The sequence below is a fragment of the Myotis yumanensis genome, unplaced genomic scaffold (genome assembly GCF_028538775.1).
Source record: "Myotis yumanensis isolate MYYU_CA2020_CCGP unplaced genomic scaffold, mMyoYum1.0.hap1 SCAF_7, whole genome shotgun sequence".
NCBI classification, from domain to species: Eukaryota; Metazoa; Chordata; class Mammalia; order Chiroptera; family Vespertilionidae; genus Myotis; species Myotis yumanensis.
The window spans coordinates 54,165,299-54,235,576 of NW_027223758.1; the positions used below are offsets into that span (position 1 = coordinate 54,165,299).

At 53.3% G+C, this 70,278-nt stretch overlaps 1 protein-coding gene across 5 annotated transcripts; it reads left to right on the top strand.

Annotated features, from left to right (window-relative positions):
* The first annotated feature begins 11,655 nt into the window (after positions 1-11,655).
* On the top strand, positions 11,656-47,576 carry CTDP1 (CTD phosphatase subunit 1). Of its 5 annotated transcripts, none has more exons than XM_070420490.1 (13): positions 11,660-12,238; positions 16,723-16,806; positions 17,236-17,329; positions 18,731-18,859; positions 20,865-21,015; positions 22,419-22,509; positions 26,247-26,413; positions 26,846-27,808; positions 28,122-28,263; positions 28,965-29,168; positions 35,397-35,559; positions 41,877-42,064; positions 46,808-47,576. In XM_070420490.1, the coding sequence occupies exons 1-13, from the start codon at positions 11,931-11,933 to the stop codon at positions 46,944-46,946; spliced, it is 2,823 nt and encodes a 940-aa protein (XP_070276591.1). In that variant the 5' UTR covers positions 11,660-11,930; the 3' UTR covers positions 46,947-47,576. The 5 variants fall into 5 exon arrangements, with proteins under 5 accessions (XP_070276594.1, XP_070276592.1, XP_070276595.1 ...); XM_070420492.1 differs by having other exon boundaries at positions 11,920-11,993; XM_070420491.1 differs by lacking the exon at positions 41,877-42,064 and having other exon boundaries at positions 11,657-12,238; positions 46,808-46,933.
* The last annotated feature ends 22,702 nt before the right edge of the window (positions 47,577-70,278 follow it).

The following is a 70,278-nucleotide window of genomic DNA, read 5'->3' on the forward strand; positions in this document are numbered from 1 at the left end:
GAGCCTGACACAATGGGGCTATCCTCTTGGAAGATTTAAGTTTGGTCTGGAAAAGCCAGGAGAAGGGGCTGGGCTGGCAGATCCTGGCAGCTGGGAGGAGTGACCAAGCTGAGGACGAGATGCAGGCCCACTGGCCTTCTATTCTGCCATGAGCCCACAGGGATGAGGAATGGCTGCCCTGGGCCTGTGGTGGTGGGCCTTGGCCAAGAGGCCCAGGGCTGCCATGTCCTCTGGCAGGACTGAGGTCCACCCTAGTCGCCAGATGCCAGGGAGGGGCTCTGGAGAGGGTCCCCAAGGGACCCCGGAAGACCCCAGGCTCCAGTCCCCAATCAGAATGAACCACACTGACATCACACCCAAGTCTGGAGAGGCGCTCGGATGAAAAGCCTAACTTCTGAGTGAGGTTTCCAAAGGCTCTGAAATTTGGGGCAGGGGAGTGTCAGGTTTTTCTCAAGAGGTTTCGGGGTGACCTCTCCGAAGGCCTCCTTCTTCTCTCTGGGCCAGAAGGGAGAAAAGGGCTGTGGGCTAGAAGCCCATCTCCACCTGGAATTGTTACCAACCAAGTTGAAAATGTGTCTCTGTTTTAAAGTGAGAAAGTTCAGCTCACTTCTGATCCCACTCGGTGGCCTCTGTGCCGAGACAAACTTTGCCAATGTTCGGACTCCGTAAGTAAGGAACTCTGACCTAAAAATGTTATAAGTTGGATAGTGTCCGTGAAAACACTTGGGTGGTAGCATCTTGAGATCTCTGGCATAAGGAGAGAGCATTTATTTTGCTTAAACAGCAGCTGGACCTCCTGGGCTGTGTGCTTTCTGAATCTCAAACCCAGCGACAGGCCAGTGAGGACCCTGCCTCCCTCCCCAAGAGGAGGGCGTTGTCTGAAAGGGCCAGATGCCCTGGGAGGAGCGGAGTCTGCAGGGACGGGTCCACATGCAGACACTTCTGCCTGTCGGGGCCTCTCCACTGGGAGTCCATGTGGGAGGAAACAACCTTGGACCACGAGAGCAGGGTTCACTGGATCTGACAAAAAAGAATGCCCCACTTCAATCATGCCCTAGGTTCCTTTCATGGGATGAATGGAAGGCGGTCTGCCAACTACCATGGAGTAAAATGAACAGAAAAGGACCAGGGTCAGCAGTGGCCGAGCACGTCCCGTGGTGGTCTCCAGCACCCCACATAAGGGGAATCTCACAGCATTTGGCTTATTTCACTCAGCACACGTTGTAGCAGGTGTCAGAATCTCCTGCCTTTTAATACTAAACTAGAGGCCCAGTGCACGAAATTCATGCAAGGGGCTTGGCCCCCTCCAGCTCTGTGGCTGGCTCGGCCCCTGCCTCGGCCCCGGCCCACCACCGCGGCCACCTCTGCTGTGGCTTCATCCAGAAGGACATCCAGAAGGACGTCTGGTCTAATTAGCACATTATGCTTTTATTATTACAGATAACATCCCATTGGTATGGATGGACCACATTTTGCTAATCCGTTCACTCGTGGGTGGACACCTGCGTTGCATCCACCTTTGGCTGTTTCTGGATAATGTGCTGTGAACATGGTATACGAATACCTCTTTGAGGTCCTGCTGTCAATTCTTTTGGGTATATACCCAGCCTTCACTGCATTTTAATATATGACTTTATCTCCCTCTAAACCACTTTTTACGCAAGTTTGTAAAATTTAACTCATTCGAGATATACCTGTAAGTACCCTTTTTTGACGTTGATAACCAATGTCACCTCCAAATAATTTTTGTGCTAATAAACATCTGTGATTGGAGAGAGACCAGAGAGGGAGAGAGAGAGAGAAGGGCAGGGCAGGGCAGCTTAGACTGTCTTCTCCAGCTTCCCAGAGCCATGCTTTTGGTCTGATTTCGCTTTTCCTTAGCTGAGTCCTCCGTGACCCGCAGACACTGTCCTTAAGTCTCACTGATGCCACCTGAATTCTGGTTCTTCATCAGTAACAACTGATTATAACCAAGATCCTATCGAGATTTGAAAACAGTGGACTTCATAGGAGCCTTTTATTCGCTTGGGCACCTTTAATCTTTAGGAGACCTTCCAAAACCTTCACCTTGTGCCTCCCAGGTGCTGTCACTCAACCCTGCCACCAGCAGTCAGGTGAGGGAGGATCTTGGGGACCTCATTGAGGTCAACGTGACAGACCTCAGTGAGGTCCCCAAGATCCTCACCTGAAAACCTGACGCCCTGCACGGCCTCTGTGCACGGGACACGGCTCCTCGGTCACTTCTGGCACCAGTCACCACTGCACTTCCCATTCAGATAAAGGACACAAACTCTTCACACTTCACCTCTCCGTGCAGTCCAGCTCCTGCCTGACCTCTTTCCACTTCATTTCTGGATAAAGTGGTGCTACCTCACTCACGTGAAAGCCTGGTCCATTCTTCCGCTGCTTCCTTAACTGGGCTTTGCTTTTTTTTTTTTTTTTTTTTGGAGGATGCTATAAAAACGGAAAAGTAAGTTTCATCTTGAATACATAATATTTAAAGATCCAATTGCGTCCCCGTGTGGTGACACACAAGAATGCAGACCAGGGAACCTCAGATCCATGAGTGTACTGGGTAGATGATGGGCTGCCAGTTCAACTGCTCTGCAGAACTCTGGTTCTTGTAATGCCTGGAGGACCTTATCAGCTTCTTAATTCTTTAAGGCCAGGTACTATGTTTATTATCAGATTTATTCATTAATTCATTTCCTCAATGAATATTTAAGACCTCTCTTATCCCCCAAGCATGTTAAGCAGATGCTTAACAAGAAATAGCACCCCTTAATGCAATATGATTGTACCAGACCACACTTTGTCCTCACAAAGTCAATTAGTACATGAATTCCCTCCCGAAATATTGCCACTCCTTATAAAAAGAAGCCACACGATGTCTTGAATTTCTTCACTCCAATTTTCCCCCATGAAAGAGCTGGCACTTACTATGACAGGAGGAGGCAAAGTGTATTTGCGCAAGCAAGGTCATTATCTTGCTGTGGTAAAAATAAGTCTGGGAAAGTGTAATTTAGTCAAAGAAAACCTGGAGTTAGAAACCAAGACCCAAATGCCATCTCTCCAGGGACCAGAGTTACTCAGTTACGTCACCTAACTGCCCTGAATGTCAGTCTCCGCATCAGGAACAGAGGGACAGAAGAGCTCTGACCTCGCAGGCGGACACCACCACACAGGGTAGGGTGGGACCTCCTTGAGGGCAGACAAGCGGAAGGGCAAGGGGCTCACTGGGGAAGGAGGGACGGAGCAAAAAGAGGCTGGAGGACACTTCGTGACTCACCCTGCTGGAGTCCACTTCCAAATCCTATCCCTCGGGATTCAAAATAGTTAGCTCAGCCCCACTAATGGTTATCAGCGTCCGAAGATCCTCCCCATTGCTACTGTGCGCACGAGGACAGACTGACTCCCAAGGCACCTGGACCGCTAGTTCCACGAAGGGCCAGCTCCTGACTGCATTATCTGGCACGAGGAAGCTCCAAATTACTGAGGGCCCCCCTTCACCCCCCCCCCCCCCCCCGCCACAGCTGTAAAATAAAATAAACCTCAGGGCTCTTGCGTCAGAAGCTGGGGAAGAGCAAAGGAGTTGGAATTCTTCCCTGCTGATCAGCCAGCGGAGGATCCCAAACCACATGTGAGACGCAGTGTCTGTGTCTCATTCTCACTGAGGCGGAGGTGGGGTGTTCTGACTCCTCTCTCAATCATTCTTTCAGCCCTGGTCCCAAACCTCGACGCTGTGGCCCCACACGACTTACACTATATCCACGTCACTGGTACAACAGCTACTTAATATTTTTCTTTAAGTTAACTTTAAATGTAATCCTTTTTTTTTTTTTTACTTAGCCTTATCCTAAGTAAAACAAATACCATCATAGCTTAATATATTTGTTCTATTATACATTCAAACAAATATAACTACAGAGGGTCCCAAAAACATGTATACATACTTTGACAGCTGATAGCTCAATTGATATTTCTTTCTTTTCAGCCAGACTAAGCTCTGAACAAAGAAAACTCATCCTAAAATGCTACTGGAAGTTTGAAAACACAGTTGAAGTACAAGCATTGCCCTTATAATTATTCAAAGTGTGTACAATGTCCCCAATAATGTATAGACACTTAAGCAGCTGATAACTGACTTAATTTTAACTCCTTTTCAGGTTTGATTTGAAATAATGGGTGAAGCCAGACTAAGCTTTGAACAAAGAAAATTTATCCACTAGGCTTTTTTATGGGAACACATAAAAGATAAAGTTTACAGTACAAAACCAGCAACAGTTGATAAGTTGAGGGCACACAAATCCTGAATGAAATGATTCTTGATGTTTGCCATTCCATTGCTTCATGTTATCAGCAGTGCCTGGACCAGAACAGTTATCAGTTTGAAAACAGTCATTGACAATAAAAATTATTCATTTCTGTAGATTCTTTTAAATTTTGAAAATGAGCTGTATGTTAATGAACTCTGATCTTATAATTATTCAAAGTGTATATACATTTGGGGGGCACCCCTAATCCTCCTATATAATAAAAGCCTAATATGCAAATTGTCTCCTCCACCAGGAGTTTGACCAGGAGTTCGCCACTCGCTATGACATGTGCTGACCACCAGGGGGCAGCGCGGAACATAGCGGTGCTGGCAGCAGGCAGCTGTGGCGACACTGCTGCCCCGATGGAAGCAAGTGAGTGAGCAGTGCTGGGCCAAGGAGGAGGCAAGTGGTGCCCGGTCGCCTGCAGGCAGCGACCAGCAGCAGTGGCGGGGGGTGGGGCTGCCGCCTGGCTCCCAGGCACTGAGGAAGCCGGGCGGGGCCCAATGACGCAGGTGGAGGGGGGCATGCAGGGGCCTGGGGGCCCAGGTGCTTCCCAGGGCCCAGAGGTCAGCTGGGACCTGCCCTTCCACGCCAGATGTTCGAGCTTCAATTGCCGGCCAGGCCTAAGGACCGCACCCATGCATGGATTTCACACACCAGGCCTCTAGTCTATATATAACAAGTAAGATGAAAATGTCCATATGCCACCAAAAGCCTCTCTGTTCTAAAGGATTCAATGTAGCAATTTTGGGAAACTGGAATCAAGTGTTTGCCTTTGGAGAAGTCCTGGGAGTTACGGACACCTCTGACATCAGCCCAATACAAAGCCTCTCCCCTCCCACCTGCTGCTCAGGGGCCCAGCCTTGCACCCCTTAGGACAAGGCTTGTGAAGAGAAATTCACTGGTGGAATGTCTCCATCTAGTGACTACCACTCTCATTACACCGAGAAGCAAGCTCCTGCTACAGTGCTGGCTATAGGGTTTCCTCTTAGGGGGATAAAAATGTTCTGGAATTAGAGGGGTGATGGTTGCATAACTTTGTGAATATACTAAAAGCCACTGAATTGTGCACTTTATTTTTTTTGAGAGTACATTTATTAAAGCTGGGGACAGTGAAACAAGGAAGGACCTATGACAGAAGAAGCAATAGGAGAGAGCCTAGGTAGGGCTGCTTTTGCTCATGGGAAGTCAGAGGAAAGGGGGCCTGGAGAAAGGTTCAGGGGGGTTTTCCCGGGACAAGCTGCCACTACCTATTGCTCCATTGCTCCCTTGGTTGCAAGTCTCGTGGGGTCCCTAGAGTTTAGGAGATGCATGCCTGTGGGGGGAGACGGGGAATGGAAAGGCCCTTTCTCATTTAAATTGTGCACTTGGAAGGAACAACTTACATTTAGAATTTGTATCTCAATTTCTAAAAAGGAACTACTGTGACAGGGTTCTATATGAACAGAAAGAGAAAACACTGTTCACGCCTCCTTACGGTGAAATTAGACCACAGTGAGGGCACCTTTTTCTCTCCTTTGTGTTGGGGACAGGAAATTTACATCCAGAGACCAGAAGTCCTAAAAATGGAGATTGATTCTCTCATGTGTAAGCCATGGCTACAGTTTCTATTAAACACAATTTCCCCAAGATTCATTTATCTGATATTCTGGAAAGTGGTTTCTTTTTAAGGCCATTTCTCCCTAAAAAGAGCTTCGAGCAGCAACTGCACAGACCTGACTGTGCAGTGCTCGCTCGCTCCTGTCCGTAGTGGAGCCTGTGGGTGAGACTGTGATGTTGTCTTCGAAGGGGAGGCTGAGGAACATCTGTGCTCGGTGGAGCCACGTGCTGTGTCAAGCCACTGCGTCAGGCATGTAACGAGGCACACGCCTCCCAGCTACGCTCCCTACCAGAAACCAGTGCTGAGCCCCCAACGTCCCACCAGGCACCAGCGCAGAATCTCCCGTGACTCTCGGGGGCGGATCACTGCTATTACTCTGTGACGGCCTTTGTCGTTGGAGGCTAAACACCCAGAAACAGTCATTGTTACTGTTTAGGAGTCAAGCATTGATTTTCCAGCTAAGCTGCAGCCTCAGCCACACACAGCCACAGGTGTGGAACGTAGAAAACAATGCCTAACTGTTCCGGATGTCAGTTTTCTCATCGGAACATCTCTATCCTGGTCGATCTGTGGGACTGTTTAAAGGGGCTGTTTCTGATTGATGGCTGGAAATCAGCACGTTCCATTCTTGATTCACGTCAGCCCCACACAGCCAGGGGAACAAGCACAGGTGTCCTCACCCCGAGGACCCTGCCTCCTCCCAGAGAGCACACCACCTGTTTCAGGCTCCCAGTTGTCTTTTCCACCCAAAATTCACACAACGTGTACTACTGCCACCTTAAAGAGAAGTAGCATGTTCCCTTCAGCCAAAACACCTTTGCTTCCATTATTCCTCTCTTCCCTACGGGCCCTTTTGCTGCATAAAGGGCTGCAGCCAAGCCCCCGGGGCGGTAGCGGAGGCAGTGAGCACCTGAGCGAGCCAGAGTGCTCAGGCACTCACGAGGCACCATGCAGAACAGAAGGGCTTGCTCTGTGCAACTGCACACAGTACAGCTGTCGTGGACCTGACCTATCATGTAATAACATCCTGTACCCACACGTGTAATATGCTGCAGACACCTTATCTCATGGAGCTCCCCCCTCCAGGCGACTTTAAATTCTCATGTCCGAAGTGCCTCTTGTTCCCAGACATGTCAGCAAGGCTCTTCCACTCACAGGAACTGCTCTATCTCTAGCTTTTCCTCTGCCCCCTCATCAAAATAAAGAGGACCCTGAGCACACGGCTCCTCTAAGATCAGTGCCATATCTTGAAAAACAGGCCCAAGAAAAAGAAGAAAGGCGGGGGGGGGGGGGGGGGTATCCTCTTTGATCTACTTAATCCAGTTAAAAACAGAAAAATCAAAGACAAGAATTTCCACTTTGGGCAATAGGCATCTAGATGCTCTAGAACAGAGTTTCTCAACCTGTGGGTCTCGACCCCTTTGGCGGTCGAACGACCCTTTCACAGGGGTCGCCTAAGACCATCCTGCATATCAGATATTTACATTATGATTCATAACAGTAGCAACATTACAGTTATGAAGTAGCAATGAAATTAATTTTATGGTTGGGACACAACATGAGGAACTGTATTTAAAGGGCCAGAAGGTTGAGAACCACTGTCTTAAAGGCTCCCAAACCAAGGAAACCCTGATGAGTTGAAACTTGTCAGAAAAACTCAAAGTGGGGCTGCCTCGGAGAACTTGCCAGGATCAGAGCTGAGGGCTGCCGACACCGCAGCACAGGTGACCTCAACTCCTACCCTGCGAGGATTCACAAGTGCCCCACCTTGGCCCGCTGGCTCTTGTCATAGCAAATGTCACCAGGAGTCCCACAGATTAACATCAACCCAATGTGAGCTCCCCAAGGGCCCCAGCCACAAAAGGAAATGCACTTCTACGAACAAGAGTCAGTAGGAAGAGACATAAAACAGATTTATACCCACAAAGATAGCAATTATTCAAATGATCAGATTCAGAATCTTAGAAAATAGGTGTGAACTATGAAAGAAAAAAGAGTAAATTACCAAAAAAATGAGCGAGTAAAAATAGACTATAAATAAACATACATATTTGAAAAATATCCTAGTAGTACTTTCATACATAAAAATTACAGTTTTTGAAGTAAAGCCTCAAAAGACGAGTTATCAGATTACACACAGATGAAGAGAGATTCATAAACCAGAGGCTACATCTGAAGAAATCCTCCAGAACGGCGGTCGCCAACCTTTCGGACCTCACGGACCACCAGCAGTCCACGGACCACCGGTTGGCGACCGCTGTTCCAGAACGCTGAACAGAGAAATAAGAAGAAAATTATAAAACCAGGAGATTTAACAAATAACTGCTCAGCACTCCAGGGACTAAAAGGAAGAAGAAATTTTTAGAGGGAATGCTTGAGAATTTTCAAGAACTAATGAAATTATTGAAAAACAGAACCAACAAAAAGTAACCCACTCTCAGACACGTTTCGAGGCGATCACGCCACCAGAAACAAAGAAAGGACAGACAACCCATGAAGCCACAACACTCAGACACACGCGGTTTCAACAATGGAGACCAGAATCCAATGGACTAACGTCTTCTAAATGAAAAATACCACTGCCATCTGTGAGTATGCCTCCCAAAACTCAAAACTATCTTTCCACAATGAGAGAAAAATAAAGCATTCTCCGATAAACAAGGACTGAGCTTAACTCCAACAGAGATTGACTGAAGGAATTCCACAGAATGTGCTGCCCAAAGGTGAACACTCATTCCATAAGGATAGTCACACAACAAATATGTACTATACAGTACCTACCACACTTACATAAATATTAAATATGCATTATTTTAGTAGAACCACCTTCTTTTTGTTGGACTGTAGCTTTCCTAATATGTAAATTATCTGTTACTGAAAAAAAAAAGGATATGAAAAGATACTAAGCCAAATGGTCATTAGATGAATATGAATTACAATCACAGATTTCATCTAGATTGGCAGAGAGTAAGACATTGCCCAGGGTGTGGTGGGAGTACAGGGACATTTGTGAAAACATCAGCTCATGCACCCTCTATGACTTAGCAAGTCCACCCCTGGGTCCTTGCCCCCAAGAGAGACCAGCACAGGGGGTTTGCTTAGCACCTTCCACACACCAGAACTGGAACACAATTCAGCGTCCACCCACAAGAGAATGGGTAGGTGCATCATCCTGTGACAGTCGCACATATATGATGCATTTTCATAAACAAGCAAACTAAACAACGTAAATAGCAGGTCCTCAAATGGCATCATTCCATTCAATGTTGCTTAAAGCCGCAGAACCCATCAAGGACACTAGGTGAGGACTTCCTATACCTACACAATGTTCACATGCAGCAAACAGAACATGAAAGAATGACAAACATGACATTGAGGTGGTGGACCCCTCCAGTGTGGAACCCAGGGGACAGGATGAGATGGCGAGGAGCCCGTTGGCAGCTGTAACAATATTGGCAATGGGCTAGGCTTTAGACTGGCTGATGGGTTCATTTTAGGATTACACGTGATCTTTGCTACATTCATAATTTATGTAATTTTTAAATGGGGAGAGAAGAACAAAGAGAGATGGAGATCCAGCTAAAAGCTGTTAGATGTCACTGCTGGGGCAAAAACGAATTGGCAACCCTGGTCTGTGCTCCTCTCCTGTCACGTGTTTCACAAAGTTGCCCCAACCCCCTCCCAGACAAGCCCCACTCAGTCCTAGCCTGGACCTCCCGTTACCCTGGCTCCCCACTGGAAAGCCAGCCCTTGGTCTCACTTAACTCTCCACGGCACTGGACACACTGACGGACCGCTCCGGCTCACCGCCCACGTCTCTGCAGCTCCTCTCCCAGCACGCTCCCCTCACGTGCTGTGTGGGGCAAACGTAGGTTTACAGTTGTGAGTACACAAAAGTGTATTCTTGTATTATTTTTATTAATTCTTGTATCATTTTCCATATGTAAAATGAACAACTGCAAACCCACTTTTGCCCCATCCTGTATATTAGGAAGAGGCCACTGCCCCTCACGGCAGCAGCGTGAAAATCGTGTTGCTGTTTCTTAAGGAGCTTTAATAGGAAATACGTGCTTCTGTGTGAATTCTAGAACAACAATACTTCTGTTAGTGAGATGTGCTTCTTGGGTAACCAGGGGGAGAAACATCAGCAACAGCTGCTGCTGCTGGGGTGGCTGCTTTCAACACCTGCCACCCGAGGACCTGGGCTTTGGAGGCGCTGCTAGAGCCCGTCAAACTCAAAGGCTAACACGGGCCGCATAATCGGGGCGGGCGGCCCGAGGGCCACAAGTTCCACGTGCTTGTTCTAGAGAAAAGTCTGGGGGACCAGCGGTGAGGCCAGGACACAGGTGGGGAGTAAAGGATGTGGAGTGAAGATTTTTGTAACCTTCAGACACAGTGAGATCGGTGCTAACTACGTACGTGTTGCAGGCTGCTCCTATTTCTACTTCAATTTCTGCATTTTTGTTCTTCTAGGGATTGATCTATTTCATCTAACTTGGTGTTCATGCTATTCCCTTAGAATCCTTTGTGTTTCTGTGCGGTTGGCAGTGCTATTTTCTCTTTCATTCCCGACTTTAGTAATTCCTTCCCCTCCCACCCCCGCCCCCTCTGTCAACCCAGCGAGTTTTGTCAATTTCTTTAGATTTCTGTTTTTATATTTCATTTATTCCTGCTCTAATACTTATTTCTTGCCTTTTTGCGTGGGGTTTCGTTTGCTCTTCTTTTTCTGATTTCTTACGGTCAAAAGCTAGATTCTTGATATATTTCTTCTTTAAACACAGACATGTTAGCCATACATTCTAAGCACGGCAGCACCCAGTTTTAGTCTATTTGTTCTTCTTTTCACTCACATTTTCTTACTGCTGTGTGACTTCTTCTTTGATACACGGGTTACTCAGTATTGTTTAATTTCCAGCTAACTGTGAGTTTTCCACGTTGATATATAACTTAACTTTATGGTGGACACAAAACAAGCTCGGTGTGGCTCCTCTAAACTCTGAGAATTTTTTGTCCTGCCTGAGGCCAGGGAACCCAACCTCTGAGGCGGCGAGGACAGGTGGTTCCGTCCACAGCTCCCGGGAACAGCAGGCGTGCAGTCACCCCGCTCTGAGGAATGCCCTTCAAGGTCACCACGACGACTTTCATTATCCGTACTAGGAACCCGCCACGGAGCCGAGGCCTCCCCACGTGGGCGGGCGGCTCTGACAACTCTGTACAGACACAACCCCTCTGACCCTGACCCCGCACTAGCACGCGGGACTGCGGGACTGCGGGACTGCGGGACTGCGGGACTGCGGGACTGCGGGACTGCGGCTCAGCGGCCCGCGTTGCATGCCGGCACTCGTAGTTCTCAGGACGCCCGCCTTAGCGCGCGAAGGGACAGTAGGTCGGCAGCGCGCGTGGAATGCCGGGACCCGTAGTTCACAGGACGCCCGTCTTAGCGCGAAAGGGGAACGTTTGGACGGCGGCCCGCGTTGCGTGCCGGAACTCGCAACGCCTGATGGGGATCCGCGGTAAGGCAGCGCGCGGTGCATGCCGGGACTCATGATTTAAAGACCCACCCCTCCACCCCCACCCCCGGGCCTCAGTGCTTAAAGGGACCTGTGGGACAGCGGCGCGCGCTGCATGCTGGGTCCGGTGTTCACAGAGTAAACAGGGCGTAGCAACACTGTTCCCGCCGGGCCCAGCTCCACGGGTTTGGTGCTGGAACGCCTCGGTACCCGTTGCTGGTGCAGCGCGTCTCGGGCCCCGCGTGTGCTAGTGTTTACACGCGGGCCCCCTGGCGCACGCACGTGGCGTAGTGTGACGCCACACGCTGTCCCGGAAGTCGGCGCGGACCTGGGCGGCGGGTGGAAGCCGGTGCAAGAGTGGGAATCGCAGCGCAGCCACCGCCGCCGCTTGGGCCAGGGTCGCCCGCCCGCCCGCCCGCCGGTCCGCCGGTCCGCCGGTCCGCGATGGGCACCGGGCCCTAAGCGCCCTCCCGCCGCATCTCCGCAGCGAACCTGTTGGCCGCGATGGAGGCGCCTCCCGCCGACCGCGTTCCCGCCGAAGGCACCCCGCCGGCGGCCGTGGCGGAGGTGCGCTGCCCGGGTCCCGGTCCGCTACGCCTGCTCGAGTGGAGGGTGGCGGCGGGCGAGACCGTGCGCATCGGCTCCGTGTTGGCTGTGTTCGAGGCTGCCGCCGCCTCCGCGCAGCCCTCGGGGCTCCCCCCTGCCCGCGCCGGCTCCGGGGGCTGCGTGCGCGCCGAGCGCAGGCTGAGGTCGGAGCGCGCCGGCGTGGTGCGGGAGCTGTGCGCACAGCCGGGCCAGGTGGTGGCTCCCGGGTGAGTGAGTCGGGGGTTAGGGCGAGCGTCTCGGGTTGGGAGAGGGGCCAGGGCCGGAGCCAGGCACTAGGGGCTGCGCTTGGGGAGAACTTTGCAGGGTAAGACTCTACTGCACCGCAGCCACGATTTGTGGTTTTTCTTTAGAACTCGGTTGTGTCCCCTCTTCTGCAGTAGGTGCCTGTCCCTAAGACGCCTTGTTTGTAAGTTAGGAAAACTGGGGGCGACAGTGAGTATGGAACGAATCAGCGTGCTCCACGCTTGTCATCGCGCTATAAACTCCTGGGGGTGTGCACTTCAGATTCTCATAAACTTTGCGGAACGCGGTTGTAAAACCTGGTGCGGTCCTGCATCATAGTCAGGAAGGAGGTGCAGCTGGGCGCAGGTGGTAGCACACCCTCCTAGGATTGGCTCGGCTGCGGGTCCTTAGTTTTGACCTTAATGGATGGTTTCCTCTGTTGAGGTGTGTGAACCTGTCAGTGCGCAGTTCGTGTGGTCTTGCGATCAGGTTAAAACGGACACAGGTGTGTGTGCGCACATGACTCTTGATGGTTTTCATTGTCAAGAACAAAGGGGGCAGGTGAAATTTCCTGCCTCCTGCTGGAGTGGTTAGTGCACAGCTTCCCTATGGGGGCCACAGTGTACCCGCCCCCCCCCCCCCCCCCCCCCCCACTGTCAGCTTTCTGTCCACTCCTGCCTTCCTCAGGTGGTGCTCCTCACTCTGGCCTCCTCCCCTCCCCCTGGGGCTGCACTTGTCCCTCAGCTGCTGGGCTGTGCCCCCTCCGGAAGCTAAAGATGAGGACAGGATGGGATAAGGCCATCCTTTATCCCATCCCCGGGAGTCTCCGCCTGCATCCACTCTCCTTGCTCCTTCAGCTCAGGTGCCTATGCCTGCCTCCTGAAAGCAGGGGCGGGAATGGATGTTGCCTCAGGATGGCACCCTCCACTGAAGCTGGCTGCCTGGCTTCCTTTAGAGCAGCGGTTCTCAACCTGTGGGTCGAGACCCTTTGGCGGTCGAACGACCCTTTCATAGGGGTAGCCTAAATACATCCTGCATATCAGATATTTACATTACGATTCATAACAGTAGCAACATTACAATTATGAAGTAGCAACGAAAATAATTTTATGGTTGGGGGTCACCACAACATGAGGAACTGTATTAAAGGGTCGCGGCACTAGGAAGGTTGAGAACCACTGCTTTAGAGGGAGGGGCTCACTGTTGTCTGCTGTCATCACTGCTTTGAAGTCATCTCACCTGACCTCTTGGGGCCCAGTGAGCCGGTAAACCCACCAGCCTGTGCCTGATGGAGGCTAAGCTCAGCACCAGTGAAGAGCCGTTCTCCGTGATGTCCTGCCCTCTGTGCAGCTATGGGTGTGGGGGGCACGTGGCCGGGGCTTTCACACAGAAGGGTGAGGCAGGGGTTGTCCAGGTGGAGTGCGCCCTGTGCCAAGGGGACCTATAGCCGTGCTTGGGGGCACATCATTGGGTCACAGGCTGTGGAGTGGTATGGTGAGGTCCCAGGGATCTGCAGGGTGACAGGAAAGTGGCTTTTGTGTGGGCTTCCCTTGGTCATAAGGGACAAGTTAGAAGCTGGCTAGGGGGCAGGGCTGTCTAGGTGTGGGGGGAAGATGGGAGGGGACCTGAGGCTGCCGGTATGAGTCCTTTGGGAGCGGCCTGGGCCCTTCTCTCTCCTCCTGTGGTGTTCTGCCGGAGGGCTTTCTGAAAGGACACCGACACTATCGATGAATCCAGTGGCCTGGGCCCGTGTGTTTGTGACCAGCACGTACAGCGCATGTGTTTTGGGTGCAGTTTGGTGAGTCTTGACAGATGTGCCTTGGAAACAACCACTCGGTCAAGATAAGGACATCTCCCTCGTCCAGACTTGTATTTTAACCTCATCTGGTTCCTCTTGGGGGCATTTAACATTGACACCCTCTTTCTCTGAGACGGTTCCTCCCTGATGTCTGTCACGGGCCTGGCTGTGCAGTCTGTGACACTGATTTCTTTTTAATTGTCGTTCTTTTTCCCACCCATCCTTAATCACTGGGGCTCCCCAAAGGCCCATCATTGCCTGTTTCCTTGTTGGTGGTGACACCTTGGCCCCGTCCACTTCCTGGCTTGCATTCCCCTGTGCCCTCTGCCAGTGGCCCCTGTCCCTCGCTTGCTGGTTCCCAGGAGAACCTCCTGTTGTTTGTATCTCCCTCGTTTCTTTCCTTCCGTGTTCCCTGGGTCCTGGCGGGCTTCAGGAGGCAGGTTTGCTCTGGGGCGTGGGGCACTCTCGGTGTGTTCTGCTCTCTGGGCCGGCTCCCTTGGCAGGAGCACCTGCTCTGGTGCCATGAGGCTTGTCTACCTGCCTACTCTGTGCCCAGTGCCCTTCAGCTGGACCCTCTGGTCTCAAAGCCACCGCTCTATGCTCTTCTTGCTCTGACCTTGGGAGCCTCAAGCCAGGGCCTCTCCCTGCTTCCTCATCATCTGTTAAGACCTTCCTTCCACCTTAGTTAGAGTTAATCCTCTAGCAGCGATTTTCAACTGGTGTCCCCCAACAATTTTTAAAACATGCAATACCTGACTGTTTAGTCAGAGGCACTGACCTCTTTTCCCTTAGATTGTCAAACAAAAAAATGATAACAACCAACGATAGCCATCGGGTATTTTTTTGGTGTGCCGCAGAATTTTAGTAATTAGCTTCTGTGTGCCACGAGATGAAAAAAGTTGAAAACCACTGGTCTATAGTTAGTGGTCCCACTCTGGGTTCCCATCCAATCTTAGTGATCCTGGGCAAGATAGTCTTCTTAATAAATATACAGATAAATTAGACTTTATCAAAACTAAGAACTCTGTCTTCAAAAAACAGTTAAGAAAACGAAAGGGCAGGCTACAGACTGGAAACCTATACCTTGTTAAGCATTTCGACCTGTTTATTGGTTGAACTAGAGACACACCAAGTATGTCTTCAGGTTAATGTTATTAGGGGCAATTGATGAAATCCTGGTACTCTTTTTGGGAATTCCTGAAAAAAATATCCTCCAAGTCATAAGTTTTAGTTTAAAAGTAAGTAAAGTGAATAAATGCAGACTTCTGTGCCCTTGCTCACTGGTGGGATGTGGCCCACGTGTTCTCACGGGATAGCAGGACCGCAGAACCTGCAGTGAACGTAAGCAGCATCAGCACTTCTAAACCTTGTAGACGGGCGAATGAGCCCGTTTGCTCAGTTTCTCACAAAACCTGCCACCATGTTCCCAGGGGCAAACAGGTTTTTACCAGGTTCCAGGGCCCCACAAGCTTCCTTCAAAAGACCCATTAGCCAGGAATCAAAATGCACCTTTGACTTTTGGGAAAGGCCTCAGGTCCCTTTGCTAACTCTGCCACATGTTCTCCGGTGTGGGAGGGCCCCAGTGGGGGTGGAGCCTGAATCAGCACTGAAGGGGGTCTGGGAAAGTGGATGGGACCCCGACGACAAGAGAGGGTGTGTCCTTATTGCAGCAGCTGGGCAAGTGTCCTCAGGGCTGACCCGGAGGGACTGGGAGAGGTGGGTGGGATTGGAGAAGAGGGTGCTGGTGCTCCTGTGAGGGTCACTGAGCCTGGATTACTGGAAGAAGGGGTGCTGAGGGTGGGGTTTGGGTATGGGTGGGGTGCTGAGGAGCCACACAGGGGAGGTGGCGGAGGGGTGGAGGCGAGGTGGCAGCGCTCCAGCTCTGGAAAGCAGAGGCAGAAGACCATTGGTGAGAGATGAGGAATTCAGGGTGCCCAGAGGGGGTGGACAGGAAGCTGGGGACTGGTGCAAAAGGCTTCTGGGAAGGTCGGGTGAGAAGCTGTGAGGGGTCCAGTGCAGGGGCTGGTCTGTTCCTCTTATTGTTTGTTTTAGACAGGAAAAACGGGAGCAGATTTTTGGCTAGAGGTTTAGATGGCGTTAATGGCAGGGGAGAGCATGCTCCAGGGAGAGGAATAAGGTGATGGGGACAAATCAGCGCTGGGGTTAGAGGCTGCAGACACGGGACAGCGAGGCCCTCGCCTGGGCCCCACCCATGCAAAGAAAATGGTAATTTCTGAGTTTGTAGAAACTGGAACTATTGCAGTAGTCTATCAGAAGTGCAGATGCATCGCAGCCTCTCTCTGCACTGGGAACACGGGGGAGGCAGCCACTTATTGTTGGTATTATTGTTCCTTGTTGTATTAACAAAGTTTCAGTTTTTGTAGATTGTTTATCATACATGTAAGAGGATTTGAGATAGTTTTCATGTTTCCCCCACGTTTCCTCTCCTGACAGGACATTTTCAGTTCCTGCACCTGTTCTGTGTGGTTTGTTGTGTTTTAGGTGAGTGGAGCCCACAGGTGAGACGTCAGTCCTTCATTTTACAGCCAGAGCACAGGAGTCCCGGGAGGCGTGCAGCAGCCAGGTCTTCCTCCCTCTCAGGGAGAGGAGTGAGAAACCAGAGTCCCAGTGTCTCCCTTCTGATTTCTGCTTTTTGCCCCCCATTTCTAGAGCGGTTCTGGTGCGAGTCGAAGGATGCAGCCACCCAGTCGTCATGAAGGGTTTGTGTGCCGAGTGTGGCCAAGACCTGACCCAGTAAGTACTGACCCGGCGTGAGCATAGTGCCTTTCATGTTGGAAGGGGGACGGTGGGTACAGAGGTGAAGGGTGGAGGGCACGGGTGGGGGTTGGGAACCTGGCTGCTCTAAGGTCAGCTCGCCCAGTCACCCGCTGCGGGAGGGAAGCGCTAGTGAGTAGAGATGCATTTCTGACCCTACGGTGTGCATAGGGGGTGCCCTGCCTGGCTGTTTCCTCATGGAGTGCCTGTGTCAGGGTGACATCCGTGTGTTTTCAGCGGAGCTCTGTGAGGGACTGGAACGTCATCGTTTGGCCAGTCTCCTGTGTGTTTTAAGTGGACAACGTTCCACAGTTGCCAGCAGCACATTGACCACAATAGAAATGAAAGTGCTCGCTGCATTGGTTAGCAGCCGAAGGCAGCCACCTGACAGCCCTCTCGCTTCCGCAGGCTGCAGAGCAAGAACGGGAGGCAGCAGATGCCACTTTCCACAGCCACCGTGTCGATGGTGCACAGTGTCCCGGAGCTGATGGTGAGCTCTGAGGTGAGTGCTGCTTGTGGGTTTCAGAGCAGGGAGAGGGCAGCCGGAGAACGTGCCGGGCTTTGGTCACCTTTATCTCCGAAGTGACCTCTGGAAGGACGACAAGTATGGGGGCTGCACTTGTCTCTTTCCCAAGTGGTTCCACCTGGGAGGCACCCGGCTCCCTGCTGTCTAGGGCTTTGGTTCCAGTCCCCTGGGGCCAGGTCTGGGCTGGAGGGATTAGACATGGGAACACATGCTGTGACCAACAGATCTAGTCGAGGTTGAGGGCCAGGGTTAGAGCCCACGAGCAGCTGCCACCAGGACAGGTGGCTGTGCAAGAGGTGACCTGGGTAGAGTCAAGGGCATCAGAGGTGCTTGTGGAGTGGACATGGGTGCAGGGACCCTGACGAGGCCTCAGAACTCCTAGGGGGGCCCCTGTGCATTTGTGCACCAGCAGGCCCAGCTGCCCAGGAATTGAAGGTGTCTGCATCAATAGGACGTTTGGAGTTTTACCAGATCTGTTCCTTTTATGCATTCCAAGAACCCTGACACCTCATGTTTCTGTGGTCTGAGTCTAATGGGCTGAGTGAGCATCGCCAGGACAGAGCACAGGAACGCGTCTGTGGGGTTGTATAAAAACTCAGTTATAAAGCAGTTTCAGAGCTCTACATCTGTGTGAGTAGGTGATGGCACAGGCTGAGGAAGCCTGTTAACAGGGTTTTTTTAGATTTGTGCTTTTAAGTGATATCTACTTTTTTTTTTTTTTTGAGAAAGACAAAATACCAGATACATGATTCAGGCTTTTCTGAATTAGCAGGCCCCAAAGTCTTTGTCATGGGCCCACATCAGTCCTCTCATCGCTGACTGTGGTAGGACCGGGCCCTTCCAAGAGCAGTGTCCCCGCTGGCCCGCGAGGGCAACATCTGGGCCATGCCGTCTCCAGGACCCACCTGGGCCTCTTCCAAGGTGAAGCCGAGTGGCGGGCACCTGAGATGCATCCCACATGCCTGCTGCTGCACCTCGTGTCCTAGTTGTCCTTGTCCCAGCCTACCGTCCCACTTTCCCCATTCCTTCTGCAGTTCACGGTGTTGAGTTGCTCCACAGCATCCAACTAAACTTTTATAGGAACCACCACTTCCTTTTACCTCCTTTTTCATTGGTTTACACCTTTCGTGAAATGACAGAGTTAGGATCACAAGGCAGAATGCCTTGCAGGGTGTGGTACACACTGCAGGCTCCAGGCAGCAGGGGAGTAGCCCTGTGGCCCCACATGGTCTCAACAGCAATGGGTCCACTGGCAGGCAGTGCAGGGGGCAGTGAAGAATATGCTCAGCTTCCACCTGTTGTTCTTAATAAAATTGAATTAATTTTGGATCCAGATAGACTTGCATTGTCATTTTTCCTTTTTCGTTTTAACTTCAGCAAGCCGAGCAGTTGGGGAGGGAAGACCAGCAACGACTGCATCGGAACAGGAAGCTGGTGCTCATGGTCGACTTGGACCAGACCCTGATCCACACCACGGAGCAGCAGTGCCAGCAGATGTCAAACAAAGTGAGTGTGGCAGCCCGTGGGGCTTCCTCAGCCTGTCCCACAGGCAGGTCCCCCACGGTCCTCAGCACCATGAACTGCAAGCCTGGAAGGCCCGGGGGGGTGGGGGGCAGATTGGATGGCAAAGGGGGCGCTCTTGGGGGAGAGGAGCAGATGTGTGTGCTCTTCAGGAATGTCTGCAATGGGGGGCAGTGCAGGTGCACCCGGGCTATAGGTGAGGCTGGACCTCACCCTGCGTGAATTCTCCAGCGAAATACAGAGAATGGGTCGAAGACAGGATGCTACTTCAACTTTGTGCTCAGAAGTTGTGGAGCTGAGAAGTTGAATTTCTGGACCTTTCAGAAGGCTTTGCATGCCTGTTGCAGGTGGCTGTTCCCAGGCAGGTGTCAGCTCCTGCTGTCATTACCTAGAGACCAGCGTCACCGATATCGTCATCTTTCACTTCTTTGTTGCTATGTAGCCCTCTGTTAGTGCTCGGATTTTCGTGTCCACAGAGCTCATCAGTCTGGTTAGGACAGCACTATGGGAAGTTGTCCTTGACAGAGGGGCCAGGCCAGGCCAGGCTGGCTTATGGGTTTATCATGCCTTTGAAGTCAGGCATTTATAAGACAGTTGAACTAGTTGTAACCTGCCAGTTTCTCAGCTAATATGGTCCAGAAGGCAAATGTCAGCATCTGCACGGCCAGTCCTCAGCTATTGCTAGGGCTTCAGTGCTGCCACACCCTGCCCACGGGCCCATCCCTCTGCTGGCTTGGTAACAGCGTGATGACAGGGCTTTGCCAGCCACCCAGAGCCCACCCACATGCTGCTGCTGGCGACTTCAGAAAGACATTTACTTCTTAACGTGTGCCTTTAAGGATGTTGATTGCAATTCATGGACTATTTAACTATTGAGTGGGGTGGAAGTTGTTTATAAGGTTTCATTCCTAGTCTTCTAACATTAGTCTGATCACAAGGGCTTTGACTGAGTTAGAACTGGGAAAAGTTAACTAAGCCTAAGATTGGTTACTTTTCCTTTATAGTTGTTGTTTAGAGCATTTTTACTGAGAAAAATTAATGATAAATAGGATTAAAAAGATCAGAGTTTACTTCCTGAGGAGAGGGAGCCTATTTGCCTATTAATCATGTATATCATGTATAAGCAGGTTGGTATTACTAATTTCACCTGTCTGCTGAGGTGATTTAGAATGCTGTTTCAGCTTCTGTGATGTGTCTATAAGTTAATAAGGCTGTGTCTAGTAGACTAGCTTATGTGGGAACCTGTGGCTTGCTTTCATCGATAACTGGGGAAGACACTGTCAGCAGATTAATGGGAACCTGTTCTAAGCTGACTGTGGTTCTGCTATTTGACCAATGTCAGTATTTGAAGGAACAAAGACATGGGTGACATTACTTCTGGGCACTTTGCTTTATCCATCATCAACAAGAGTGGGCACAGTAGTCAGGATGTGTGCGGGTCTGCTGGTGTCCTTGCAGCCCTTCAGTGACACCGCAGTGACTGGGTAGTTGTCTTAGTTGTCATAGCTGGTTCCTGTGGGTGTTGGTCACAGGTAGTCTCTGTACTTAGACAGATAGTGGCCCTGTTGCCACTATTCATTTTTTTGGTTGATTTTTCTTTGTTAAATGGCATTTAAATATATAAAATAAATACCAAAAATATGTCTTTGTTTTACTATGGTTGCAAATATCAAAAAATTTCTATATGTGACACGGCACCAGAGTTAAGTTAGGGTTTTTCAAAATGCTGACACGCCGAGCTCAAAAGGTTCGCCATCACTGCCATAGGTAGTTACTATAGGTACTTGTGGTGGTTTTGTAGGCAGTTACGTGTTGTCATCGGTAGTTGCTGTGTGAATGGCCACAGCAGAGGGGACTGAGCTCACTCCCGGGGAGCATGCTTAAAGAAATCATGAGTGCTAGGTAAGTTGGCACGATACCTGGACCCGTGTCCTGACGGTGGAGCCCGTGCCCTCAGGTCCTCTGCTGACTGGGCATTCGCTCTCCGCAGGGCATCCTGCACTTCCAGCTGGGCCGGGGCGAGCCGATGCTGCACACCCGCCTGCGTCCGCACTGCAGGGAGTTCCTGGAGAAGGTCGCCAGGCTGTACGAGCTGCATGTCTTCACCTTCGGCAGCCGGCTGTATGCACACACGATTGCAGGTGAGCGTGCGGCTCAGGCTGAGCTGCGTGTGGTGCGCCTGAACACTGAAACTGGGTTATTTCTTACTGTCCATCATGCTTTCTTTTTTTTTTTATATATATACAAATTTTTTTACTGATTTCAGAGAGGGAAAGGGAGAAGGAGAGAGAAAAACATCAATGATGAGAGAGAATCATTAATTGGCTGCCTCCTACATGCCCCACACTGGGGATCGAGCCTACAACCTGGGCATGTGCCCCAACCAAGAACCAAACTGTGACTTCCCGGCTCACAGGTTGACACTCAATCACAGAGCCACTGCGGCCAGGCCCGCCATGCTTTCTTGAAGGTGAAGGAAGCTCCCTGTCAGCCTCCTTAGGAGCTGTCAGTTGGGGTGGCCAGGCAGCGTTAAGTCTCTAAAATTCAGCCACGGCTCTCTCGGACGGCCCCTCCCCACCTGCCTGCGACCCCAGAGCCAGTCTAGATGGACTGGCTGCTGTCACGGGCCAGTTTAGAAGTTGGTCAGGACCACAGGTACCTGGAAAAAGAAACATCTATTATAATAAAAGCTTAATATGCTAATTAGACCCGACGTCCTTCCGGACAAAGCCGGGGCTGTGAGGGAAGCCCAGGCCCCAGGTGCCAGAGGGAAGCCGGTGCTGGCGGCCAGGGGGAAAAAAGCCTACTCTTGCATGAATTTCGTGCATTGGGCCTCTAGTCTTATATATAAGTGAACTTAAAATGTTTTACTGATTGGTTTGGAAACACTTGTGGGGCCACATTGCTTATGTCTGTCTGCACTTAACACTTAAGGTGCAGACAGGCGATCTTACTAGGAGAACGCAGACGTCGGGCTGTGCTGGCTGAGCTCAGTGCATGGAGACAGAAGCCCTTGGGTCATGCAGCATTGCCCATGGTGGCCACAGCTGGGGGCAGTGTAGGGCGTGGGCTCTACCTCCCTGGGGATGGCTGGGATCCGGCCCCACTGACTGCGGGTAGACCTAGTACCTGCAGTATGACATGGTCACAGCTCGGTATTAGATGTGCGATGGTTAGATTCAGCACCTTGAAATTCTCTTTACTGGTTGGTCTTGGTCTTTAATTGTTGCTGGAGAAATGAATTTCTCATCCCCTGTTTACATTTAATGCCCTTGTAGGAAATTTTAATTATGGACATGTAGGCAACATATTAAAGTAATTCATCTTGTAACTAAAATTCAACATATTTGCCTTTAGCATGTGGCTGCTGTGGCTATTGGGATATGTGATTGGGACATGTGAAGGTTAATGTAACTACTTCATAGAATTCTCTGTGATGCTGTGTCTCTGATTCTAAAGAAACAGTAAGATCTTCACTGTATGCACAGTGAAGCGTCTGTGCTTCTTAGACACACATGACCTTTATCCTGCTTTCTTTTCAAAGGCTTTTTAGACCCTGAGAAGAAGCTTTTTTCTCACCGAATATTATCGAGGGACGAGTGTATTGACCCGTTTTCTAAAACAGGGAACCTCAGGTACGTACCTGCTCTGTTCATCACAAGGCTTGCTGTTGGTTCCCATTGTGAAGATGCATTGGGAGCATCGAGCAGTAATTGTGTTTATTCTTAAATTTCTGCCACTGTCTCTGCTACTGTCTTCTAACCAGACCCCTACTTCCTGCCTCTCCTTGAATGTCCAGGCAGTGGCAGGGGCTTGGGAGGATGGGGGTGTGGAGAGAGGGAGCTGAGAGCAGGGCTGGGGGGCACAGGAAATTCAGGTGACAGTGTCAGTGGAAAGCACCCAAAGCTTCCCCGAGTACAAGGTGGGCTGTCCCTCAAGTCACAAGTTTAAAGAAGGTGTTTCACGTCGGTGTTGGCATCTCAGGTTCACGTTCCTCGAGAGTTGGCTTGCTGTTAACGCTGGGAGTGTTAGGAGAGCCTAGGTCACATTTCCATCTGCCCCTCTGCTATTCCCATCCCTCCCATCACCACCCCCCTTCCTATCTTGTCCTGTCTATGCCTCTGTGACTGGGCCATCCCACCCAATCACAGGGCTCTTTGATATTCTCAGAAATGTCTTCTCTATATGAGCATTGTCCCGCTTTCTACCCAGTGTCAGGTAGAACTAATGAGATTGGATAGTAAGGCAGTACCAGCTGTGGCCTCAGTGGCCTCCTGGCTGGTGTCAGCCACCTGCATCTAACATTTTGTGGGGTTTTTTTGTTTGAGTTTTTTTTTTAATATATTTTATTGATTTTTTACAGAGAAGAAGGGAGAGGGATAGAGAGTTAGAAACATCGATGAGAGAGAAACATCGATCAGCTGCCTCCTGCACATCCACTACTGGGGATGTGCCCGCAACCAAGGTACATGCCCTTGACCGGAATCGAACCTGGGACTCCTGAGTCCGCAGGCTGATGCTCTATCCACTGAGCCAAACTGGTTAGGGCTAACATTTTGTGTTTAGATTTGGGTTGTCCACACAATTGAGACCCATTCAAGTCAATGTGCACTAGGAAAAGTCTGAAAACACTTGTTTCGGAAACAGACCCTGTGTGTTTGCTCCTTAGCGTCAGAGTGAGCAGGGTGATGTGGACAAGGAAAATGAGCGAGCGTGTCAGTGACTGTTAGGGAGTCTGCTCCACAGTGGACACTGCAGTCCCCCATCTGGAATTAAATGTGCTGGAAGGCATCTGCCACTGAGGTGTTTTAGCTACCTTATGTTCTTCTGGAAAATGGACTCAGAAAATAATATTAATTTTGGACACTTGAACATTTTTTCCTGGGTAGTGTAGCCTTTATTATTTACTAGAGGCCCAGTGCATGAAATTCATGCACGGAGGTGGTGTCCCTCAGCCCAGCCTGCACCCTCTCCAATCTGGGACTCCTCGAGGGATGTCTGACCCCAGAGGGATCAGGCCTAAATGGGCAGTCAGACATCCCTCTCACAATCCAGGACTGCTGGCTCCCAACCCCTCTTCTGCCTGCCTGCCTGCCTGCCTGCCAGCCTGATCAATGCCTAACTGCTCCACTGCCGACCCAATTGCCCCTAACTGCCTTCCCCTGCATTCTTGATCACCCCCAACTGCCCTCCCTTTCAGGCCTGATCCCTCCCAGCTGCCCTCCCCTGCCAGCCATCTTGTGTCCACATGGGGGCGGCCATCTTGTGTGTTGGAGTGATGGTCAATTTGCATATTACTCTTTTATTCGATAGGACTAGAGGCCTGGTGCACAAAAATTTGTGCACTCGGCGGGGAGAGGGGGTCCCTCAGCCCATCCTGTGCCCTCTCGCAGTCTGGGACCCCTCAGGAGATAATGACCTGCTGGCTTAGGCCTGCTCCCAAGTGGCAGAGGGCAGGCCCAATCCCTAGGTGCAGCCCCTGGTTGGGCTCAGAGCAGGGCCGATTGGGGAGTTGGGGCGCTGCCCCCTGTCATGCACAGAACAGGGCAGGTCGGGAAGTTGCGATGCCACCCCTAGTCACGCTCAGGGTACAGCCGATTGGGGGGCTGTGGCACCAACCCCTGTCACACTCAAGGCAGGATGGATAGGGAAGTTGCGGCGCCACCCCCTGTCATGCACAGAGCAGGGCCAATCAAGGGGTTGGGGCTCCGTACCCTATCACACACAGAGCAGGGCCCATCAGGGGGTTGAGGAGCTCCCCCCTGTCACAGAGTAGAGCCAATAGGGGAGTTGGGGCACCGCCCCCTGTCACACACAGTGCAGGGCGATCGGGGGGTTGGGGAGCTCCCCCCCTATCAGGCACAGAGCAGGGCTGATCAGGGGGTTGGGGCACCTTCCCCTGTCACGAACAGAGCAGGGTGGATAGGGAGGTTGTGGCCCCACCCCCTGTCACACACAGAGCCGCAGGGCAATCAGGGGGTTTGGGTGCTGCCCCCTGTCACGCTGATCCCGGTGCCGGGAGGCCTCGCGGCTCCGCTGATCCCAGTGCTGGGAGGCATATTACCCTTTTACTATATAGAATAGAGGCCTGGTGCACAGGTGGGGGCTGGCTGGTTTGCCCTGAAGGGTGTCCTGGATCAGGGTGGGGGTCCCCACTGGGGTGCCTGGCCAGTCTGGGTGAGGGGCTGAGGGCCGTTTTCAGGCTGGCGGGTGACTGAAGCTCCCAACTGCTCCTTTTTTTTTTTTTTTTTTTTAAATTCTAGGCCAGCTTTAGCTCTGAGGCCTCCACTGCTGAAAGCAGGTTTCTGGCCTTTGTTTACCTTCTGTATTTGATACAATGTTGCGGTCCAGCTGGCTGAAGCCCAGCTGACTAAAGCAGGTTTCTGGGGTTTTGTTTAGCTTCTATATTTGCAGCATAGTTGCTTAGAGTTGCAGCTGAGAGGCCGGCAAGTCAGGCGAGGAACGTTGGAGTCCGCCGTCACTGGAGCAAGCAAGCCTCCCTGTTCCCTTCAAGCTGCCTTTTCCCTGCCGGCTGCTGTCTTGGCTGGCAGTTAATTTGCATATCGCCCTGATTAGCCAATGGGAAGGGTAGCGGCTGTATGGCTAATTACCATGTTTCTCTTTTATTAGATAGGATTAGCAGTAGAGAACCTGAACAGTGGTAGGCATCTTTCCTGGGTTTATCCCCCGATCTTGAAGACAGGCAAGAAGCAGTCATCATTCTGAGTATTGAGTGCTATGAGCCAGCTCTCTGAATCTCAGGGGTGTGGACAAAAATGAAGTTTAAGGAGACCACGTGAGGTAGCAGAGCATGCCTGCACCCAGGGATGGCCTTTAGACCCTTGTTAATATTTCTGCTCACCCCACACACACTAGTAGCTTTGGGGAATACAAGTCACCTTTTGGGAACTTCGGGGAACAGCTTTTTCAAACAGCTGAGTTTGAACAAGACTGAGCCTTCCTGCCTCTCTCTCTGAAAGCCCTTACCTGGGAACAGGTGGGAGCAGACTCTGGCCAGTAGGCAGATAACCTGTGTTTGTAAATGAAGTTGTACTGGGACATGGCCACTGACTTAGGTTTGTCCTGAGGCTTTGTTAGGACTGGAGCTTTCTCCTTCCTCTCTGGTCTTCTAAGGAGAGTGCTGACTCCTGCCTTGAGAAGTAGCAGAGACAGTGTAGGGAACTGGGACTGTTTTAATGTTACCTTCTCTGGAAACAGTTTAAACACAAGCTAAACAAAAGCCCTTCGTGTACCTTGCATCTGTTTTACATTAGTCTGCTGTCTAGTGGTTCCGTGTGAGATAGTTGTCACTCTTGTTTGATGATTCTTTTTGTAAATCATGCTAGTAGTTCTGATACATTTTTACTTCCAGAAATCTCTTTCCTTGTGGAGACTCAATGGTTTGCATTATTGATGACCGAGAAGATGTCTGGAAGTTCGCCCCCAATCTGATCACCGTAAAGAAATACGTCTACTTCCAGGGCACAGGGGACATCAATGCTCCCCCAGGGTCCCGGGAGCCTCCGGCGAGAAAGAAAGGTGGGCAACTCCCTTCTAGTCCTCAGAGAAGTATTAGCATTTGCTTCACTGTCTCCTCCGCCTCTCACCTGCCTTGTGACTGCTCTGAATTCAGGACTCACTTTGTTGCTGCTCGTTTGTATTTCTGTATTACAGAGGCCGTTGTGTTTATGTTATTCTGAAAGGCATGATATTTTGTTTCTGTTTCTTAATCGTACAATTTGAACATTTTTCCAGTTGAGTAGGATTAAATAAAATGTTTTGAGATATGCAATTATTGCTGCAGCCACTAAAATAGGACTGAGAGGTCTGGGCTGGGAGAAAGTGGGACCCAGCAGGGTCCCTGCAGTGGGCAGCTCGATGGCCTGTCTGAAGCAGGGTATAGCGGATGCGTCCTGCGTTTTCCCATTTCTTGGAAATCATGGTAACCTCTCGTTTTGTGTGCACCTGCAGTGAATTATCCTCCCAAAGGTGCTGACATCGCAGATCAAGCTCCGTCCATTAAGGACCCTGAGGAGGGAAGGCCGGTTTCTGCAGTCGAGCAGAGTAACGGCCTTGGGAAGCCCATGAGGGAACTCAACGGGGACTGCACCTCACCTGCTGCCCGAGCCCCTTTGGTGGACGGTAGGGGGCCCCCAGTGTGTGTTCAGCAGCAGGGTCGGACCTCAGTGGAGAAGCAGCCCACTCAGGGCACAGCAGGCAGTGACCTGGACTTTGACTTATCCAGTGACAGTGAGAGCAGCAGTGAGTCGGAGGGTCAGTCCTCCACCACCTCTGATGGCGAAAATGGGGAGAAGAAGAGCCAGAAGAAGCCTAAGGCTGCGCAGGACACCAGGAGAGCCATGCAGCAGGGCGGGGCCCCTGGCCCGGGCGGGGAGAGGCCCACACGGCCGAATCACTGCGGAGAGCCTGTGCCCGGAGTCCAACCTGACCTGCAGGAGGAGGGCGAGCGAGACGGCTTCTGTGGGCTGGCGGGTGGCTCTGCTGACAAGAAGGAGGCCGAGACGGAGTCCCAGAACAGTGAACAGTCAGGCATCACAGTGGGCGAGTCCCTGGACCAGAGCGTGGAGGAGGAGGAGAACGAGGAGGAGGAGGACGATGATGGCGATGACCACCTGGTCCACCTGGAGGAGATCCTCGCCCGCGTGCACTCCGACTACTACGCCAGGTATGACCGCTACTTGCGAGGGGAGACCCAGGAGGCACCCGACATACGGAAGATCGTCCCTGAGCTCAAGAGCCGAGTACTGGCAGACGTGGCCATAATCTTCAGTGGGCTGTACCCCACCAACTTCCCGGTGGAAAAGACGCGGGAGCATTACCATGCCACGGCCCTCGGAGCCAAGATCCTCACCCAGCTGGTGTTGGACCCTGACGCCCCTGACAGGGCCACCCACCTGATTGCTGCAAAGGCAGGTAAGTGGCCAGCCAGCCGCTAGGCCTCCCTGGGTCCTGCCCTGGGGTTGGGGCAAGGACAACCGAGGGAGTTCATGGAGTAGAATGCATCTACATTGGCCTCTGCAGTCATTTTTTGAAACTAGCAGGGCTCCTGTTTCATGTGGAATTTTCAGAAGCATCTTTCTGGTAATTACATAATGGCTAAATTCTATTTGGACTGGTTCTGTCTGCCCATCTTGGGCCTAGGTATGCATGTGGGCTTGTCCTGGGTGCATGCCTTAGGCTCTGTACTGGGTCCCTGAATATCTGGGCCATTGCTCCCCTCTTGTAGGCACAGAGAAGGTGCGGCAGGCCCAGGCATGCGGACAGTTGCACGTGGTGAACCCCGACTGGCTGTGGAGCTGCCTAGAGCGGTGGGACAAGGTGGAGGAGCAGCTCTTCCCGCTGAGCGAGGACTACGGCAAAGTGCAGAGGTGAGCTGCCAGCAGACTCGGCCCCATCTCCTCGAGAGCCCACCCCTGGCCGCCAGCCTCGCTGCTCGCAGCCCCACACGGCATCCCCAGTGTTCAGTGCGTGGCTTCTCAGCCCTCTCACCTGTGCCCTGCCTGCCCCACTGTGGCTCCTCCAGGCTCCATCACGAACAGGTTATCTGGAAAAGGTGACCGTTACTGCCTAGGGAAGAAGTACAGGTTTTTTCCTGTGACTCTGCAGTAGGGCTGTCAGTGGGGAATCTAGTTTGCTGTTTCTTTCACGACTGCTAGAAGTTATATAAGCCACACAACTGCTGTAGAGTCATTGGGAGAGGCTCAGCCGTGGCGAGGAATATGTAAGAGAGCCTGGTTTTTGTTGTGTTTCTTTCCATAAAGGTTTGAAAAATGCTCCCTATTCTTAAAGAGTTTGAATGTTGTATTTAGAGGGAAAATCCTGGGACGGACATGAGGGAAACAACAAACGCAGCCTGCACTGAGGTCCATGGTAGGCACACCTCTGCCCGGTGCTATGTGATGTCCTGCCCAGGGCTGTGCCCTAGAAGTTAAGATGAGTGGTGTCCACGTCTTCATCCGCACAGGCTCTGAGCATCAGATGGAGGGAGACCAGTTCGAGGGCCTGTGTAGGGCATCTTGCATCCCCTGGTGAGGCCTGGCTCCTTCTCATGGCCTTTTCTCACCTACAGGGAGGACAGTCCCGCAGCCTTTCCCGACAGGCAGGGTGCGCTGCCAGCCGCCTTGTTCCATCCGACACCTGTGCACCCCAAGGCCCAGCCCGGCCCTGATGTCCGGATCTACGACGCCAGCACGGGCAAGCTCATCCGGAAGGGCACTACCAGCCCCGGGCCCCCCGGCTCCCTGCAGATCCACACGGGACACTCCTCCTTCAGGTATGTCTGCCGCACTGCGGAGCACACCTGCTGGCAGGGCTTCCCTTGGGTGGGCTGGGTGCGTCCGGTTCTGAGTTGGACTTGGCTGCCTGCTGAGGGCTCTGACTGCTGGTGTGGAAAAGCCTCCCCCGCTTCCACTTCGGACCTCTCTGCATACTTTTTTGTCTTGTGTCAGCTGACGTGCACTGGCTCGCTCACGCTGGCTCGGTGCCGCCCTCCATGAGCCGTTTCATTTGCTGACCTCACATGGGCCGTTGTTGGCCATATCCCAGCAGATGATGGGCCGGGGGTGCTGGGCCTGACCCTGACTGCCTCAGGCCCACCCTGTCTGTCCCTTCCGTAGGACAGACAGTTGCCGTGAGGGAAAAGGGCAGCTTGGGGCCTGTGCTGGGCTATGCCGCCCCAGCTCAGCAGCACAGCCTCCCTGGCCGCCTGCCCACTTCCACACAGCCCAGATGGGCTGGAGATGGCGCTGGTGTGAGCAGGACATGTAGGAGAGACGCCCAAGTGGACCCGCACAGGCGCTTCCCTAGGCGGGAGGGCACTTGCGGAGCGAACCGTCCCTCTGAGTCTCAGGTGCGCCCTCCATTTCCTCTGTGCTGACAGGATCCTGAGTTTGAGGACCATACATCCCACTGTGTAAACAATCTTGGGACAGTGTCTGAGATTTAAATGAGGGGTCTGAGGTTGGTGTTTTAAAGAGCTGCCAATGGTGTGGCATTGTGGTAGACGTGTGGCCCTGCATCATGTCCCCTCTCCTTCTGGAAAGCTCCGCGCCCCTCCCCCTTCCCCCAGCAGCTGTCCATGCTGGGAGTGGCCATTGATGCCTCCCTCTGGCCTTCCCCTGGACATGGTGACACCTCAGAGCCCGACTGAGCCACTCAGAGTGGACATAGAGCCACTCCTGAAGGCCAGGTGAGGGGCTCCAGGTGTGAGTGGACAGACGCCCTGGGTTGGGCTTTTGTTTGATGATTGGTTTAACTAAAAGCATCATCACTATTAAATTCCACCAGTTAAGGAGTTACATTTGACCTCTATGCTGCGGCTTGTGTTCCTGTGACCTCCAGTCATGATAATATCCAGGAAAGGTCGTGCGTCCCTTTAATAAATGGTGTCAGTGATTGGCCACGTTTGCTGGGACTTGCGGTCCCACCAGCAGGTGCAGGTGTCAGGTCACATCTGCCATGTCACCAGGCTGTTGCCTTCTCTCATCTCGACTCACTTAAGCGAGCTGCCCTTTGTAGCCTTAACTTACCCTTTTTTTCCTCCTGGTTTTTTGTGAATTTTTGCCTTTTTTGTGTTCATTGAGTTAGAAAAGCTTCCTGTAGTTGCTGCCGTTGAAATGAGGGAGGACTGGTTCTTCCCAGCTGGACTGCATCCCTCACCCTTTGTGGACACGTGGAGGGCTGGGTGTTCTCCTTTGTCGTCAGCACTTAGGGCTCAAACGTCTATGTGTAGTGTTCACTCTCAGACCTTCCTTGAAATATTTCTCACCATGGATTTTGTCTGTATTCCACCCTCTCTTTAGAAATTCTGTGGTGACCAATATTATTTCAGGTATATATTTTTTAAAGGATAGCCTTTCCTTAGTACCCAGGTGAGCAAATGTTTGGCATCCTCTGTCGCCAGAGCGGCAGGTAGACGGTTGCTGCTCAATTAGAGGTTCCGCTAAAGCGGTGATGGACTTCACCTCCGAGTTCTGGAGGACGTGTACCTGAGGCAGAAAGGCTTCTTCGATATTTCACAGTAACTCTCGTTCAGGTTATCCTGCAAAAACTAAGTGTGGTTCCAGCTCTGTAATTTACTGTCCCCAAGAGGTTCAGAGGAGGGTGGTTTCTTGCTTAGGTTCTGATGTACTTTCAGGTGTTCGGAATGGGCCTGTGTTTATCCACTACCACATAGAGTGTGGTGTGTGTGTTTTTATTGCTGAATCGTTCTTAAGTGGCGAGGCTGCCCTCCTTTCTGAGGCTCTCCATTCAAGAGGAGACCCAGGCGGAGTGCTGGGTACACCTCAGCTATGTGTTTCTGCCCCTCCCAGCCTCAGTCACGGGCAGGGAGGTGGTTAAGAAAGGGCTGTACCAGCAGAGGCTTCCTGAGCAGCAGACGGGGCGGGGCCAGGTCAAGGACAGCGTTCCTTCAGGAAGTCATTTATGCGCTGATTTCTTCCCACTTTCACAAGAACAGGGAGGGATGACCCTCTGTGTGGACTTGGCTGCTGTTGTGGTGGGACAGCTAGAGCCCAGTGGCCATGGTGGCTGAGCCCAAGAGTGGCTGAGTGGTGGTCCCATGTGGGCATCCCCTGGACCCAGTGGGGATGCCATGGCACCTTGGGGGGTGGTCTAGATAAGGAGAGAGTATGGAGTCCTGGCGGGTAAGTATCTGGGCCTGTCCATGCGTGGCTGCCCGGCACCTAGAGCTCATCCCTGTCTGGTTAGCACCTCAGATGCAAGGTGTGCAGACTGCCACGCCCGGAAACTGAGGGCTGTGGACCTCGAGCCCGTGCCACCCCCCTCTCTGGGCACTCACCAGCTCTTGGCTCCTACTGGTCCTAGTGCTCAGGTACCCCTGTAGTTCCTGTGTGTTGAGGGCTGTGGGAGAGGGAGTCCAAGAATGGTGACGTGCCTGTTCTGTGTCCAGAACCCTAAGGCACCTGGACCTCATCTCCCTGGAGGCCCTGAGAACTGAGTGTCTGTAACTCTCCCTGAGATGTGTTGGTTCTGGGCTCAGAGGCTGCTCCATCCAGGAAGGTGGGGTCAGGTTTGGGTGAGTGTAGGTCAGTGATGGCGAACATTTTGAGCTCGGCGTGTCAGCATTTTGAAAAACCCTAACTTAACTCTGGTGCCGTGTCACATATAGAAATTTTTTGATATTTGCAACCATAGTAAAACAAAGACTTACATTTTTGATATGTATTTTATATATTTAAATGCCATTTAACAAAGAAAAATCAACCAAAAAAATGAGTTCGTGTGTCACCTCTGACACGCGTGTCATAGGTTCGCCATCACTGGTGTAGGTAGCACTCTCCTGGCTGCTGGCAGCATGTGTGAGAACCTTCCCTCTCACCCACGAGGTCTGTGTGGGAAAGGGAGTGAGAGCGGTCCACGCAGTCAGCCTCCATCGCAGCCAGCACAGTACACAGTACACAGCTCGCCTTGTGCTGAGGCCAGGGCCAATAAGAGTTGCCATGTGATGGGCGAAGCTTAGAGGTGGTGAGAGGTCCTAGTCTGGGGGTGTGGAGACACCAGGACCAGGAGGAACCCCAAGTTCTTGGCATTGCAAATCCTCTGAAATTCTGAATTCCTTTTTATTTATCCATCATTACTGTGTGTGGTTCCTTGTGAACATTTGATTTTTTTAAATTAAAGGTTTTCTCTCTTTTTTTAAATATGTTTATTGATTTCAGAGAGGAAGAGAGAAGGAGAGATAGAAACATCACTGATGAGAGAGAACCATTGATAGGCTGCCTCCTGCACGCCCCCCACTGGGGATCAAGCCCACAACCCAGGCATGTGCCCTTGACCGGAATCGAACCCGGACTCTTCAGTCCACAGGCCGACGCTCTATCCACTGAGCCAAACCAGCTAGGACAAGGTTTTCTTTTAAGACAGTTACAGAATCCCACGCAGTTGTAGGAAATAATACAGAAAGATCCAGCTGACACCAACGGTAGCATCTTGCAAACTGCAGCCCAACCTCACAGCCAGGATGGGGACAGGGACATAGTGCATACACAGGTGCCCCTTGCCCCAGGCCCTCCCGGGGGTGCATGTAGCCATAGGCATGTCCCCACCCACCCCAGCTGCCACAGATCCAGTCGCCATCCCTGGGATTCCGAGTCTTCTGTGCCGTCACTGTGCCCTCCCTGCTGGGCCCTGCTTCCTGGTGACCATGACCCATGTGGACGTCAGGGTGTGCCCCGTGTTTCTCCGGAGTGACTGGGCTGTAGCTGCTGGGTTGGGTGCTCAGCACTGACATTGCTTCTCCCTTCTCAGCGTCGCCCAGCATGAGGCGTGTTCCTCGTTTTACTGGCATTTCCTTGAGGTCGGTGTGTGGAGCCTCCGTGCGCCCTCGGCAAGAGCGGCTCGCTCTCTTTTGCCGGTTTCTGATTGGATTGCCGCCAAGTTTCAGAGTTGGTTACAAGCCCTTCGTCACTTCTGTGGCTGCAGAGACTGTCACACTCTGGCCCTGTTCCCGCCGTCTTACAGTCGTTGGCAGAACACAAGTGCCTACTTTGATGAGGTTATTTGTCGATTTTCCTTTCATGAGTTATGCTTTCGGTGTCAACTTATCAGCTCTGCCTCATCCCAGGTCCTGAGGTTTCCCCTTACCTTTCACCTTAAGAGGTTTTAGGTCTAGTGCAGGGGTGGGCAAACTTTTTGACTCGAGGGCCACAATGGGTTCTTAAACTGGACCGGAGGGCCGGAACAAAAGCATGGATGGAGTGTTTGTGTGAACTAATATAAATTCAAAGTAAACATCATTACATAAAAGGGTACGGTCTTTTTTTTTTTTTTTTTTTTTTTTTTAGTTTTATTCATTTCAAATGGGCCGGATCCGGCCCTCGGGCCGTAGTTTGCCCACGGCTAGTCTAGTGTGTGGTCCACAGAGTCCGAGAGTTGAGGCGGATGGGGGGGTTGGGGGTGTGCAGGTCATGCCTGGTCACACACTGGAATTCAGGGACCAGTCAGAACCAGCGGGGCTTGTTCTCAACCTTTCTTCCCTGTGCTTGTTCTCAACCTTTTGAGTTTTTGTTAAAACTCTGGAACCATTTTTCTGAAGGGAGGCTATATCTTTATTTTTAGTAAAAAGATTCGTTTGCTGCTTTTTCATATTCATGTTGGAGCTCTGGGTGTTTGGAACTGACAGTAAGTGGGTATGAACTGAAGTGTGGCCTGGTGTCTACATCAGAGAATAAATATCAAGCACTCGAGTTGGTGGGTGGGCAGCTGACTCTTGAACCATGGTGGGGATTGGGCGCCGACCTGCACAGTTGAAAATTCACATGTAACTTTTGACTCCCCAGAACATAATTGTCCCTGGGTACCTACAGGGGATCGGTTCCAGGGCTGATACCAAAGTCCAGAGGTGCTCAAGTCCCGTCTATAGAATAGCCCAGATCAGGGCACACAGTCGGCCCCTCTGCATCCACGATTCCCAACTCAGATCAGATACAGCAGGTGTTCACTGAAGGAAGTCTGAGCATAGGTGAACCCGAACAGGTCACACCCTTGTTATTCAAGGGTCAGCTTAGTCTGACTTGAAAAAGCCAAGATCAGCATTCTTTAGGTTGTCCTTTATATTTCCAGGTTTAAAAAAATCTTCCCTTCCTTAGATAATATTTGATTAGCCTGATACAATTGCTGCTTTTTGATTTTGTGGTTTAGACTTAATACCCCATTTTTCTTCAAAAGAATGAGGTTTTACTACAATGTCAGTGTCCCAGTGATTGGACCTGTGGTGTCCGGTTCCAGGCCCCACAGAGCAGCTGACTCCAGAAACAGTGCCCAGAGGAGAGTAGCAGCAGCTTTCACGAGCCCCTGAAATTCCCACGGCCGTGACAGGTGTGAGAGTGTCCGTGAGATCTGACCGTTGAGACGAGTGTGTGTAGGGGGAAGCTTCAGAAACCGTTTTAGACAGAACTAACTGTAACGTAGTGTGACATCTCTGACATGAGCGTGGTGTCGGCTCTTGGGCGGAGCCTCTTGGTCTTTGCTGGTTGGTTTATTGTATTAATATTTAATAGTTTAACCCAACTTTGGATACAGAATTCACGGTACCTTTTCCTGTTCTCTGTGGACAGGTGGCATCTGTTTCTTCACCATACATTTCCTGTTTTTAGAGCCTGGATCGTATAGAAGTAGTTAGTTTTTTTTTTAAATCTTATAGCTTGCTCAACCTTATTTTGAGGATAAATAACAGCTCCTGCTGGTCTCTAGGAAGTTTTTCATCGTCACTCTTCCTATTTGCCCTTTGTTCTAAGACCAGTGAAGCCCAGTGGATGCTCTGGGGTGGCCGTGGGTGTTGGCTTTCACAGGAGGAAACCAGCAGCCTCGAGCTAGTGAGCAGATGAGGCAGCATGTTCCATAACTAGGATGGTCTCTGTGTGTTTGTGTTTGTGCATGTGTGTGTGTGTGTGTGTACGTACTTACCTGTCCCGAGTCAGGAATCTGATTCAGTGCTGGAAAAGTGCCTTCCCTCATGTGGGACCTAAAATGTTCATTTCAGAGCTGTTCAGCCTCATCAGCAGCAGATGTTTGGTGAAGAGCTGCCAGATAATCCCGATGGAGAACAGCCTGGTCCTTCTAGAAGAAAGCGACAGCCCAGCATGTCAGAGACCATGCCGCTGTACACTCTGTGTAAGGAGGATTTAGAGAGTATGGACAAAGAGGTGAGACCCTCGGCGTGCCAAGGCCCGTACCCTCAGCCGGCTCCACTGGGGCCCAGCGTCCTACCTGTGGGTTGGGACTAGCACTTTGTTTCTAGGAAACGAAATGGGCAACAGTATTGAGCGATGTATCAGTGTGTCGGCAACATTCAGCAATAAGTACACTAACTCGGGTTTGTGATTCCATCGGTTTGTGATTCCATCCGTGGGCCCTCCCAAACCCTCCCTCACCCAGGGAACCTGACAGCATCTGGGCTTGTCATTGATAAGGGGGTGCTCCTGGCATCAAGCAGGTGAAGGCCAGGGATGCTGCCTAACAGCCATGTAAATCAGTATTGTCTGTCTCCTGGTTCATCTCTAAAAACCACAGCTCTCACGTCAGCCTGTCCTTGGTCCCACATGGCCCGGGGTCCTCCCCTGGCCCTTATGCCCCACGCCCTGTCATGGGCCAGGCCCCTTGGGGGAAGGGTCATGCCCATCGGGGTCTCCGTTTGTACATTGTTAGCACAGCATCTTCCTTGGGCTGGCTTGTCTGAAGAGCCGACGTAGAGAACCACGTCACACATCTCCAGTAAACAGAGCAGCAGTTGACTCCCAGCGCGCCCCTGGGTGGGACAGACGCTGAGACAGATCACTGGCCTCAGTGCTCACCGCCTGGCACGATGGTGCCAAGCCGACATCACTCGGTTTCATTGGGAGTGCTGGTCAGAGTGCTGAGGAGGAATACAGAGTTTCAGTTTATTTTCAACAGCAGTAGGAAAATGTAAATGGTCTATTCCGTATAGAACAGCAGTTCTCAACCTGTGGGTCGTGACCCCTTTGGCGGTCGAACGACCCTTTCACAGGGGTCACCTAAGACCATCCTGCATATCAGATATTTACATTACGATTCATAACAGTAGCAACCTTACAGTTATGAAGTAGCAACGAAAATAATTTTATGGTTGGGTCACAACATGAGGAACTGTATTTAAAGGGCCAGAAGGTTGAGAACCACTGGTATAGAACCTCACCAGAGCCTCCGATTACCATCCTCAGAGATAGTTTTTTTGTGACCATTAAACCCCTTTTGTACAGGCCCAATTTCTTTGAGAACATTGAGTCTATACACAAGCTGTTTCGTGAAGATGTTTTCTTTAAAAGAATTTCCTCACCCTAGCCGGTTTGGCTCAGTGGATAGAGCGTCAGCCTGTGGACCGAAGGGTACCGGGTTCAATTCCGGTCAGGGGCACGTATTTTGGTTGCAGGCTCCTCCCTGGCCGGGCCCTGGTCAGGATTGCAGGAGGCAACCAATCGATGTCTTTCTCTCACATCGATATTTCTCTCTGTCTTTCCCTCTCTCTTCCACTCTCTCTGAAAATCAGTGGGAAAAAGTCCTTAGATGAGGATTAAAAAAAAAATTTCCTCAACTCTACTTCTCTAAGCCCAGGTCTAGATGTCCCTTCCACAGGCATGTTGCCCACTTAGAAGGACACCTGGGACCCTCGCTGCTCTCCTCCTGGCCACCTGTCCATCCCCCCGGTCAGTCCCGGGTGACCTCACTGCTGTGACGTGCAGACACACTGCCCAGTTTGTCAGGCAGTGACAACATTTTTAACTCTTGTTTGTTTCATATCAAAGGGATTGAAATTTTAATGTCAAATAAAAGTGTTATATATGACTCTCTGAAACCTAATCTTTCTTACAGAAATAAAAATTAGCCTTAAAACTTTAAACATTGCTGTTGGGAACAGGAGGAATTGAAGGCGAGAGACATCCTGGACTCTCCCAGAGAGCACGGGAGTGAGGATAGAGGGTGTGTCAGGAGACTGGGGGTTCTCTTTCATCTCCACCAAGAAACCACGCCAGTGCTGTGGGCGGCAGGTGACCTGGGAAGTGGGGGTGTGGTCCGTGCTTCCTCACTGAGTGGGAGCTGACACTCCTCTTCTGGGGCTCCTCGGTCCTGGGGAGCCTGGGCGTGGCCTCATCCTCCCCCGCGGCATGGTGAGAGGGCTGGGAAAAGTGGGGGCGTGCGCGTGCTGGGAGTGGCAGGCGGTGCTGTTCGGGCTGCTGTCCCCAGGCTGCATCCACAGGGAAGGCCCCAGGGAGCCGCCCCAAGCAGCTGAGCAGAGGGAAGTCTGCTCTTCCTTAAAATTTCGTCAAACATGATGGCCGTGCCCCAGCTGGCACCCACTGAAGGGGCAGGTGGCTCTTGTGCAGGGGCAGTGAGGGCAGAGCTGCTCCTGGCTCTCTTGTCACCCTGGATCGATGGCAGCCAGTGGCCCCATCAGAGGGGCCCATCCTTCAGAGTCTGTTCCCTGGGAGGGGACACGCGTGAGACTCCAGGGTGTCAGAAGACCCTCTCACCATCCAAGGAGCGTGTCTGCTGTTTGTCACCACGAGTCAGCCTCCTGGGGGTTTGCACTCCTTTCCTGAACACCCAGCACTTGGGGCATTTCAGAGAACCCCCCCCCCCCCACCAAGTTGTAGGTGTTGCGTCATATCGGCAAGTGCTGGCCATAAAGGTGCAGCCTGAGGTCTGCCGGCCACCTCCTGCATCACACACTGGGCGCCTCAGATGGGAGAGGCGTCACGACAGTCCTGTGAGATTGGGGGCGGACGGGGGGTGGGGGGGTGCGCATAAACACGAACTACCCACTCTGCACGCAGACGGCGAGGCGCGTCCTGACCCAGAGGCAGTGACACAGCTCCCCAGCACTGGTCACTAGGGGAGTACAGGTTCGAGCAGGTGGAAGCCGGGATCAGAGCCGTTGTGTCCCCTCTATTGCCAGGGTCCTTTTTCAGATAAGGTTCTGTTCTTGGAGGTGATTCAGGAAACCTGTTGCTTCAGCTTCACCACTGCGGGCGCATTCCATCCTGATTTAGCCGCCAGTGACCTGTTAGTTGAATAACACAATGTCTTTTGCATGAATTCCTTATGTTGACTCTGCAAAACATTCATGGCAAATACAGTTAAGTTCTAGGCATCTACCCAGGTCACCTGGCATGGTTTTGTATAGTTACCTGGTGGCACTCTATTTGTTTCAGTAAATGGATGATCCTGGGAAGTGTGACTGTGAACATGAGCTTGCTCACCTGTGCCATGTCCTGAGTTCCCCGTGCTCACCTGTGCATTGCTCTGAGGTCCCCGTGCTCACCTGTGCATTGCCCTGAGGTCCCTGTGCTCACCTGTGCATTGTCCAGAGGTCCCCATGCTCACCTGCGCTCACACCTGTGTATTGTCCTGAAGTGCTCACCTCTGCCATGACTCAGCTTGTTGTACTGTTAGTCCACCAGAGGGGGCTCTTAGACAGGCTGGGATCATGTTGAGGAGATTGCAGTGTACTCGCCTACTGTGAACTCAACAGCACATCTGGTGTCTCCAGAGCCCGGGTGCAGAGCTCAGATGCCTCTTCCAGCCCCAGCAGCCCGGTCCCATTATTTCCGTGCCCACTTCCTTCTGACGCCAGAGCTGTTTTAGACTCTTGTCCTCATAGTGCACCTGGCAGCACACCAGCATTTTAGAGCCACGCCCTTGCAAACCCAGGTCTGAGACAGATCTCTACTTGCTTTTGTTTAAAAATTATAAAGTATATGCATGTGTTGCCGAAACCGGTTTGGCTCAGTGGATAGAGCGTCGGCCTGCGGACTGAAAGGTCCCGGGTTCGATTCCGGTCAAGGGCATGTACCTGGGTTGCGGGCACATCCCCAGTAGGGGGTGTGCAAGAGGCAGCTGATCGATGTTTCTCTCTCATCGATGTTTCTAACTCTCTATCTCTCTTCCTTCCTCTCTGTGAAAAATCAATAAAATATATTTAAAAAAAAAAAAAAAAGTATATGCATGTGTAGTGTGATTTTCTATTAGTCATTTTGGTGCCAAGTGGTTATACTGTGTGTATAACCAGGAATTGTGTATAGTGCTTCACTCAGAAAAAGAGCTTTTTGCCAAACATGGGCCAGTGGTGTCATCGGTGTTTCTGGGGCTCGACAGCAGGAGGTGCCCGGCCCCATGCTGTGCAGAGACAGCCCTTCCAGCTCAGCAGAGGGCCTTCTGCTGTCCTGAGACCAGGGCCTGTATTTCATAGGATGGGCACTTGCTGAACTTGTTTCTTCCTGTGAGCACCGTGACCTCGTGCCTCTGGTCCTGTCTGCGTGTGTTAATACGTGTCCTTAGAGAAAGTGATACATAGATTTGCTATCTGGTGAGTTAAAGGGCAGTTTGGGATGAGCCCATTGAAGTGTCGTGAGGTGGCCACATGGCCCCAAGAGGCCAGCATGGGCCAGAGTCTGTCTGTGTGCAGCTTCACCAGTGTTGTTGGCTCTGGGCCTTCTCGAGGTCCTGGGGACTCCAGGGGGTGATTTCAGCCTGACAGCGTCACACCACACAGCCCTGCTGGGTGCGGGGCTGGCGTACCTGGGAACTCCTCGAAGAGCTGCTTCCCTGCGCTGCCAGAATGCTGGGCTGCCATTAACTCTGAATAAAATAGCACATCTTCCACTGGCCGTAGATTGCGGAGATGAGCGGGTTTCCCCAGCAGCTTTGGGGACAGTGGGATGCCACACACTCATGGCCTCGTTCCAGTTGCGTCATAGTTTGGGATTGTTCATAATGCATTCATGATCCTTTGCCCAAATGATGGCTCTTCTCAGGATACAGAATTCTCATAGGAGGTTTGCTTATCAAAACAGAGTAAATATACCCATTACATATACCAGGAGGGTACGTGTCAGTGACATCTCCAGTGAGTCCGCAAGCGGCACCGTGGGTGATGCTTAAGAACCTGCAAGCAAAGCCTCCACTGTGTGTAGCAACGTCGGTGGGTCTGGGGGCTCCGCTGTTGTTTCTGGGTCTGCAGTCCGTCTGTCAGAAGCGGGAGGTGAGAGCCAGAAGGTGTTGACGTTGATGCGAGCTGGTTCCTGGTCGAGGCTGCTCTGTGTTGGGAACTCTCTCTTTAATCAGATTTTTTAGCTTCCTGACCCCTCTGGGGTGCTTTACTTGGTGTCCCTGCAAGCCCTGCAGCCCATTGTCCCACGTCATTCAGAGAAGCTCCTGGGCCCCTCAGAATGCCTCCTGACCTCCTCAGATCAGGTGTGGGGCGTGGGAGGGAGGGAGCGAACACGACCCTGTGTGAGGAGGGAGCGCCAGGGATCTTCCCTGGTTCAGGGCTCCGTTGGAATCGCGGTGTGGCAGGCTCAGTGCAGAGGGCACACACTTTTCTGTCGAGGGTTAACTTAGGCCAGAGAAAACGGTCCCGGTGCAGACTGTTGAGCCCATGGCAGTGTCCCAGTCATCACCGGAGAGCAGAGCGCTGGCTAGAATCTGCGCTTATTACTCCTGTCTTCCAGTTACAGGACTGGGAGACGCTCACAGGTCATTCCCAGGGTCAGGCAGGTCAGTCCTATCCCAGTGGCTTTTTGTTACTCAGCAGGGGTGGGGAGCGTCTGGCCTTCAGGCCGTATAAGGCCCCACAAAACCACTTGGTCTGGGCCTGCCAAGGCATTAGGGGTGAGTTAGTTAAATGTTTGACCAAATATAGCAGCTAATTTTTAAGCTGATAATTTTGTATGGCCCATGAATGATGCTATAAACATCCGGATGGCCCTTGGCAGAAAAGGGTTCCCCACCCTGCATGACTGGAAGCAGCCAGGTCCATGTGCGTGGGAGCAGAGCTGAGCTGGGAGGTGAGCCAACAGCCCCCTTGGTTACTGGCACCAATGGTGCCAACAGTGCAGTTCGGGGGTGCCTGGCTCTGCCCTTGCCTGCTCTGTGTGCTGAGCCCCCTGCCCTGGCCTTTGAGGCGTGATGGCGGAGCAGTGTGAACGCTGCAGACATCGGCCTCTGGCCTCTCTCCCCGCTGCCTGTGCTGGTGTCGGCGAGTCACTCAGAGGCCAGCCCTGCCAGCCGGAGACTGTTTGCTCTCATCACCCTCACGCAGCAAGTCCATAAACGGTTCAACCTGAGGTCTCTTGGAAAAAAACAGGCACAGATTCCACTGACTCTGCAGTCTGGACACCCAGTCATTCACCATAAAGTCCGTTAGTGCGCTAGACGTGAGGTCCCTGTCAGAGTCATGCACCCAAAAGTGACCCTCAGGCTGTGCCCCACACACCCCCCTCAACACCTCCCCCCGCCCCCCCCCCCCCATGAGCCTCGCCACGTTCCTCAGCGCTGGTACTGGACCAAGCTCACCACAGGGCCCAGCATGGGAGCGTAAAGTAACGTGGAACACGTGGCCCCAGGGTGTGCTGAAAGTGTGTCTGCTTGGTAACGCATTCCCCCGGAGGGACCCGCGCGGTTCTTTAGCGAGCTGATCTTAAGCTGACTCCTGGCCCTTTGGCAGGTGGACGACATCCTAGGAGAAGGCAGTGATGACAGCGACAGCGAGAAGAAGAAGCCGGAGGAGCAGGAGGAGGAGCAGGATGGGGCACCTCAGCCCAGGGAGCCCAAGGCCCCAGCAGCCCAGAGGGGGCACACACTCCAGTCGAAGTCACCCAGCGAGAGGAGTGCAGCGGAGGCCCGGGGGCCCAGGTGAGGGTGGGCCCGGGGAGGGTGGGTGAGAGTGAGGGTTGGGTGAGAAGGAGGGCGGCCCTAGGGGAGGGCTCGGCAGGAACAGGGCCCAGGCCCCCACGCTGTCCCCGGGAGTGGCGGCACCTTCTGCTCAGACATGATGCTCACTCCACAACCACAGGCAGGTCTCCACGGGGCTCACAGACCAGATGGCTGGATCGTTGTCACCCGTAGCAGTCGGGGGCCAGGGACCCGAAGGTGCTGCCTGGTCCTGAGAGGCCAGGGTCACTCTCCTCTTTCTAAACAACGCACACACAGCTTCTTTACACGTGAACATTTCTGAGGATTAATTACATCGTGAAGATGTGGTTTTTATCCAGACTTTATGGTTTCGGTTGTTGCTCAGGCAGCTGTTGTCCTTCAGGAGGGGCCGTGTCTCTCCCACATGCTGCTGCGTTTACAGTGTGATCCAGGCAGCCCGCCCCTGCATCTTGGTTTCACCGGGCGGGCGCCGGGCCCCGTGTGTCAACCGCAGCAGCTTCCCCCGAGCCCTGGCAGGAGCACCTTGCTATGCAGGTAGCGGGCCTGGGCCCATGGCATGGTTGACACGTGGTGACACTTCCTATTTTTCATGGCACCCCCACCGTCCCACCAGCTCACCCAGAACAGAATTTGATTCTGCAGGCCTTTTATTGGCTGAGTCCCTTCACACCCTTCAGGTCTGACCCCTAAGCTGTGTGTGCCCAGCTGAGTGTCAGCCACGGCCGGGCAGGAATTCCAGCCACAGGTGGGGGCAGATTGTCCCTGTTCCAGCTTCAGCAGTTTCTCAAGCACACGCACACCTCCCTCGAGGTGGCCACTCTGAGTTGAGCGGCTCTGAGGCCGAGCTGCCCAGCTGACGTGATAAATTTGTGCTGGGTGACGACGAGCCGCACACAGTCACTCTGCTCGCTGCGTCTCCATTTCTGCGAGCATCCCCTGCGTTTCTGGGGAAGGGGCATGTGGAAGGGGCCTTGTCGAGTGGTGTCCCAACGTGAGATGTCATCTCATCGATCTGTGGCATGTGCTCCGGTTAGGAGTTTTTAACCTGGCGCTGTCTTCTCTCTCAGAAACAGAGGAACAAAGTGTTTTCTCAAAGACCTGGAGAGGACTGGCGCGGCCTGCAGGCTCTGTCCTTTGGGGTGGAAGTGGACATGGGCACTCCAACTGGGCCGAGTGCCGCTGAGCTGAGCACACTGTGTTTCATTTTAAATTCAGTAAAAAGTGCTGTTGGGATTTTTGTTGTTTGCGTGTGGATTGTTTCGGTTTGTGACGACTTCCCCGTGCGATGGCACGGCCCATGCTGATGCCACACGTGCGGTTGGCAGTACATTGTGCTAATCCCGAGGGCCAAGCTGTTCTGAGGAATCTGAATGCCACTGAGCTTGACAGTGTGTTTTCTCGGAAGTAGAAAGGGGTGTGTTTTTGCTTCTCTGCCAAGAACTGACTCGTTCCTCCTTCAGATCAACAGCCACCACATGCCTGTTCTGTGCGCACGGCAGCCGGGCTTCGGCTCCCGGAGGTCAGTCCCTGAGATAAGTCGGTGCATTTGGAAAGCATTTGCCCAAACCAGAGCTTTTCCAGTGGGCGCTGCACTGGCCTTTGCCTGGAAACGTGGCTTCAGGGTGACCTGAAGGTCACTTAAGACTTCCTTCCGATTCTTTGTAGAGTCGGCGGCTGAGTGAAGACGTCCGGTCAGAAGGGTGGGAAGGCGCAGTTTCCATTGTGACCTGTGGACAGTAGTCACAGCCGTTCCCCTCACCAAAGACTGTTCTCCGAGTGCCAGGAAATGTCAGTCTTGGCGCCGTGGCCGTCCCATCCGGTCGGTGGAGCACAAGGAAAACTGCCCCATCTTCAGGGGCTAAATTCCTGGCACACGTCCAGCCCACCCACCTCCGTTGAGCACCGCACCGACCCATGTTTCCATGTGGACACAGGTGTGGAAGGTGTTCCAGGTGGTGGATTGACCTGGAAGGTTCGCTTTAATACACTGGGGGTTTGTCATCTCTAAAATGGAGGAAACATAGCACTTCCTCAGTGAAGTTCTCACTCGCTCCCCCACTGGAGCCGTGGTGACGCACCGTCGTGCCTGCTCTTGCCCTGCCCTGCCGTCTTCGGTGCACCCCTGGGCATTCATCACATCTGTGGACACAGTTGCACTGTGTCCAGTCTCTTCTGCCACAAGCAGTGCTGTGGGGCCTGCCCCATGCCCTTGAGCGCATCACTCGGTGGATTTCTGAAAGCAGAATTGCCGGTCGAAAGGTGTTTGCACTTTTAACCTGTAGCTGCTGACGGTTGTCCTCTGTGGAAGGTGGTGCCAGTCAGACTCCCCTCGGAACAAGTGGCTGTGCTCATTGTCCACACCTGCTCAGCGCGACAGATAAAAAGTGGTGTCGTTGTTTTTCTGCCTTTGTCTTTCTAAGGGCTGTGCCCATGCCCGAGGCTGAGCCCAGAGAGCCCACACTTTGGGGACAGCGACTTCCCCAAAACAGTCCAGCCAGTCACTAAACAGCAACAGTAACCAGCCTGCGGGGAAGGGAGACCAGGACCCAGGGCTGCTACAACATGGGAACTAAAATGTCCACTTTCTAGCAAAAACATTATATAGAGACAGCAGAGTCTGACCCACACAGGAAGACAGCCACAGGCAAGCAGGTGTCGGAGGTCACAGACCGAGTCTTCAGACGGAATGAATTACTGACAAGGCCTCATCTAGCAGACGCTGTCAGACAGGAGCGCTGCAATTGAAAAGTGTAACACCTAAATGGAAATCCACCAGAGGGCCCCAGCGTTGATTTGAACCTGCAGAAGGATTAGCACACTTGGAGATGGATCTATGGAGATCATGTGATCAAAAGGCACAGACTCAGGTGTGGGCAGGTGGAATCGACCAGGATTCAAAATCCACAGACGCAAACACGCTGCCCAGTGCCACCTCGGGAGCAGAGCCTGCCAGTCAGATTCAGGTGGTCCTTCCTCTGCCCCAGACATGGCTTCCCAGAGACGGGAGACAGACCACGTGGCCACGCGTCACACTATAGAGTTACCTCATGGGTCCCATGTCCCCGCCGCAGGTGGGCAGGCCAGGACCTCGAACAAGATCTGTGATGGGGACAGATGCCTGGATCCTCATCCACCCAGGGCATGTTCTTTACTCTGTAGGTGCAGAGCCCTCGGCAAAAGCCTTCTGACCTTGCTGGTAGTGTTTTTTCTGTTTCGTAAATAAATTACAAGGTTTTTCTAACATCAGCAGTTGTAGTTGCAGACTGTGGAGCTGCTGCAGTATGTGTGTTTGCTTACACTGCACATGTATGCTGCATATAGTTACGTGTTGTGTGTGATTGAAACATGTTACATTGTTGTGTTACATGTATGCTGTTCTTGCACACATGCTGTGTTTGCCTAGCTCTGTACCGTACCTGTCACAGGTAATCACCATCTGAGCAGTCTGTCCAGGAGACCTTTCGGGCCTGTGACACGAGCTGCACTGTGCGGTCCCGTGTCGGGGTAAAGTCAGGACAAGGTGGGTTCCTCGGGTACCGTTTTCAAGCTGTGGCTGAATGTCCGTCTCGGCGCAGTGGGACTTCGGCCTGCAAGGCCTCAGGGAGAGCCATGCGCTGTTCACGTCTCACCGAATCCTCTTCAAGTCTGCAGGTTCGTCAGGGAGCTGAGTGGTCTGCCACAACAAGGGTGATAGCGCCCTCGCCGGTGTTTCTCAGTGGTTGGCGAGTATGGGAGGCAACCAGCGTCTCTCTCCTGCCCTCCTTCCCTTCTCTCTAAAAATCAATGGAAAAAATATCCTCAGGTGAAGATTAGCAAAAAATGAAAATTTAAAAAAAGGGTGATGACGTTGGCTGGTTATGTAATGTGCCAGTGTGGTTGCAGTTTATTGTTTATCCAAGTAGTTTTGACAGCTGCCTGAGGAAACAGTGGGCTGCCAGGGCACCACCTAGGATGGCCTCTGTCTCCGAGTCTGTAAGACTCGCCCATCTTCCCTGGGGCCTGATGGCCTGCCGTGTGTGTGGCTCTTTGTATAATCAGAGCCAACACCATCCGGAGCCCTGTGGAGAGCACTTTGTCCCGGCTCTTAGGTGGAAGGTAGTCCAGGGCCCCATGGCCATGCATAGCGCCCGCCATGTGTTAGGAAGAGAGGTGGCAGCTCCAAGGTGGGCTGGACAAGCACGTCACTCGTCCTGGCCCAGGACCTGGCCTGCCTGCCTACTGTCCACCCGTCTGCAACTGGACCTACTCCGTGTGGGCCGATTGAGGCCTGAAGCCACCCAGAGTGACTGGAGGCCCCGCTCGTGCCTGAGCTCCTGCCGGGGCAGGTGCTGCCCTGCCCTGAGCCCTGTTCCAGCCGGTTTGCTCCACAGCAGCCAAGGCCTTGGAGCTGACAGGGAGCACAGGCCTCTCACTCCTCTGCCGCTTTTCTTTACGTCCTTTATATTCTCTGGGGTTGAGCATGTTTACTGTTCGCCCGCAGTGGGTCTTTTGTTGTAGTTGTTTCTTCTGTTGTCCAACCACATCGCGGTCCTTTGAAATGCGCATGAAGGAAGCAGAGGGAGCCTGTGTTGTGGTCCTGGGTCGGTGCCCCTGCCTGTGTCCTCCACCTCAGAACTGTGGTTTGCTCCCATTTTGAGACTGGAAGCCCCTTGGCATTTGCAAGCCCCTGGCAGAGGATGGGTGCTGTGTGGGAGCATCTCACAGCAAGTGATTCTCTTTCAGGGGCCACAAGAGGAAGCTGAACGACGACGACGCGGCCAGTGAGTCCAGCAGGGAGTCCAGCTGTGAGGACGAGGAGGGGAGCAGCTCGGAGGCGGACGAGATGGCCGCGGCGCTGGAGGCGGAGCTCGACCTCATGTGACCTGCACGGCTCCCCAGGGTGGACGCACACGTCACCTCCCCTCCTGTGACAACCTGACGTCCTGTGCTGGCCCTCACATGGGGTTTCCTTCTCTCCAGGAAGACGTGTCTATTCGCAAAGCTCCACATACAGAAACATTATTTTGTAGAAATGGGTGTTTTGAGAAGTTTTACTACCAGAAAGTCTACTTTTTTCGTGACCGTGACAGGAAGTGTGGGCCATGCCAAAGATCTGTGGAGCTCGGCCGCACAGGACTGTGGTTCCTGCCGTGTATAGGGGCCTGGGGGCGTTTTCCTTTAAATCCCACGGCATACCATTCAGGGCGAAGGCGGGGCTCTGACGAGACAGATGTGGCAAGAACCTGGCGTCCTGTGCTTTTCACACTGAAGTTACCAGATGTGCAGGGGTTTCTGAGAGGCCGTGTTCACGTGTGGACAGGCCTGGGCTGCCTCTGCAACCCTCAGGGCTCGTTTCTGAGCGACACCCGGGTCCCTGAAACTTGTGTCCCTATATTTCCGGGACCAGGTTCCAGCACAGTCCGGCGTCCGCTCCTGCTCCTCAGATCTGATGTAAAGTTTTGTATATTTCATATCTGACCCACCAAACAGGTGTCTCCTCCATTTAATAAAAGCCCTTTTTATAAGCTCTTCTGTCTGGTGTGTTGTGGCAGCAAGCGGGCTATCCTCTGTTCCTCAGGGGGCGCCCACCACCCCGAGCCTGTCCCTGTCCCTGTCCCAGCTTGTAGAGCAGGGGACTCGGTGTGCCGGGAGGTGCTGGGAGGTCCCAGCCCTGGGAGTTTGTTGTCGGGCAGCCCTGGCTGAGGGTCTCCGTTATGGGGACATTTTGTGCAGCAAAGCACGAAGAATGTGGAAGGTCACTGGTTTCTGATTATTTGGTTTGTGAAACTAGATGTGAGAACCTACGGAAGCAGAGGGCAGCACTGCAGCCCTCGCTGGCAAGTTGTGGAATGGGGTTCATTGTGCACACGTGGCAGCCAGACATCGGGTCATTGTGTCGCCTGTCCTCAAATCCCACTGTCCCCAAACCTCTGGGCTGACCCGGTCAGCACGACCGGCGGGTTCTGGGGTGAACCTTCTCGCTTCCTTTGAGGCAGCCCCTTGGGGTCCTCCTCTGTGAACCCTGCCAGACGTTGGCTACAGTGGAGGACACCAGAGACCAGGAGTGTGTGGCCTGTGATGCGCCTGCCTTGCGAGGCAGCAGGGCGGTTGCACGAGGGACCGTGACCAGGCTGCTCTCCCACCTAAGAGCCTGTGAGGCTCCTTCCCCAAGCTGCTCAGGCTGTCGCATTTGTGAGCATCGTGCCCCCGGACCCCATGCAGAACCCTCCCCTCCCCAGGTGTGACTGTGGGACTTCCAGACCGTCCTCATCCAGAGAATCCCTCCACTTTGCATGAAGGTCATTTCCTTTCTTCCACACTTGGGGGAGGACGTGGCAGGCCTGGTGGCTCCAGTGCCATTCTTTGAGGCCAAGTGTGGGTCTCACTGTGACAATTTCCAGGCAGCTGGCCCAACCCCAGGGTGTCCTTGTCCCTGTTCTTCTGGGCATGTCTCTGGAGAAGCCCCTGTTCCTGAGGGGCTCAGGCAAACGCCAGCAATGCTCCCTGTGCTCCTGGCTCAAACGCAGGCCGGGAGCTGGGAAGGAGCCCGAGCAGGAGAGCAGGTCCCAGCGCTTTGGGGTGGGGCAGCCGGTCCTCAGAGTGTCTTCTGTTTTCAGTTTTGTGACCCATTGATATGACTGGGTGGAGCTGTTTCACCCCAGGCAGGACACTGTCTGCTGTCCTGTGTCTCAGCCGCAGAGACACACGGCTCCAGACCCTCTGGGACACACCAGCGGAGAGGAGGCGGGAGTAAGCCTCTTTCCCACCTCATGTGCACACGCACACATGTGCACACATGTACACATGCACACACACCCAGGGGACAGCTGGGGCTCAGGCTGTCCCTGCAGCACAGAGCATGTGAGCCTCCATGGGAGCCTGGTGAGTTTCGGCCGCCTCAGCAGACGGACAGGAAGCGCTCACCCTCTGGAGCCCTGCCCCCAGCAAGCCTGGGGCCGACAGGAGCTTAGGCCACTGGAGGGTGGAGGCTGTGGCTCCTGCCACCTTAGACCAGGGACTGGGGCCTCAGGGAGCCCCACCCTGGCGATCACCCAACATGCCCAGTCAACCTTGCAGAGAGGGCTATGAGCACCCACCAGGTGGAGGACCAGATCGAGGTGAGTGGGGGCAGCTGCCTCTCCCCTTCTCTGTGGATGGTCTCAATCCTAGACGAGGCAGCCGCCCTGTGAGGACCAAGCGTCCAGTTCACCACACATTCACTGAGCGCTGAGCCAGGCGCTGGGTCCCTCGCCCCACCAGGGTGCACAGGGCAGGGAGAGACCACGGAGCCCGGTCCTGCCCAGCTGCTTGTCTGGGGTGGAGCGGAGCAGAGCAGCGACAGCTGCTGCCCAGTTCACAACCGTGACGTTATTGCTGAGGAGCTGCCTCCCCTCTGGGGTGGGGATAGTAAGTGGCCTCCTGGTGGCAGCCAGATGTGCAGATGGCCTGAGACGCCGAACCTCCCACTGACCTAGCTTTCTGGGGCTCTGCCCAGCTGAGCCTGGCCCTGTGGAAAGCCAGGGGGAAGCAGAGCGCCCAGCAGGTTCCCGAGGGAGGGAGGCACGCAGGCCGGAGGGAGGGTGGGTGGACAGGCAGGTGGACAGGTAGACGGGCGGCCGCAGGTGAGGCCCCCGCCATCAGCAGGGGCTGACTTGTCACATCTGCTGACCTCTGTGGAGTGAACCCCCACCCGGGCCAGTTTCAGACCGACACAGTGACCGCACCAGCAAAGAGAACAAGAACATGCAGGACGTAGGAGTTGATGAGCTTTGTTCTTTAATGAGTTTCTGTCACGGCAGGTTTATGAAAGTTCACCTTTAATAATGGCTGTTTAACAGCTGCCTTGCTCTCTCGGCCCAGAAGCAGCCCCGACACCCCCACCTGCACTGGCCCCCAGCAATCGCTAGGTGAGCCAACGTTAACGTTGGCGCGATGCTCGCTTGCTCAGCCGGTCCCTTTATAGCCTCTTAAGAGCCTCTGTTCTTTTCATAGAATCCAATAAATGCAGAGCAGGATAGACAGACATGGGGGGGGCAGCTTCTGGAACTTTCTCTAGGATGGATCCCAGGCATCTTGTAAAGGGGGTGGGCCCTGAGTCCGAGTTTCCAACAGGTTCGGGCAGCACAGCCCCGTCCACCTCCCTTCATTTGAGGTGAGGGACTCGCTGTCAGAGAGGCCTCAGAACTCCCCCAAATCATGTCACTCGCTGGTTAGACTCCACCATTGACCCACCCTCCTGCCACCTGCTCTGTCAACTGGCCTTCGCCTCTCTTCTCACTAAACATTACAGACTCAGCTATTTCAGTGCACTCGCCTATATGCACACACTCACCTACACACACCCCACACACACACCTATGTGTGCACACTTGCACTCACCTACACACACATTCACCTGGGAGCACATGCACCCACACATTCACACATGTATGCACACACACGCTCACACACAGTCACCTATACACATTTACTATGGCCACACTCACACACATGCACACAAGCACCTACACAGCAAACCATGAGACTGGTGAGAAGTCCCTGTTAAGAGAATTGCCCCAGAATATTCAGCTGTGTAATGACAACATGAAACCTGCTGCCCACAGCTCCAAACCAGCAACACCCGTGTTTCTCTGGGCTGTGTCCTCGGTGCAGGGTCTTAGCAAACACGTCGCAGCTGCACTGCTGCTCCAGGTTCAGGCCGGCTGTGATCAGGGCTGAATCTGTGAGCCGTGGTGGAATCATTTCTCACAGCACCGCCCCAGGCAGCTCCTGACCTGTGGTTTGTCAAATTTGCTAACATCCCTGGTTTCAGAACTGAGCAAACAGCCACCCGGGTGAACAGGACACAGCACTACACGGCATAGGTGAGCCACTGCAACACAACACAGCACCACACGGCACCGGTAAGCAAAGCTCATTTGCAGAGGAAGCCATGCTGCTGGGCTGATGGTCCAGCTACATCCAACTGACCGTCCAGGCTCAGGACCCTCCCCTGTGAGTCTCCTTGGCGGGTGCCCCCCCGCCCCCGGTGCAGTCCCCATGTGTCCAAGCAAACTCTTCACTGAAGCAGACACCTGCCTTTTCTGGGCACAGCAGTGGCTCCTTTGGTCATGCAGCCCCCACAGAGATGAGACTTGTTCCACCCATGGGGAGACGTGAACAGAACTGGTCACCTGCAATCTCACTATCAGCAATTTTAGCTAAAGATGTTTTATCCTGGAGGGAAATACTTAGGGGTCTCTGGGAGCATACAGGACGACCCCACCAAGTTCTGTCTCAATGGGGGAGTGGACCCAGGGCACATGTGCTGTGGTGATGACAATAACAACGTCAGGAAGCTTTCAGATCTCACCCCGGTTGTATCTGAACAGAGTGCAGGGCACAGATTCGCACAAGGGACTCTGCCCTCCGTCAGTGTTGCATAACAACATTGGTTTCTGCGAGACCTGCTGTCACTCTGGAACCAGCAGGCTGTTGCATTTCCTTCTAAAATCTAAATCTTCAGTTTTATAACTTGGCCAGAGTCCAATTTAACAAACAAGAAAAATTTAAATCTAGCAGCATTTGCTACTTTTTTTTCTCAGTAGCAACTGTGTCTCTAATTGCTCTGCCGTCCCAGTGTCCCGAGTGTGTCTGAGGGAAGTTGGGGCTTTCAGTCACCCCGCTGACCTGCTTAAAAAGCCGTGGGTGTCTTTCTATTCCTGGTTCTGGTAACTGTTTCGTGGGTGTTGAGACGGGGAGTTTTCCAGTCAATCCACAGCAGCTCTAGGAAAATAAGCGAGAGGGACACCATTCAAATGCAGGCCTCTGCCGTGTCGCATTTGCTCCCAGAACTGCGTACTAACCAGGGTACGGGGTAACCAGGGCCTGGTCCCTACAAGCTGTGGGACGTCCCTGCTGCTGCAAGCCCCTGGGGGGCAGGCTGTATTTTAGCACTGACTGTCTCGGCAAGCGGCCATGGCTCCCAGCACAGTGTCGGTCCCTGACACGCCCGGCTAGAGGATCAGAGAGCAGCAGACAGATGACGTGTTCATGGCCCATCTGAGAAAGCAGAGCTTTCCTAGAAGTCTCCCCTTTCTAACACAGTCATAGGCTGGATGGCTCAGCTTCAGTCACTGCTCTTCCATCCATTCAACGTCACCCCAGGGTCCACCGGCCTCCCACCAGCAGGACAGGTCCCCATGCAGCCAGGCACATGCCTTTGATAAAGCAAGGTGTCCCCAAGGCTCTGTTTGTTCCCTCTCCCATTAGCACGCCGCCCCGGTCTACCCGACCATCACACCTGCCTACCTGCACCTCACACCTGCCCACCTGCACCTCACACCTGCCTACCTGCACCTCACACCTGCCCACCTGCACCTCACACCTGTCTACTGGCCTGTATTCCCCCGTAAGAGCAGAAGCTCCTCAATGACAGGAACCCTTTGCCCTGCAAGTGCCTAGCACAGACCTCCCACTGAGAAGGTGATTTGGGAAAGCTCCTGGGCCAGTGAGAATAAAGTATTTCACTGGGATGGGAAATCCAGTTGCTGGCACCTGTCCTTCTGGACCAAGATGGTGGATTCGGGGTGAGATGTGACGTCTGAGTGAGATGATTCAGCTGCTGATAAGGAAGGGTGTGCCGCGCCAGTACGGCCATGGGTGAACATGAGGAGGGGCAGTGAAGGATTAGAAAAGACAGACAAGAGAATAAAGCTGGGGCTAGGCGGGACGCTGCCCTCTGATTAGAGAGACAGTACCATGGCCTGCAAGCCAAGTCTTTGTTCTATAGCCAGATTCCATGAGGCAAAGTAAGGGCGTGGTCAAGATGTTTACAATGTTCTCGTGGGTTTCGAATCTACTCTATTACATGCACCTGGTCAAGCTTTGTTTACTTGCTGCACCTCCCGCAGCCCATATCACTCAGCCACCTGGGAGCCGCTCTCCACAGAAGGGCCTGTCGACTTTATTCGCCCGCAAACAGTGCGTGACCTCGTGTCCCGTCTGTGCCATGCGATGAGCATGTTTTGTCTGAGAACCACGGCCTGAATGCATCCCGACACATGCTCCCTCTACAAGGACCCACGCCGCTCCCGCAGAGCCTCAGTGCTGACTCTGTGCTCGGTATAAGCGTGGGCTCAGCTCTGGACGCCGAGCACCAGAGGGAGGACTCTAGACGACTAATCCTCCGTGTGCACAGATGAGGGAGATCCTGGCAGACACAGCTTATGGAAAACTGCTGATGGGATTGGAATAATTTAGCCTGGAGAAGGGAGCAGACAGGCTGCATTCATTACCCAAACACCCTGTTTTTAGCTCCACAATTCCCATGTGGGGAGTCTGGGACTTCGGGGAGGAAGGGGCAGATCACTGTTGGGGTCATGTATTTGGCAGCATCCTGGTCCCCCCCATAAGCAGCTCCCCACTCTGTCCCAGCAAATGACTGCCAAATACAAGACCCCCCAGCAGTGATCCACCCCAGATGCCAGGGAGCCGAGATGGAGACCTGGTGCACGTACAGAGGTGTCTGCTTCCTCTGCCCCGGCAGCACCTTGGCGTCTCTGCGCTCTTGGGTTTTTCTAGTTGTGCTCGGTCTCAGTGTGGTCTTTGGTGGCAGCGACGGCACAGGTGGAGGTTAAAAGACACGGTGAGATGGCTTCCAAAGTCCGGGGAGAGAGAAAATGGCCAGGAACAGTTTCAGGACATCTTCATTTATCTGAGGAAAAGGACTTCAGTGGAAGCACCACACGAAAGGCAGCGGGTGGCCGCAGATGAAATTGCCTGCATTGCCTGGACCAGGAGTATTCACACACCTGCTCCAGCCAACCAGCAGCCTCAGACTCAGGCGGCCCCCACCTGCACCACCCATCCGAGCCATGTGACTGTCCCAACTGCGGAAGCAAAGCAGAACCCTGAGTCCTCAGCCACCCACCAACAGGGAGTCGTGTTTGCAGCTGATGGAATCCACGACTGTAGGTCCCGCACATGCACGGTGAGGGCGGCAGGTGTGGAGAGATGGACAAACAGCAGAGATTACATGTCCTTGCAGAGCTGGGGCCACGCCTGGAGGTTGAGGTCTCAGGTCCAGGACAGCGTGAGTAGAGCTCTTTGGCAGAAAGAACTGAAACAAGTCTTGTCCTGTCCCCGCCCGGCTCGGGGAGCGCCGCCCCCACCGAGGAGGCCCTGCGGGGAAGTCCCCGGCTCCCCTGTCACCACACTGTCCTCTGCCTCATCTTGTCCTCAATATTCCAAGTCAGGGTGACCATACGCCTTCCAGGCTCTGGCTCAGACGTGCTCTCTGTACCAGGAAAGGAGCCGCCCGCCGTGAATCCTGAGCCTGGCTGGCAGACAGCCACGTGGGGAGCCGTGTGCGTCGTGGCAGATGCCAGCGGGACGGCCACAGATTGAACTGTTGTCAGAACTCCGGGAACGCCTTGTAATTAAAATCAGGCCTTGGGGGCTGTGAATGTTATTCCTCAGCAAAGAAAAACCAAACCTGACATGTGGAGCACGAAGCTCACGCCCACGTGAACGCCTTGGCGGAAGCCCTGGGCGCCCTTCGCTAATGCAATAATGAAAGACCAAGCAGATCTAAGACACAGGCCTCATGAGGGCCCCCCACTCCCCGCCCCTCTCTCCCCATGTTGTAAGGTTGAGATTGCGCAAGGGAATCGTCAGGAAGGGTGCAAGGTGAAAATTTATCCAGGGAAAATTCTAACAAAAGGGCATTTCCACCTAAAATACTACCCATTTGTACAAGTAATCGTCTTGCTGTTTATTTGGGGCGATGGAGCGTGTTTTTTAAAAGGTAAGTACAAGAATAATGACACTAGGTGAGATATGACTGGCATGGCCAGCTAACAGTCAGTCGTGTGAAGGAGGGAGCGAGAGTAGCAGGCAAGGACCATGAGCCTCTGGGCACTGTGGCGGACTGCAGGAGAGCGAGCACTGACAGCAGCATTTTCAGGCTGTGGACATGCACGGATCACATACTGAGGATGTCTGCCTTTGTTGTGTGCAGGAGACGATCGCTTCTCTCTGTGTCTTTGTCTTTTTCTCACTACTGTCTCCTGCCTCTGTGATCTGAACCACCCATTCTTTTTGTTAATCTTCACCCAAGGATATTCTTCCATTGAATTTTTTTTTTTTTTTTTTTTTTTTTTTTTTTTTTTTTTTTTTAGAGAGAGTGGAAGGGAGGGAGAGAGAGAGAGAAACATCAATGTGAGAGAGACACATTGGTTGGTTGCCTCTGGGACTAGGGATCAAGCCTGCAACCAAGGTGCATGCCCTTGACTGGAATTCAACTCACGACCCTTCAGTCCACAGGCTCTATCCACTGAGCCAAACCAGCTAGGGCTGAGCCGCCCACTTTCTGTGGAGACTGAAGTGGGGGTGGGGGGTGGGGTGGCTCGTGTTTGGGGAGGAAGAACTTAAAGCTCACTTAAAGGCTGAGCCGAGACGGATGAGCCGTCCGCCATCTGTGTAAGGCTGTTCAGCCTCCCCCATCTTGGGTTTTCTGCTTAATCACCCCCAGGTCTGGATGCTGGTGGAGCGAACTGCGTGGGGCGTCTTCTCCTCCAATGTGCTTCCCAGCCTCTCGAGAGCAGCAGGTTTGACGCGTCCTTTAGGTGGGGGCGCCCAGCACGCCAGGCACCGGGTGGGAGCCTACTTGTCAGTGTGAACACATGTGACTGAACTGAAGAGAGGCAAGTGATCCATCCCCAACACGACAGCTGAAGGTCCCATGCTATTCACAAAGGCGAGAGAAATATCGCTCTTCAGAATGTCATTGGTGCCAAATAATTCAGAAGGAAAACAAGGCCCAGTCATCCAAAGCCTTGCTCAGTATGAAGCAATTCGAATAATTTAAAATGTTGCATCTGATTTGAGATCCTGAGAAGCATGACACAAGCAAAATCGAATATTAAATTCATACGCACAGAATCGGTAGAGGTAGTAAAAGATGCGAACATTCCACTGAAGAGTTAATTAAATGATAAGAGGCACTGCTGGAGAAGTCCCCTGCTGCTTATTGCATCAGGACATAAGAACAAAGCAATACTGAGAAGTGCTATGTAGATTGCCCACTAGGGCACAGACTCTAAGTGCTCACTGGCCTCAGCCGCATGCGCTGGGGGCTGGCCAGGAAGATGAAAGGATGTAGGCGCGGAAGGTGGGTCTCACGCACCCGGGGTACGAAATTTGAAATTCGACTGTGACACCCCTCCTTTGCCAACAGCCGAGAGAGAACCCATCACGGAGTGCCTTTAATCAGAGCTCACCTGAAAATCTCTCCATTTGAGCTGATTTACGGACTCACAATGTGCACAGACTCAGGTGCACACCTGTTTCCTGAGCGGGCACCGTCCTCTCCTGCAACCACCTGCACAAGGCGAAGGCCCAGGGCGAGCTGTGCTCTGCCAGGAGCGGGTGTGGCAGCCGAGAAGACGACCGAAATAAAAGGGTCTGCACTTGAGTGACTGCTTCCCTATTTGAAGTTCAAAATACGACGAGGAAACAGACTAACAGAAATGTGGGCCTAGGGAACGCAGGGCAGAGGATGAAAAGTGGTGAGCTTTTTCGGGAGGAAATTAGAGAAAGCTCAGACGGAGCGGTCGCCTTTGTGATGGGAGGTGTTTGATCCATCAAAGCGGATGGCAGGGCAGACGAGAACGACTCAGACGAGAGGGACCGATGGACATCTGAGGGACCGAAAAGTGACCTGAAGACAGAAAATGCCGCGAACCCCCGAGAGAAAGGAAACCAGAGAGAAACGCAGGAAGGTGCTGCTCTCAGAAGCGGCTGGGGAAGCGGTGGGGAAGGGGTGTGATCCATGGGAAGGAGCCACGGAGGAGGAGAGAGGATGGCTGGCCATCACGTGCAGAGAGGGCGGGTGACAGAGCCGGAAGTGACTCCTCCATGAATAAGAAGAAAGAACAAACAAGAAAGCTAAGAACCAGGCAGGGAGACAAACGAAAGGAAGCAGCCTCCAAAGGGCTGAGGAGTCAGGAGCGGGGTCTGTGGGGACCCTGAGAGCATTGCCCATGGGGGAGAGGAAGCCTGTTCTTCCCACTCTGAAGTCAATCAGCAAGCCCAGAGGAGACAGACGGACAGAAGTTGGTCCGTGTTGCAGAGACTGGGGAGGGCTGGAAGTGATAAAGGGCTCAGGGCTGCTTTATGGAGTGGTGAATGTTCTTTTACCTATTGTGGTGATGGTGGTACAACTCTGAACATCCTAAAACTCACTAACCTGCACAGGTGAAATGGATGGCTGTATGGTATCTGAATTCCCTCTCATTAAAGCTATAACAAAAAACAGAGAGAATATGTCATCTTGTTTTGAAAATCAGCCAAGAAATGAAAATCATAGTTCAATATTGAGAAGAAAATTACTAATTTGGAAAACATCGGTAAAGGAAGTGATTAGACATCTGTGTAGTAACCGTGTCTGTCTTCTTCCTTGCTTGCACACCCTCCGCGAATGCTCACACACGTAGGTGTCGGACAAGGAAGCAAAGCGCAGCCTGCCCTGCACAGGCCAGGCCACTGACACACCAGCACCAACATGTCACTGTGGTCAAGACAGTGGATCAAGATACACCTGAGGAGAACCAAGATGGCGGCGTAGGGAGCGGACCTGTGTGTGCTGCTCTCTCACAGCATCATTGAAACTATCAACTATGAAGTAAACAACCGCCACTCAGAACCATGGGGAAGTTGGCCCAGTGGGAGATCTACAACTGGAAGAAAAGAAAGAAGCGCAGTGAGACTGAGTGGGAGCTACGGAGGCACCAAAACCAGAGGTACGCAGTCACACGCCACGCGGGCTGCAAATGGATTCTCGGTTTTTTACGAACCCTCGAATCCTCTGGGCTTGCTCAGGGCGGGTCTCTGAGGCCCCAGATCCCACCGGGAGAGGCGGCCACAGCCTTGCAGTAGTCGGAGAGCGAGGGAAGCTCTGACACGCGGCTGCTCGCCGGCACTGAGGGACAAGAAGTCCTGGTGTCCCGGGGAGGCGAGGGGCGCGGAGACGCAGCCATCGCTATTTCCTCCACGCTGGCGACTCCCTGTGACCCCGCCCTACCCTCAGGGCTGTGCCAGAGGCACAAGAGGGAATGACTGTGCTTTTACAAACTCTCAAATCCACTGAGCTGGTTCGGGCGGGTCTCTGAGGCCCCAGACCCCAAGGCGAGAGACGGCACGGCCTTCCAGCGGTCAGAAAGCGAGGGAGGCTCTGGTGCACGGCTGCTCGCCGGCACTGGGGGACGCAAAGTCCTGGTGTCCTGGATAGTCAAGGGGCCGCTGAGTCTCCGCCCCGGCGACTCCCTGTGACCCCGCCCTACGCAATTTACATTCCCATCTGGGCTGTGCCAGACTCACAAGTAGAAACGCCTTTGCTTCTGCAAACTTTCAAATCCACTGAGCTGGTTCAGGCGGGATCATGAGGCACCAGACCCTACGGGGAGAGGCAGCACGGCCTTGCAGCCATCAGAAAGCGAGGGAGACTCTGTTGCACAGCTGCTCGCCGGCACTGGGGGACACAAAGCCCTGGCAGAGATTCAAGGGGCCGCGGAGACTCAGCCAGTGCTATTTGCTCCGCCATGGCGACTCCCTGAGACTCAGCCCTAATCAATTTACATCCCCATCCAAGCTGTGCCAGGTGCACAAAAAGACCCACCTGCGCTTTTGCAGCCTATCCCAACAAATTGCAGACTTCAACTGCTCGCAGCCATGGGAGACACACTCAAGAAGCAGACCCAGGAGAACCAGGATGGCGGCATAAGGAAGAGACCTGTGCGTGCTACCTCACACAACAACATCGAAACTACCAAATATCAGACAAACACCTATCATACAGAACCATGGGAAAGTTGGCCCAGTGGAAGCTCTACAACTGGAAGGAGAGAAAGAACATTGAGACTGAGTAGGATGTGACACCAAGTACAGAGCGCAACCCAACAAACTGCAGATTTCAACTCCTCACATAGAAAGAAGCGCATTGAGACTGAGTAGGATGTGCAGAGGCACCAAGTACAGAGCCCATCCCAGCAGGCTGCAGATTTCAGCTCCTTGCATCTGGGAGGGACACAATCGGGGGGCAGAGTCGGGTCCGAGGCCGGCCAGGGCTGGGCCTGACTCGGCCGGCACTGTGGAACTGCTGTACCAGCAAGCGCACAAACATGCCCACTGGTCCCAGTCTCTTGTGGGGCGCTGGGGGACAGCAGACAGGCAGTCTGTGCACTTGGTGGAGGGCAGGAGTGCTGGATGTTCAACCACCAGGAACGCCTGGAGATTTTGTCTGGTGGGGAGCCGCCGGCAGGGGACAGAGGGCCAAACTTCCTGTTTCCCCGGTAAGGCTGGGATGGCCCCGGTGAGGTCGGGATGGCCCCGGTGAGGTTGAAACAGCCCCGGTGTGGTAGGGACGACCCCGGTCAGGTCGAAACGGCCCCGGTGTGGTAGGGACAACCCCGGTGAGGTTGAAACGGCCCCCGTGAGGTAGGGACGACCCCGGTCAGGTCGAAACGGCCCCGGTGTGGTAGGGACAACCCCGGTCAGGTTGAAACGGCCCCCGTGAGGTAGGGACGACCCCGGTCAGGTCGAAATGGCCCCGGTGTGGTAGGGACAACCCCGGTCAGGTTGCAACGGCCCCGGTGTGGTAGGGACAACCCCGGTGAGGTTGAAACGGCCCCGGTGTGGTAGGGACAACCCCGGTCAGGTTGAAACGGCCCCCGTGAGGTAGGGACGACCCCGGTGAGGTTGAAACGGCCCCCGTGAGGTAGGGACGACCCCAGTCAGGTCGAAACGGCCCTGGTGTGGTAGGGACAACCCCAGTCAGGTTGCAACGGCCCCGGTGTGGTAGGGACAACCCCGGTGAGGTTGAAACGACCCTGGTGAGGTCGGGACGGCCCCCGGTGAGGTTGAAACGGCCCCCGTGAGGTAGGAACGACCCTGGTGAGGTTGAAACAGCCCCCGTGAGGTAGGGACGACCCCGGTCAGGTCGAAACGGCCCCGGTGTGGTAGGGACAACCCCGGTCAGGTTGAAACGGCCCCCGTGAGGTAGGGACGACCCCGGTCAGGTCGAAATGGCCCCGGTGTGGTAGGGACGACCCCGGTCAGGTTGAAACAGCCCCCGTGAGGTAGGGACGACCCCAGTCAGGTTGCAACGGCCCCGGTGTGGTAGGGACAACCCCGGTCAGGTTGAAACAGCCCCGGTGTGGTAGGGACAACCTTGGTGAGGTTGAAACGGCCCCCGTGAGGTAGGGACGACCCTGGTCAGGTCGAAACGGCCCCGGTGTGATAGGGACAACCCCGGTCAGGTTGAAACAGCCCCCGTGAGGTAGGGACGACCCCGGTGAGGTTGAAACGACCCCCATGAGGTAGGGACGACCCCAGCCAGGTCGAAACGGCCCCGGTGTGGTAGGGACAACCCCGGTCAGGTTGAAACAGCCCCGATGTGGTAGGGACAACCCCGGTGAGGTTGAAACGGCCCCGGTGTGGTAGGGACAACCCTGGTCAGGTTGAAACGGCCCCCGTGAGGTAGGGACGACCCCGGTGAGGTTGAAACGGCCCCCGTGAGGTAGGGACGACCCCAGTCAGGTCGAAACGGCCCCGGTGTGGTAGGGACAACCCCGGTGAGGTTGAAACGGCCCCGGTGTGGTAGGGACAACCCCGGTGAGGTTGAAACGGCCCCCGTGAGGTAGGGACGACCCCGGTGAGGTTGAAACGGCCCCCGTGAGGTAGGGACGACCCCAGTCAGGTCGAAACGGCCCTGGTGTGGTAGGGACAACCCCAGTCAGGTTGCAACGGCCCCGGTGTGGTAGGGACAACCCCGGTGAGGTTGAAACGACCCTGGTGAGGTCGGGACGGCCCCGGTGAGGTTGAAACGGCCCCCGTGAGGTAGGAACGACCCTGGTGAGGTTGAAACAGCCCCCGTGAGGTAGGGACGACCCCGGTCAGGTCGAAACGGCCCCGGTGTGGTAGGGACAACCCCGGTCAGGTTGAAACGGCCCCGGTGTGGTAGGGACGACCCCGGTGAGGTTGAAACGGCCCCCGTGAGGTAGGGACAACCCTGGTCAGGTCGAAACGGCCCCGGTGTGGTAGGGACGACCCCGGTGAGGTTGAAACGGCCCCCGTGAGGTAGGGACGACCCCGGAGAGGTTGAAACGGCCCCCGTGAGGTAGGGACGGCCCCGGTGAGGTTGAAACGGCCCTGGTGAGGCTCAGACGGCCCTGGTGAGGTTGAGACTACTCCAGTGAGGTTGGGACAAATAAAGGGGACCAGTATGGACTGATGAACAGGGGTAGATACAGAAGCAGAGCAACATTGAACAGAATGTTAAACTACAGTGGGAAGCCTGGGAAGGGTTGGGGGGGGGGGGATTAAGAGACCAACTGAAGGACTTATATGCATGCATATAAGATTAACCAATGGACACAAGACACGGGGCGGGGGGGGGCAGGGGGGTAGGGGCCGGGGAAATGTCAAGGGGGGGAAAAAAGGAGACATATGTAATACTCTTTGTAATACTTTAAGAAATAAAAATTATTAAAATATAAAAAAAAAAAAAAAAAAAGATACACCTGAAAGGGCCCGGCCAGCAAGGCTCAGTGATTGAGCATCGACCAATAAACCAGAAGGTCACTGTTCGATTCCAGGTCAGGGCATATGCCTGGGTTGCAGGCTCAATCCCCAGTAGGGGGCATGTCGGAGGCAGCCAATCAATGATTCTCTCTCATTATTGATGTTTCTATGTCTCTCTCCCTCTCTCTTCCTCTCTGAAATATATATATATAAAAGATACACCTGTAAGGTGTTCAAGGCAGAGCATATTATAATAGTGAAAAATTGGAGAAAATGCGTCAAATAATAGTTTCAGTTGAAGTAAGGTACTAGCCACAGGACGGAATCCTATGCAATCATTCAAAATGACGTTGGAGCCTGGAAAATGTTGAAAATATTCATTTCTTGTTAAGTGATAAAAATCCAGTACCTAGTATGATGGTATTTTTGTACAGAAATAAACAAAAACATGTTTTTATGTTAAAAAGAAAAAGACTGTGGGGGCGGACTGGGAGGGGTCAATGGGGGAAAGGGGCACATATGTAATACTTCCAACAAAAAAGATTTTTTAAAAATAAAAAGACCAAAGTGTTTTGGTACCAAAACAGTAACAGTGAAAAAGTTTGAATGATGGAAATAGGAGATAGAGTTTCTTTTCTCCTTTGTATTTTTCACAGAAAGCTTACTAATTTTTCACAATGACCATTTATTACATACAGAAAACATTGTGTAAGTGTTTGCTCCTCTCCTAAAATAGAAGCTACACACGGTGCAGCTGCAGCCACCAGACACGGATTTAACACCATTTAGCAGAAGCAATAAAGAGTCTACTGGGAACGACGAATGCCTTCTTCTGCAATCTTGTCCCCGGGTTGCCCTGTCCCTGTGACCTGGCCTGGGATCCCAGGACACGTGGCTGCCAGGCCCTCAGCATTAGCCCCTTACTGACGCTATGTAACTGTGATATCAACAACAATCAGAAATGTCGAGTGAAACATTCAGAAGTCCAGAAATGCAGCAACCAAAGTAACAAAGGGGGCAGTGAGACACACCTACTAAGGGGAAATGAGAAGTTTAGAGAGATGAGAAATGTCTCCTGAGGCACGAAGAGTAATTTAAAAGGACGTGCACGCAGGGCCCATCCGTCACCAAGACACTGGGCGTGTGCCCTTGGTTATGGGTTAGGGTTATATGAATGCCAACAGCATCATCTGTGGGGACCAGGGCGAGCCCTTGCGGGGAAGGTGGACCGGGTGATGTCTCCATGAGTCACCTGGGTTCAGTACTTCAAAACTCCTTGGTTTGCAGACATGTTCAGTCATCCCTGAGACATTCTAGATCATTACTGCTTCGTAAGCACCTAAAATAACTATGGTATTTGGTTTGTTTACTATGAGCCAAGTGTGTGCTAGTATTAACTCACTGCATTGTGAAAACAAACAGTGAGATAGGTTTTACTATTATTCCCATTTTATAGACTAGGAAACCGAAGCACAGAGAGGGTAAGGAGACACAAACCTTCAGGGATGGCCCAGGATTTGCACCCGCCGGGGCCAACAGGGTTCCACCACACTGTTTCAGAAAGAAAGGGGTGAGTATTAGTCCAATGCTGCAAAGAAGTCAGGAAACAGATCCCATTTGCTGTCTTTTTGGGAGGGTGCAGGGGTAGCATTGGTGGACTTCCCAGTTCAGGCGCCTGATTGGATATATGCGATTTCAGAAAGGCCTTTTGATGGTCTCCATGGACACCTCTGAGACAAAATGGAAACTGTGAGTTGCTAGAGCAGTCTGGACGGAGACAGACCATCTGGCCCAAGGCAGGTTGACGGTTAGTCAACACCAATCCGAGGAGAGCACCACCCCGGCCCCAGGAGCGGCCTTCCTTTGAGATGACAGGTGTTTCAACGGCTCCAGGTGAGAAGGCACTACTAGGTTGCATGATAGGGTTAAGATTCTGAAGTTCCTGACAGGCTCACCAAAAATTGAATAGGAACAATATGATCCTTTTAACCAATGTCACCCTAATAAATTTAATTTTAAAAATAATAAAATATTTAAAAAATTGAATAGGAACAAACTGTAATCTACTGCACCTAGAGTTTAAAGAACCAAATAACTGAAAATTATGGATCAGGAAAAACCTAAAAGCAACTGCACAAGTAGAGACAGTGATCTCAGATTTTTGTTGACGAAAAAGCCAGGGTGGATGGAAAATGTGATAGGGTGCCAGGCTGGGGGGTGATGGACTGGGTCCCAGGGACTTGATTCAGGGTACAGGGCCTGCAAGAGGCAGCCAGGGTGGAGTTAGGGCTGGACATTTCCTCCCGGGAGAACAGTAAGGGACTGGGGAATGTTTAGCGGAGAAAGCGTGCACACCCAAGCCAGGTAAATAAAGCTACCAGCGGCTGGGCACCCACTGTGCCAGCCACTGCTGAGCGCTTTCCCTGGAGTGTCTGGCTCGCTGGTGTGTGTCAGCGAGCGTTCCTCCGGGTGGAGGGCTTCTGTGTGGAAGGGAATCTCCCCTAGTTCCCAGGCATCCACATATGTCCACTGGACGGTGGCACATGCTACAGACACGGCCCCCAAATGCTCCCAGGGAGGTGGCCTTTCAGGGCCGGGATGGCTAGGCCTCTCTGGCTCTAAATTCAATTAGTGTTTCTATGGAGAAAAAGCGGTCTTTCCGGGCCTGGGTGTTCAGGCTCAGGCTGCAGAGAACATTTCCTTCTGGTAAATGAAATGAGCAAGCCTGGTCATCGGGATCCACCCGGCGGCAGCGTGGCCCTAGCAGGCTCTGCTGGTGGCGGCAGCGTCTCCAGACCCTCCAGCGGACTCCCCAGGGCCTCGGGCAGCACCACGTGGAGAGCCCTCCTCTGCCCTTTTCCCGGGGTTGCTCAGCCGTGTGGGGGGAGGCTCTGTGCTCCCTCCCCCCCCCACGCCACTGAGTGGGGGAGCGTGTGTGCCTGGCGCGTTGGTGGGCGCGGTGCGCCCTGGGCTTGCGCTCCCAGTGGACGCGGCCGTGGACTCGTGGCCTCCTGGCAGCCGCGCGGGGGTCCTCTGGCCCTCGCAACCCGCGGCCGGGCGCGAGGGGGCGCCGCGCCACCGCAGCGGAGTGGATCGCCGAGGCCCGGCCGGGCCGGGGGCGGCGCGCGGGGCGGTGCCGGACTCCGCGGGCAGCGGGCTCCGGAGACGCCGCGCTCCGCCCCGTGGAGGCCGCCGGCCGGGCTAGCGGAGCGGCAGCCCGCGGAGTCCGGTCTTAAGGTAAAGTTGCGCGCGCGATGGGGCCGGGGGTCTACACCGGAGGGTCCTGGGGCCGGAGCAGGGACAGAGGCGGGAGGGTCTACACCGCAGGGTCCCGGGGGGAGGGAAGAAGCGGGGGCTGTGGAAGTGGTCGGGGTCTACACCGCAGGGTCCGGGTTCGAGCAGAGGGGGCGCTGGGGGAGGAGGCTCAGGCACCTGTCCCAAGCGCGATGGGCAGGCGCCGCAGCTTCTCCCGGGCTGTGCGGTAGGGTGGGGGGAAGATTGGGGAGAGACATTGGAAGAGCCTTCCTCCCCTCCTACCACCCCTCACCGGGCACTGGATTGGGGTTGGGGCTGTGCTGGGCGCCGCCCCCAAGCACCCGCGTCAGCGAGCCGCGGGCTCCGGCCACTCCGTGCGCTTTCATGGGGGTCCCAGCGTCCGCGGCTGCAGACCGGTTCCCGCTGCCGCCCCGTCGGTCCGCGTCGGATCTGCCTAAGTCCAGGTGAGAGCAAGGACAGGAGGGGCAAAGCGGCGTCTGTGACGTGGGGTAGGGGACCTCGGGGGAAGGTCGGTGGGGGGTACCCGAGTGGGCTCTCCTGGCGCGCGTCCTGGCTGGGTTGGTGGGCGCACCGGCTCCGCGAAGAGGAGGCGGAACGTGGGCGAGTCCTCCGCGCGCTGGGGCCGGCTCCTCACGGGTTCCTGCCGCCCCTGTGGCAGTGAACGTCGCCCCCATGCGTACACACACACGCACACACGCGCGTGCACACACACACACATGCACACACGCGCAGGGCGCCCTGCCTTCTCTGGCCAGGGTGCGGACCTGAATTGGGCTGAGGGAACACCCGAATTCTACAAACTCGCAGCCTGAGCCGGGCCGGCCAAGGACGAGTAGGGGCTTCCACACTGGCCCTCCGAGCCGGGGGCTGGGGCTGGGGGCGCAGAAAACAGACCAGGGTTCGGACAGTGGTCCCTGGGGGTGAGGAGGGCGAGGCTGAGCAGGTCTCAGATCTTGGCACAATGGCAGGGACAACAGGCAGTGTGAGTTGGGCTCTGCACCCCTGAAACTCCTCCAAGCCCACAGAGTTACCAGGGATCCGTGGCATCTGTGCACCCCCAAGTGTTTGTGCTCCAGCGGTTTCCAGGTAACTTGTGCAGCCCCCTCCCGGCCGCCTGGGTTCAGCAGGTTCAGTTTCTGGCTCTTGGAGCAGGGCCACGGTGGTGGACTGTGACTCCCTTTTCACGTCTTTGTCACATCTTCCAAAACCACAGCCCAGAACTCGGTTTGGGCTGGGTGGGTTCCACTTGACCCTTACAGAAATCCTCTCCCCTCCCCTTTTCCCCCACCCCCGAGCTTCCTCCTCCTCCTCCTCCTCCTCCTCTTTCCTGCGGCTGCAACCCCCTGCTTCCTGCGGCCTGTGCTCAAGGCCAGTGTTGAGCAGGTGGCTGTGAGTGGATTTTGACTCTGTTGGTGCATCAGATGACTCCCTGGGAGGTGGCCTCGGAGGAGCCCCAAGTGCCCGCATGCTGGTTTCCTCCTCAGCCCTGCTCAGGGGCAGCTGCTAAAGCGGGGTGTCCTGTAAGTGAGCTCCCCAAGGTCATCCTGTCTCCCGGGCCATGGAAGCACGCAGACGAAGCCGAGAAGTTTTCATTTCTGCTGAGAAATGCAGGCCAGGTCCCACAGACCCCAGGCAGGTTTAAGCAAAAGGAAGCCCCCCGCCCCCATCTCCAGGAAGTGCAGCGTGTACAGCTGGCCTCCAAGGCTCCACTTCATTCATAACTCCCTCTCAGTCAATGGGGCCGAAATGCTCTGGTTTCTCTTAAACCGTGGATTTTGGAGGCATTGCGCCACATTGGGGGGTGCAGTCCACTTGGGTGCAGGTGCTGGGTGCGGACCAGCACACACACTGAGGATTACACAGTGTTGCCAAGGAAAGACGGTTTTATCTGCACCTTAAGTAGGGACACATTGTGAGAACAACTTTCAGATTCTTTCTGAGGCCAGTGCCAAATAGTGTTCTGATTCCTCTTCAATGTCTATATTCCACTTTGCAGTAGTTTTTTTTTATACCTTGAGATTTCCATAATTTAAGAAAAAATTGGGTGTTTTTGTAGGCACGGAGGGAAAAGAGGGAAGCAAGTTCTTAGCTGGTATGGAGCGGGAGGCTGTGCAGTTTTTCTTTTCAATGCCTGGCACAGAGTCCCGCGCAAGCCAGATGCTCCGAAATATGTACTGGTGGATTAATTGAGTTATAACAAAGAGTTCCTACCCAGTGTGCGGCTGGCACTGCATCACCATAATTACAGGTGTGTGTGCCGTAATTAATAGGTCGGACAGAGCACATAGGTTGATAGGAAATGACAAAATATTGGGTTTCCAGGCAGGTGGGTCTGAGCCTCTCAGGAGGTTTGGCAGCCAGGGCTGTGCAGCCCGGTCCCCTCCTGTCCGGGTGTTTGGCTGTTCTTCCGAGGAAGTGTCTCTTACTCAGGCACCAGGAGGGCAGGACCACTGCGGGCGAGGGTGGTGCGGTGGGAGGATGTTCTCGCTTCTGCAGATTTCGGATGTGTGGGGGCGGCAGTGAAGGGGAGCAGATGGGGCAGCGCCAGTGTGTGTGGGTGCTGGGGGTCAGAATGAACGGAAGGGGCGCCCAGGAACTGTGTGATGAGGACAGTAGGGGTCTCGGGGGTCTGAGAAGAATGGCACACATGTCTGGACATCTGAATGCAGGTACTGATGGCAGTTTCATGGGGGATAGGAACAATTTAGGGTCCCACTGCTGCGAGATCTCTACATCACATTGCACATCTCATCACCAGCATCAAGCCCGGTGCCGTGAGGAGAGCCAGGTGGCAGCCAGCTTAGGGTACCGAGGGACAGCCTCTGGAGCTGGTCTTGGACGCGGGCACTCGGTCCACGTGGCTGGCTGAATGCTACCTGCCTTTTAACTGTGATCTGCACGCCACAGTGAGGGCCACTCGGGCTTCACTTGGGCCACATCACCTTTGCCATCCGGCACTTTCCTGAGAGCTTCAGCCGTTCTCTCAAGGTGAGCTGAAGTGAAGCAGAGAGAGACGGGCAGCCCGTTGGCTCTTCGGCCCCTCCTCTGGGATCTCATCTGTGTGTGCCTGCAGCCCTCCTTGGCCTCCCTTTACCCAACTGGTTTGTTTGTAAGAACAAACCTACATCAGGAAACTTTGAGGAGCAACCAAACCAAATGTCAGGTGAAAACAGAAGCCACGGGATCCACGCAGTCAAGAAGTTCTAGGAGGAATTCATACACAGCCCAGCCTTGGCCAGTGTGGCTGGGTTGGCTGAGCGTTGTCCCAGGCACCAAGAGGTTGCAGGTTCCATTCCCAGTCAGGGCACATGCTCAGGTTTCGGGCTCGAACCCCAGTAAGGGTGTGCAGGAGCCAGCTGATCAATGTTTCTCTCTCTCTCTCGCTCGCTCGCTCTTAAACATTGGTTCCCAAAGTGGGGCCCACGCCCCACAGGGGGACAATTTTATTTTCAAGGGGGACAATTCGAGAATGAGTTATTAACAGTGAATTTTTTGCATTTCTTATGGTTCTAGGGGCCTCATAGATAGTACATAAATATATATTGTGACATATTTATGCATTTCAGTTCTCTGTTGTATGTTCTGAAACTTTATTTACTATTTTTTCATATCACTTCATATTATTTTTTTTTAACAATTTCTTAGTTATTTCTTCCTCAGTACTTCAACTGTCCTTTCCTTCTTTTATTTTTCTCTTTCATGGATGCCATATTCTTTGGAAGCTTGTTTAGACCAGGTTAATGGCCTTTTAGGCTTCCTCCACGTGAATAGGAGTTCACTTTTTGAATAATAAAAATTATATGTCACAGGATGGGCATGAGGATTTTAGAGATGCTTAGGGGAGGGCATGGCCAAAAAAAACGTTGGGAACCACTGCTCTAAAATCAATTTTAAAAAACAACAACACATAAGTGGTCCAGCTCAGCCTCTCCATGTGATGGGTGAGGTCAGACTGACCAGTGATACACAGACTGGGGGCCTTGTGGTTAATGCCCTCGGAGCCCATGGACGTGTTCCTGTGAGGAGGTGGGAACGTCCTGGGCCCCGTGAGACATGGGCTGCTCTGTTGACTCACATCCTCTAATTCCTCCCTAGTCGGACGAGGACTGACTGCCACCTCAGACCTCTGACTTGCAGATGATAAACCTGAAAAAAACAAGTCAGGGACACGTCAGTGCTAAATGCAAACACCCAAGATTTTTATTGGATTGTGTGTTTAGAAAAAGACTAATTGAAGTGTGATGTATAAATGGTACAGAAAACTTCTATGTCACTTTATTAAATTGATGCAGAAAGACCCTGACAATTCACAGAGCAAAACTGTACAGGCCAAGGGCTCCCTGGCCCACTCCCAGCACGGCTCCGAGGTCCCTGTGCTCTGCTTCCTCCATCTCTCCCCCTGGAAACCAGGGCATCTCTTGATTTGGGGGTACCTCCCCTTGCCTCACTGGCACACCCTCCAGGCCACTACTCCTCTGTCCTCAACCTGGGCTCGGGTCACTAGCACAAGCAGGCTGGGTGAGGAAGGCAGGCTAGCACAGGAGTGGACCGAGCCCAGGGCAGCATTCCCAGAATGCAATGACCTTCCTGGATATTTTTAACCATCTCAGGTATTTAACCGGTGGCACTTAAGTCTTATCTTAGACTCCAGGAGTATTGAGCACATGGAAATCAAAGGCTGGAACCGTGGGGCCAGCAGAGCCTCAAAACCCTCAGGCTAATCTGAACCCATGCAGCCGTTTCTATTAAGTTCTAGCTTGAAGAGGTGCATTTATTCCTGTAAAGGAGTCATTCCTGGCTCCATTCTCTCTGGCCTGGGAAGAGTGCGGGCGACAGAGGGTCTGCCTCCAGCTGGCCAGGCTCCCAGGGCCCCACTACGTACGTGCAGAGGCACTCGGATCTCCTTCCCTCTGAATTCAGCCTGGTGAGCTCTAGAAATTTCCAAGAGAACTTAGTCTTGCCCCAGCCCCTGTGACAGAGTCAGTGTTTGTGCTCTGCTGAGCCGCAGCCCTCCTGCCCAGCAGATTCTGGTCGTCTCCTTGGACTTACGGGGATCAAACGAAGCTGGTAACAGCCGGGAAGAGAATTCCCCTCCTGTTTTCTTTCTTTTTGGGGGTCGGGGGAAGTGTCTCTGGAGAATAGCAGGAAAAATAGTGCATGTCAAGTTTTACATCTGGATATCTCATTTCACATCGTAGCAATTAATGCAATGGGCTGAAATGCTTATGTGAACTAAAATGCATTAACATCACTGCCCATTATCCGATTAGCTGCTTAGTCACAGGACGAGCGATCTTGCATGAGCCTTGGTGAAGTGGGACTTGATGTCACTCATCTCCTTTCCCGAGTGTTTAGCTGGTTCACAGTTGCTTCAAGAA

What these genes read in the sequence shown, in the direction of transcription:
- CTDP1 (XM_070420490.1), top strand. Translation starts at nt 11,931, where the DNA reads ATGGAGGCGCCTCCCGCCGACCGCGTTCCCGCCGAAGGCACCCCGCCG. An exon ending in TGTGGCCAAGACCTGACCCA is followed by an intron (nt 16,807 to 17,235) that starts GTAAGTACTGAC and finishes TCGCTTCCGCAG; the next exon opens with GCTGCAGAGCAAGAACGGGA. An exon ending in GACTACGGCAAAGTGCAGAG is followed by an intron (nt 28,264 to 28,964) that starts GTGAGCTGCCAG and finishes TCTCACCTACAG; the next exon opens with GGAGGACAGTCCCGCAGCCT.